The sequence below is a fragment of the Mirounga leonina genome, unplaced genomic scaffold (genome assembly GCF_011800145.1).
Source record: "Mirounga leonina isolate KUSES-001 unplaced genomic scaffold, KU_Mleo_1.0 Mir_174, whole genome shotgun sequence".
Classification (NCBI taxonomy): Eukaryota; Metazoa; Chordata; class Mammalia; order Carnivora; family Phocidae; genus Mirounga; species Mirounga leonina.
In genome coordinates, this window is record NW_023270451.1 from 61,837,175 (window position 1) to 61,909,263 (window position 72,089).

Sequence of the window (72,089 nt, forward strand, 5' to 3'; positions counted from 1 at the left end):
AAGGGAAGAATCTAAACATTAAAAAGTAAAATGTATGGTTTGGATTTTAAGTGCCTTTTAACTAGGAGAATTTATCTAGAAAAAGCTCAGATATACAGCAATCGTTTTTGGCTTCATTTTTTTTTAAATTTAAATTTAAGTTATTTAACATCTACTGTAGTTGGCTTCATTCTTTAATGGTAGACCAATTTCTACCATTAAAACCCCAGCTTGGAAATAATGGGGACGATAGGGATCTTGAAAGCAGGTGGGAAAATTAAAGGTAAAAACATAAAGGGCTCTCATACATTGTAAGGGAAAGCACCCTTTAAATGTGTAAAGACAGTATTTTGTATAGCATTTTGCTAAAAAAAAAAGTTATATATTTTGTAAATACAGTATTTAAGTTATATGATATATATTAAAACTTAAGACATTTATTGCCAAAGCCCAAGAGCTAAGGCAATAAAATTATCTCAGAAATAAGATCAGCTTCTGTTTCTTTTCATACTATTAACTCTTTTTTTAAACGTTGAAAAAGAAGTTGAGTAGTTAGTTATATGGATGTGTTTTTCTTGTCAAAATGACAGATTTCCATGTTATAGATTAAAATATGCTGCAAAATATTGAGAATTGTGTTATTTCAGCAGATTAGTTCAATTCTGCTTTTAATTAGTTGTGCTTAACTTGTAAGGTTATTATAATAAATTATGCAGTAAAAGTGTTAACGGATAAAAGAATCTAAATCAAAATAATGATCAATTTGTGGATTTGATATCCTGGATATTTATTATATTGTATGTAATGCTGCATTTCCATGTGAATGTTGAATGGTCTTTCTAAGTTTAGTATTCATGCATGTATATTCATCATATTTTACAAGGTTCCTGTTTAAAAATTACATGGCTACATTTAAGGCTGTGTTTAAATGTAGACGCTTATGTTTTTTATGAATTGTTAAACATTTCAGTATTATGTAGGAAAAATTTCTAAATTCAGAAAGGACAAAGAAAGAATTTTCTTTTTCTTATAGTAAGCTAAAGAAATGTTTTCTTGCCCACAGGTCTCATTCTATTGCCTTTCTATTTTATTTACCAAGGCAGAACAATAATGTGTGAAAAACAGCAAACCCATGGAAAATATCTCAGGCCTGCCTATTATTAAATTCAAGGCAAAACATTTAATTGTGACCCTTAAAGTTTAACAAAAAAATATTATTTATAAATGAAAAACTCAGAAATGACAATTGAATAAATATAGCACTTATTTAAAAGAGTGGTTTATCAATCTTTAGCATCCACTGATTAGAATAACCTGAGAGACACTTATTTTCATGTCTTTTTTTTTTTTTTGCATAGTAAATCTATTTTGTCTGCATTGAAAATAAGCACTTTTTTTTTAAGATAAAGAATAGTTCCCATTAACAACCAATTTGCTCTATTAACTAGAAATCTTTTCGTAATTACTTTACCAACCAATTGGAAAAACCAGACAGCCTCTAATTCCCAAATACCTGGTTACAATTCAGCGGTTGCTGAAGATAGTGATGCCAACTCAGACTCTCCTCTCTGGGATGCCTGAGCAGGAACTCCTAAGACCCACGCTGTGTCTCTGGCTTCTTCCTTTACTTCTCCTCCCTGGCATCACCACGGAAGCCATCCTTGAATTTCTCACCCATTTTACTGAGCTTGGACTTGGCTCACTTTCTTCCCACTCTCCATCATGGTTGAGGTAGCACCATGGTGCTCTTGGGAATACAAGTTGTGAAGCCCAGATGGTCCTATCCAGTCTAGGCTATTTTGCCCACGTTATTTAGGGCTCTTTATGTTACAAGTCACAGAAAACGCAACCCAGACTGACAAACAGTAAAGGAAATGTACTGACTAGGTAACTGAAAGTCCAGAGTTGTGACTGGTTCCAATAAAGCTTGATCAAAAAGTTCACACTGTGCTCCCATGGTTCAGGTCTTTCCAGCTCTAGCCGAAAACAGTCTGGTTTCTGCAGTGTTGTCGTCTACTTCAGGCCCCACATGGTGGGGTGGACCCTCCCCGCCCCCACTCTGCCCCCAGTGGCCTCAGGCTCTCCTCTTTTCTTAGCAACATGGCTGCCACACTCCCCCCAGACCTCACCTTCTCCTACCACTCATTCTAAGGAAAGAGAGAGGTTCTTTTTTGGTTGCTCCCATAGGAGAGATGGAGAACTTTGTTTTTTCCTTCTTCACAGAATGCCCAGCAAAGGTTCTTCTGAGTCTCATTGGCTCCAGTTGGTTAATGTGTCCATCCTTGAACCAGTCAGAATGGCCATTGGAAGTTGGAGTTAGGGGATAAATACACTGACCATCTTAAGGTAATCAAGACCCATGCCGAACCTGGCAGTGGGGTCAATTCTAACGAAACCCACATAGCTTGAGAATAGGGAAGGGGTGAATCCGCAGAGGAAAACCGGGATGTGATGTTACCATTAAAGGGTACGTGGGTGCTGGGCAGCACAGACGTAAGCTGTCCTCAGCTCTAGTGATGTGTTTTGAAAACAGCTTTCTGGCAGCACTTGCGTCAGGCTTATAGCCACACAAAGTGCTGTGGATTATGTATAGGATACAAAGTGCCTTCATTTGTTTAAATGCCCCTTATGACCTTAGGCGTGTAAAAGGGGAGGAGAGGTGATCTGGTGTATTAATTTTACACTTAGGAGTTCAACTATTTTATAAATTGGGAACTGCCTAATAGAGGCAGCGGTAAGAGGCAATGATGATTGTCTAAAAATGATATCAAGAAAAACATATCAAATGGCATTATCTGTAGCCTCTGGATAAAGAAGTTTGCTAATTAAAACATTTCCCTGATAGCAGTATTTTACAAAACATTAAAAGCACTTGAATGTGTTTGACTCTAAACAACTGCATTATTTCCTTATTCACAATCTGGATGATAGTTGTTTTTGTTTTTAAACAAACTATGATAGTTGTATTTAGAATAATGATAGAATTCAATTATATAAGTTAGATACTTGGACCCTGTATGTTTTTGCAGCTTTGTAATCATGTGACAGCCACAGTAGGTATTTCTGAAACACACTTTAACTTTCTGAAGTACTGTCAGTCCTGGTAGGTTTGGGTTTTCACTTAGTTTAAAATGTGGGACCAGAAAAGCTTTCCATCAGCATATTGTTTGATAGGCAATTGGATGAGCTGCTGGTACTTGTTGCATCCCATCCCAAAGTCCACTAAAGACTGCAGTCAAACCAACCATTTGGAGTCCGTTAGTCCATGATCCAGAGCACTGTAATCCACTTAGCTGACTTGCAGAAGAAAAATTCAAATTCTATCTCCAGGAACCATGAATACTGCTCAGGACAAGCCCTTCTCAAGGAAAGTTGGCTAGGAAGCCTTGATTTTTTTCTTTTTTAAAAATTTCACTCTCACTGTAGACCAGATGTGATAAGTCATAACATTTCTTGGAGTAGGGTGATGGGGTAAGCTGAAGGACATAAATGCATGTGGCGCAGCATGAAAGGGGGACACAGAGGGACACCAGGGACTCATTTCCTTTGAAACAGAAAATAAGAGCAGACACTTAGATAGCGCTTACTCTATACCAGGCATTGTTTCCAGTAACTTCTATGTATTAATCAGAATCTGTGCCCTTCGCCGCCATGTAATATTGTGCCTCACGCAACATCAAAATTGTCACAACTGCGTATACCATTTAAAGAGGTTTTTTGTATTTGTAAATATAACAAAAATTACAGGATGTTCCTTCAGGGTTTGGCTGTATAAATGTGGTTGAAGCACCGTAGTGAAGGATGGAAGAACTGAGATCGTAGAATTCATGAAATAGAATTAAAAGACACTGCCTCTTGATTTCTAAGCTCAAAGTGATTTGAACTCCCTGCTATTTTATATCCCAGTGTGGTTAACAGTTGGATTTTGCCAGAGCCTAACAATCATTCCAAAAGGAAATGACTAGGGGTAAAGATCAAACTAACTTAGTGTGACATTAAATAAATACTTACGTCCTTTTTATTGTGCTTACAGCCAATTGTTGCATAAAGTGTCATTTTTAATACATGGATGAATCTTACCATTGGTAATGATTTACATTCATACCCAAAGCAAAACCACTAGAGGTGGTTTGCATGATTTAAAAAACCTTTTGAAACAAAATCAGGATCAGAAGAGCAGCCTCTCCCACTGATTATAAAGGAAAGTAATAATAAATGTGGACCAAGTCAACACAAACTGCAGTTTCGTATGTGATTTAATTTGCAGAGTAAGTGGAAGCATCTGATTGGTGTGCAAGAATGGAAAAGCGGAACGAGTGGGGGACAGAGGGCTGCCCGGTTCTCTCTGTCCCAGTGCTGTTCTGAATCCTCGGGGAGGCTCACCTCCAAACGGGCCAAGGAGCCTTCCCCTTTGCATGCTAGTAACAATCAAACCCTCGTAATCATGCCCATACCCACTTGGTCAAGTTTAGCTAAGAAGGAAGGGTGGCCTCTTGCAGCCCCCAATTATTCTTTGACAAAAGAGAAATGTCACCAAAATTAACTGCACATTTAAATACTCGAACTCTTCATTAACTAAACGTATAAATATACAAAATGTAAGTCAGTAATCACCTTTGTTTCTAGTACATAATCCCTACTTTTTTTTTTTTTAAGTGGTTTTTTGTAAGTTGTATCATTTTCATTTTCCCTCCAGCTTTACAGAGATATAACTGACATACAACATTCTGTAAGTTTAAGGGCCTGTCCACTGAAGTTGCTTCATCTCAAGCTCCCGGGCAGACAACCAACGTGTGCTCCATATAGGTTTGTACAAGGCAAGCCAGCAAAATGGAAACACTGAAAAAGTGAATGTGATAAAACCTCTTCAACATGCCCCCTATTTAATGGGTACGGGCTGAGTGACTTTACAAGCTGAAAAATAAATTTCACTACTCAGAATGAGAAGTTCCCTCCTTTTGCTGGTTTGAACACTTCTTCCTTTCCCCGGATGTCCACTTTATCATTTCTTGAGAAACTAAACTTTGTCGATAGAGAACTACAATCTCAAATTTCCAACTGTCACAACTGTCATTGTGTCCATGTCCAACACACCTAAAGCTGTAGAATTAGAGGGAACCTTCCCTAAACAGACTATTTCCGTAACAGAATTTTAATGTACCCTTGTAAGGTGTTAACAGTTCCACAAGAATTGGCTTCCCACCTCATTCCTGGGCCAGAAGTTTCAGATTTCCATAGAAGTACAAGCTCAGGTGATTATTGGAATTGCCAGTGCCTGGAGAACCACAAAAGCCCGAATTCTGCGTGTGAAAAGGAGTTTGGTTGGTGTCAGTGCGGATTGAATGAAAGAGCAGGTGTATGGCCAGAGGCTTAGGTCCAGGTGAAGAGCTGCATCCTTGTCGCAGCTTTAGCGTCCAAGTCATTCAATGGCTCCTTTCTGGCTTGGTGTCTTCGTCCGTTCAGGTTGCTATAACGAAACACCATAGACTGGGGGGGCTTATAAGCAACAAAAATTCAGTTCTCATAGTTCTAGAGACCGGGAAGTCCAAGATCAAGGTGCTCGGAGATTTAGTGTCTGGTGAAGGCCTGCTTCTTGGTTCATGTGTTTTCTTGCTGTGTCGTCACATGGCAGAAGGCAGGAAGCTCTCTGGGGTCTCTTTGATAAGGGCTCTACCTTCAGTGAGGGCTCTACCCTTCCGACCTAATCGCCTCCCAAAGGCCCCACCTCCAAGTACCATTGCATTGGAGATTAGGTTTCAACATAGGGATGCTGGGGGGCTACAAACATTAAGACCATAGCATTCAGTAGGATGGGACTGGGAAGCTGAAGGAGGCTGGCCAACTTTTCTCTTTGGCTAAAAAATGACTAACCTTCAAGAGGCACAGTCGATCAGAACAGCAAGACTAGCAGTTGCATCTCATGCAGTGCGTGCCAGGCACTTCGGCAGGCACCACAAATGCGTGGTACCATCCCTCACTTACTGTAGTGAGGAGGCGGACCTTCTCAGGTTCCTCGTGCAGTCAACAATGAGGTAGAGAGACACACACTCAGGCAAGTCTGACTCTTACCCAATACACTACACTGTCTCCATTACCGAATTCACTCCTCTTTAAGGTTGTAGGCCCTTTTCCTCGCTGGCGATCGAGTAAAATAAATATGGGCAGATTACATGGAACATCAGAAGCATGCAGTTCATCAGTCAATTTTCCCAAATATAGGACTATGTTTTGCCAACTCAGTCTCAACTTCTTTCAATGTCCAATGCACTCCAGTGATGGGCATACTTTATGTAGAGCTGAAGTGAGTTTTGTTTCTATTTAAGTAATCCCTAGAGCCAAGGTGGGGCTCCAACCCACGACCCCAAGATCAAGAGCCACATGCTCTGCCGACTGAGCCAGCCAGGCGCCCCTGAACGGTGAGTTTAGTAACGGCAGCAAGCTGTACCTGTGAACTAGCTGTTCTGGGAAGGTGGTCTTCCCTGTAATAAGTCTGCTTATAAACTGCCCATCAAACAAGACAAGAGGCAGTTTTCTTCTAACTGAAGGGCCAGCCAGTCCTTTTCCTTTCTAGAAGAGACATCGTAGTGTTGAAAGCATTTCCTCCATCAAGCTGCCCTCCAGTCTACACCCTCGCTGGATTGCAGGAAGGTACTGGTGGACGTAGTCTCAGGTTCTTGGATGGCCTTCCCCATGCTTCCTCAAGCTGCCTAGCAACAGATTGCCGCCCCCAAGCCAGGCCTGCCTAGTTTTTGCTCTAGCTACCTTTGATTTGACAGGAACCTCAGGAAAGGGGGTGTGGGAGAAGAGACACAAGCAGCAGGATGGGAGCAGTGAAATTGAGAGAGCTCTGAGGGGAACAGGTATTGAGTAGCTATTGGCATGTGACAATCAAAAACCAAGTATGTGATAGAAAAATCATCCTGGGTAGAGGCAGCAAAATAATTCCAAGGGGTGCTTTAGAAAAGGTAAAATTTGGTACTTTACCCTGCCACTGTTAATCTACATGTACCAACTGCTGTCCAAGGCCTGATTGAAGAGGTTAAGTGGCAAATCTTTTCCCCGATCAACACAAGTAATTTTTTTCTTTAATACTCATTTTAAAAAGTATTCTAAATATATTTGTACTCTTAATATTCTACCTGAACTCAACGCATTTCTCATTCCTTCAATTAAAAATGGGGTATGTCAACTGAATTGAAACTATCATCTCTTTTGGGGTTTCAAATTATAATTTGTAAAAACTGTTAAAGTATAAATGCAATGCAGGCTAAATGCCTTGAGCTTCACCTGGCATAAAATAATAAAATATTAGCTGATTCATTTCAAAACAAATACAAAATGCAGACAGAACAATGATAAATTTTACTTTAATCAAATTAAAGTCAGGAATATAAAGACTCTGGCTCAATTTTTCTTTAATTTCCCAAATATCACTTATTTTCCTACTGTCTTAGCTTAATTAATAGGAACACTATAATACACTTGTTCCAGAAAAAAAAAAAATTGTGATTACAAATAAAAAATATGCATCCAAAAGTCCTTATACACCATTTAATATACCAAAATGTCAATGCCAAATTTCTGATTTTAATAAAGAAAATTCTTAACATTAAAGGAACATTGTTTCATTTATAATGTGGACTTTTAAAAGACATCTAAACATGAAATGTAGTAAAATTATTGCTTCCAAAGTTGGCACAATCTATACAAGACAGAATTGAAACAAAAGCAAACTGCACCAAAGCCGCCCCAAGAATCTGTCTTTCTCCCTTCTTCGGACATTTTGCACAGCTTCATGAAGCTATCGTTTTATAGTTTTTACCACGAAAGGGATGTCTTGCCATCTGGATACTTAAATTCTATACATGTTAAGATATATCTTGAGGATACTAGTGTGTTAAACCACAGGAATGTCTTAAATTTTCCATGCTAAGCAGTACAATAAATGCTTGACAAACATTAATATGAAGTTCTGCAGGTATATTACTTTGCCAGACAATACAAAACAATTCACAATGCAAAACCAAGAGTATTTTCATTATTTAAAAAAAAAAAAAATGCAAAAATGCAACATTTATTTCACCATCCCTGGAACTGGAAAATAGCTATTCTTTTAATTGACAGAATTTAGGGAAGTATTTTAAATGTCAAGATACACATGCTGAATATGAGTTATAATATAAGCACCAGAAATCTGAAAAGTTTACAAAAATTCTTTAAATGTGTAAGGTGCATTTATTCTTGAATTACATTCAGTTTGAGAGAAGAACCAGTACCCCAAAGTTCATTAATATTTAAGAAATAGCTGGATAGCTTCCAAGTTGGTTTACAGCAAAATAAAAATACTGCCTTTAGTTTTTTTATACAAGTCATCTAAAATTTAGATTCAAAATTTAAGTGCTGTCTTCTATTGTGAGTCGTTTGATTATGTTCCAGTTTAAGATACTTCATACACTATAGGTATTTAATGCCCTAACACAAAAACAAAACAAAACAAAAACAAACAAACTTGAGCCATTTAGTGAACATCTCAAGTGAACACAATTTTATGTAGAGCTGGGTATGAAATCATCTGGAGTCAAATAAAGATTATTTTTTAAATGTTATCAGTCCACTCAGTATTTAAGACTTTCCTAAATATGTCGTTATATCTTCAGGCAAAAATTGCTATTACGAAGTTAGATGAATACAGAATTACATTTCTTGGTTTACCATCAAAATAATGGTGACATTAAAGCATGCCTCTTTCTAAACCACTTGGTCAATGCTGGTAACAATTAAATAAGGAAACCTCCACCTCCACTACATAGCCACGGCTGTCCCGAACCCATGGTTAGGGTGCAGAAGGGCCGGGGCCCGTGTCCCTGGCTCTGTGTGGCTGCCGCCCCCGGCCTCATTCTAAGCGGCTTCTGTGAATTCAAATTATTCACACTGCCAACACAAAACCCAGAAAGCTACAGTCCTGAATACCACCCACATTTACATATTTCCTTTTTTACCGTGTACATTAAAAAAAAGAATTCTGTTGTGCTTTTCACATATCTGATATAGGTTTTCATATCGTTTTATTTCTAGGTTTTTTTGGGAAGAGAAGAGAAAAACAGAAAAAAGGTACACCAGAAAGTCAGACTATAAAGGAACATTACACACACAACTAGCCAAGTATCTTTGTAATTTAAAAGATACTATCATTAAAAGTCAACATATATATGCATATATATATACGAATATGTATATATAGACACACACACGCATACATATATAAAATAAAACAAAGTCTCCTCCCTAAAATCCATATTATTCCATGATAGGTTTTCACAGCAACCCGTATGTATATCAATATATTTTTCACAATCTATTCAGTTATCCATTGGGTATGCTTTTAGAATTAAAAGATGTCATTACTGTAGCAGTCTAACACTGTACTATTATTAGGGAAATGTGCTTAGAAATGGTTCAGTGATCTGCTCATTATGATGACTATTTACAAAGGCATCTATTTACGTTAGCAATAAATAATCCTGATATCAAAAGAGATAATGCTCATGCACACACCGAGATGGCTGCATGCTCCTAAAGTATTTACATGTAGCTTCTCTGTCACAGCTCAGCCATTAATAGTGAAAGTGCGTTTCCTTCAAGTTCCTCTGCATTAATCTTGCTTCTGGGGGATGCATCCTTCCATTTCGACAACTTCGGGCCATCCTTCATATTTGTTTGTGTCCTTATTGTTCTTTATGTGCTGTTGGAATACAGTAATAGTATACAGTTTAAAAAAAAAAAAACAACCTTTATGAACTGCTTCTCTACCATAACATACTTTAGTGTACTCGTTTCAGTAACACTCATGTCAGTGATGAATTCATGCAAATTACTGCTCAGAGAGTAAATGAGCAACCCCTGGGGCCGGGCAGACCTTCAAATACCAGCCGAAAAGAACAAAACAGTGCAGAAGTTTTCAGAAGGATCATTTGTTAGCCAAAAGGCAAAGTTTACATTCTACAAAGTTCTAAAGTATTTCTAAACTTAACTGATTATACTATCAAAAGCTCAAATAAAATCTTTATGAACGCTTCCTAAATGGCTCATGATAAAGGCAATCATATGCCGATGCACTGACATATAGGAAAAAATTTTCCATGCAGAATAGGACTATTTTTCAGTTTTGATTTTAAATCAGTGCATGATTATTTCAAGTAACTGATTACCAAGAGCTTATGAAAAAATATATAAACATATTTAATGGCTGCTTTGTCTAAGTTTCAAATAACTAGGATACGACTATGCACTATATGGTTTCACACAATTTACTTTTGTCCATTAATTATGAAAGTCTAAGACACTAACCTGTTCAAAGGGGCTTTTTGTCTTGATGCCTTTCCCACCACAGAAGACCCAGTTGTCTCTAAAACCAAGATTAGTAATAGATGTACTTCCCAATTCAGCAATGAGCCGCCGTGCCTCATCATTGAGTCTTAAAGAGGAAGAAAAGAATACGATGAACAAAGAGCACTGTATATTATCTAAGTAATACTGATTCGCCAGTATATTAACATGTAACACGGATGAGAAAATACCAGCTTAAATAAGAGAACATAAAAAAATATAGAATTTTTTTCAGAGCAACATTCCTGCTATTTGAATTCTCTAGTGACAACAGACACGAAATCTAGCAATTAGTTTTAAGTTTATTCTATGAAGAAATACCTTTTAGATGTCTTTATTTTACAATAATTCACTTTCATCCACATCCATCAAATAAATAAGGGATGCTGTAGTTAGCAGATGCCTACTTAGGTTAATACAAGGTCTTAAGCAACCCATATCTTCATAAAATTAAAAATCACTTTGAATTTCCACTAATCCCTTTGTGAATTACATCTGAATAAAGGTAAATGCTAACAAAAATCTAGGTGCTTCTAATACTATGGTTTCTTTAAAAGAAAATGAACCTTGAGAGTAAGTATATAAATTATACTTTAATAATAATGTCGAGTGATTATTTAATAAAAATGAACATTAACCAGACAGCAGTTAAGTACCTGCCAACGAGGAAGGGCAGTGGCAAAAGTCAAGTGGTAGGGAAACAGCTAAATGAAATTTGGCATTAAGGAATTTTGTGTAGGGGGGGCGCCTGGGTGGCTCAGATGGTTAAGTGTCTGCCTTCGGCTCAGGTCATGATCCCAGGGTCCCGGGATCGAGTCCCCATCAGGCTCCCTGCTCAGTGCCGAGCCTGCTTCTACCTCTCCCTCTGCCATTCCCTCCACTTGTGCTCTCTGGCTCTATCTCTCTGTCAAATAAATAAAATCTTTAGAAAAAGAAATAAATTTTGTGTAGGTTATTATCTTAATGCTGAGAATTCTCAATATCCCCTCTGTCTCACAAAAAAAGAAGAGGTTCAGTAGATACATGCTGGCTGTAGAGAAAAAAAAAAGGCAGTAAGGTCTCTATAGCTCCCAAAAGATGGCACTTAACAGGTCAGTTGGAGAGGTCTGTTCTGCTAAAATCTGAGTCAAGGGAAGTTTTATATTTGCAAATAGCTGGGGGTGGGGGGGGGATCACTAAATGCAAATAGCACGAGTGAAGAAGGTACTTATTTATCTGACAGTGTTGAAACATCTCTTGCTTGTATCAGTCAGCTCCTTCAATGTATTAATGAAAGAAACACTAGGTACAAGAGTTCTCATTTAATTAACTTCAAGATGAACAAAATAATTTGTTTTAAAAAAAAACTTCATAAAAAAGAACGAACTGCATATATATATATATATATATTAGACTTCCAACTGATGCAAACCACATCCATGGGCAGTGGAACTTTTTTTTAAATTTTAATTCCAGTGTAGTTAAGATACAATGTTATATTAGTTTCAGGTGTACAATATATTGATTCTATGATTCCATACAACACCTGGTGCTCTTCACCACAAGGACACTCCTTAATCCTCATCACCTATTACCCCATCCTCCCACTCACCTCCCCTTCGGGAACCAGCAGTTTGTTCTCTATAGTTAAGAGGCTGTTTCTTGGTTTGTCTCGCTCTTTTTCCTTTACTTGTTTTGTTTCTTAAATTCCACCTGAGTGAAATCATATGGTATTTGTCTTTCTTTACTGACTTCACTCAGCATTATATTCTCTAGCTCTATCCATCTATGTCATTGCAAATGGCAAGATTTCATTCTTCTTTATGGCTAATATTCGTGTGTGTGTCTGTGTGTGTACACGTATATACATATCCACCACATCTTCTTTATCCGTTCATCTTTCGATGGACCCTTGGGCTGCTTCCGTTATCTTGGCTATTGTAAATAATGCCGCAATACACATAGGGGTGCTGCTACCCCTTTGAATTAGTATTTTTGTATTTTGGGGGGTAAACACCCAGTAGTGGAACTGTTTTAACCACAGCCTGGGCACTGCTCTCCTGGAGGAAGTTCACTAGAATCACTGAGAAAATCACCTATAACCCTACAATATTTAGACTTTCAGACCCAAATCTATATAAAGTGATGCACTTACAACCTGGTGAAATAAAAATAAATGAAATAACTGTGCAAAAGAACCCCTGGAGTCCTGGCCTCTCTGAAGATTTTGAGACCTCAGAGACTCAAGTCCACGTGCTTCCAGCCTTCTCCCCAAAGTCTGCAGCCACATTATCCTATGCCATGCTTACATGAATCAGCCATCACTCCACATGTTTGCTGACTTGATAAGCAAGGTGTGTATTAGAGGGACACTCCCTGAAGGCATTGCCTGAACCCTGTCTTCTTGTTTCCACTGGCACCTCATGGGCTCTTAGGGTTGCTCAATAATGAATGAATGTGAAGTTCACAAATACCAAGGGACTGCTTTAGATGCAAAAACTGCCTGCAAAGTAGGTGGTTTATCCCAGTGCAGGCCTGGCTGCCTGCAAAAATTGTGAATCAATTAAGAAATACATTGAAGGGCAGTCATTTTTACTCCAGTACTTCTGAATTTCAGAACTTTTAATTTTGATCTACGTGAATGAACTAAGCCAAGTTAGCCAGAGATCTAGAAGCAACTGGAAAATTTCGCTTTGCTTGGACTCCCTCCGTTCATCTCTCCTTCCTCTTCCTTCCCCGGGAGAACGCCCGCGGGTCCCGTGCAGGGAAGGGCGGGGCACAGCGGCCTGGGAGGCTGTCTGTAGAAAGGCCGAGGGGCAAGCTGAAACCCGCCGGCGGACCGGCAGCCTGGATTCGGCGGCGGCTCCCCGCACTCCGGAACTGACGGCAACGGGACGCTCGCTGCACGAGCGGCGCAGTCTACGCAGAACACCTACTTCTGCCGGGGAGGCTGGAACTTGGGGGGGCGTCAGGCGGGGGTGCCTCTGAGCAGCAGCAAGTAACATCCCTGGGCACCGAGGCCCCAGTACATGCCAGACAGCACTTCGCAGTGCTGTCACCGTCTGTCGCCGGAGGAGGGAAGCGCACCCTGTGCGACTCCACCTGGGAGGGGACGCGGGGAACCTGAAGCCCAGTTCCCGCCAGACTTCACTCAGCGCACATTTCCCCTTTGCTAATTTTGCTTTGTATCCTTTTGCTGTAACAAATAGTAGCCATGAGGTGAGCAGGGCTGCAGGCCGGGTCCTGCGAGTCCTAGCAAATCATCAGACCCAGGGGTGGCCTGGGGCACCCCTGCCACATGTCTCTATGTATATCTAAGTATGGTTGTAAAACAAGATTAAGTTTCTCAATAATTTCTAAAGTTCTCTGCTCTGCCTATGTAGAATTTGAAGGATTTCATTATTCCTTTTTCAAATCTTTCATTTAAGTAGAAGACGATTTCATGTTTCAAAAAGAAGTTTAAAATCATGCAAAGGTAGCCAATATTTTCAGCACTGATTCAATACACATCAGGTATCAAAATGTCCCATTTCTTTACAAGCCAGTGTAACTAATGTATACATGGTATAAATTTTAAAGATATAAGCTTTTATTCTATGTAGGAGCACCTTGAGTTTGTTACAAATACTTTCATCTCCACGAATGGTCTTAACTCGCTGAGATGCTGGGGCACGTGGGTGGCTCAGGTGGTTAAACATCCGACTCTTGATTTCAGCTTAGGTCACGATCTCAGGGTCGTGAGATCAAGCCCCGCGTCGGGCTCCACACTGGGTGTAGAGCCTGCCTAAGACTCTCTCCTACTCTCTCTGCCCCTCAGCGCCCCTAGCTTGTGCTCTATCTCTAAATAAATAAGCTATTAAAAAATAAAAAACAAATGCTATTAAAAAATTAGCTGAGATGTTGAAAATTTTTATGGAATAAATTATTTTAGTTAAAAATTTTCTTTAAAGTGAATCAAAAATTATTCTGCGACAAACAAGATGGCAGAGATAGGGACCAAGTTTTTCTGAAGAGATTCTAAAGCTGCACAGGGGCAATAGGGAGTAGCAATGGAGGCAACAGGAACGGGAGAGGGGGCGACTCAGAGATCCGCCTCCATCTTTGCTGGGGAGGAGGAGCATCGGAGAGCCCCACAGTCATGCCACCACAACAGGCCAATGCTCCCTTTCTTGAAAGCAACATGGAGAATTAATATTCTGGGCCCCACTCTGATTAACAGGGAAGAACCACTTGGGAAGTAGAAGTGTCAAGAACTTTGGAAGAAAATCGCCATATTACTTCAGGAGATTGAAGAAAAAGCAAAGCTAGGCACAGGTGACCATGCAGCCTAGACTTTAAAGACAGCACATTATAAAAAGTTCAGATTAGAAGCTCTTATGAAAATAGGACTCTTCAAAGACAAAAAAAAAAAAAAACCAAAACCAAATAATTTTCACTGTATAATTGCTAACGATCTTGGAAAAGAGGAGGATAGATTATAAATTAGTGCTACAACAGGAGTGTTCTGTGATGGGCACAAACTCCGAAGTGTCCAAAAATATAGGGCAAATCATATTACTAATGAGGAAACTCTGAATATTACTACCAGGAAGACCGGTAGTGCTCAGGATAAGATGAGACTCATAAAACCATTACAGGCCACACAAAGAACTTTTGCTACCAAGTGCAAACAACAAAGGGATCCACTGTTTCACAAGAATGATATAATATGGAGATCAAAGCATGCCTGCCTTTTCCAGGGAGGCAAACACTCTGATCGACATAAAAAGGGAAGAGCAGTTCAGGAATGTCTGTATCAGTGCTGTAAAGTAAACTGAAGCCTCCAGGCCCACACACGTCACACAGTTAAATTCTAAGGAACTTCAATATAATCTTCAAGGTAGTGTCTGTTATTTTAGAAACATCATGGAAAATGAAGATGTTAAGTCATTAAAAGTAAATTACATATTCCAGTCTTCAAAAAAAGGCAAGGAAATTTTTAGAAACAATGGTCAATAAAGCTACTTCCAATTTTTAGCAAATTCTAGAATGGATTACAACAAGGAGAGCCTGTGAACAAAAAAAAGAGGGGGGGAGGAGGAAAAAGAGGGGGTAGTGAGGAAGAGGGAGGAATAAATCAAGCCAAGTTAAGGTCATGTCAGCTATTTCGGCATCTGAAGAGGTTTGCGGGCAGGAGATCAGGGCAGTGTAATTAGCATAGCTCATGAATTTCAAGTGAGCATCTGAGAGTCTCTGAAAACAGCCTCTGTGAATAAAATAATGGAACAGCAGCTGGATGAGGTGCGTGTAGGGTACATGGGCAGCTGTTTAAAAAACAGTTTCTGTAGTTGATTAACAGAAGAAACCCTTGGAGGAGGACCCTGGCAGGATGGCGCATCGCCCTTGGTAAATAGTTTTATCAATGACTTCAACTTAGACACAAGAATGACTCTGGAGAGACTACAAAGCCTGGATCATGGAACTCTCATAGGACAAATGTCAGCATCATGACCTAATGGGCCAAAATCAGCAAAATTAAATTTAACAAGGATAACAAGGATTAAACAAAATCAAGTCCTGAATGTGGAGAAAGACCTGATTTGGCAGTGGTTATAAAAAAAAAAAAAAAGGTCAGAGAGCAAATGAAATGATCTGAGACTTTAACTTAACCAAAAATTCACGAGCCAAAAATGTGACGTGACCTTTTAAAGAAAACGAATATAATACTAGTCTGTATAAATATTCAAAGAAGCGTATCTCCAACACGGTAAAAGCTAGCACCTCCGCTGTACCCTGAAATGGCCAGACCCCATCAGGAACCCTGGGTTTGACTGGGGCACTCATTTTAAAGGGTTTATAATCAACCAGAGAACCAATGCCCAAAAAATGCAGCCAGGAGAGTAAACCCACCTAGAAACTTAACACGACAGAAGGTTACAAGAGCCCTGAGTACTAAGCAGGGAAAGGGAAAACTGAAAGAGAAATGCTCATTAGTTTCAAACAAGTAAAGCATCAAATGACTTGGGGAACATATTTATTGTTCCATTTACCCAGGCTAAGACTACTAAGACTACCAGGTGGAATTTAGAGGAAGACCAACCCTGAGAACATAATGTTCGTTGACTTAGGGATACTTTTTTGTTTTGTTTCAAAGAGAGAATGATGAGATACTGGCGCCCTTCAGAGGTGCTATTTGTAGAACAGTCCCTGGGAATTCTGCCCGGCGTAGGGTGCGGAGACAAGGACTTTTCAGATCCCATACTTCAGGACACCCGCATTTAAACCCTTCACTTAGCCAGGAGGTACACGTCATAGAGTGTTGTCTCCAAAGGGAGGAATACAATAGCAAAATTTAGCTTGCTCATTCAAACTATTATAATTCTTCATTAAATGAACAAAAAAAAAGAACTTATGTTAGAGGGGTCTGGGCAGAAAGTAGGCATCATTAGAGATCTGCATTCTCCAAATGTAAGTGTTCTTAAATATAGTTGTTGTTTTGTTTTGTTTTAAATGGGCTTCCAGGGGTGCCTGGATGGTGTAGTTAGTTAAGCATCCAACTCTTGATTTCAACTCAGGTCATGATCTCAGGATCCTGAGATCTAGCCCCAAGTAGGGCTCCACGCTCAGTGGGGAGTCAGCTTCTCTCCTCCCTCTCTCCCTCCCCCTGCACACACACTCTCTCTCTCAAATAAATAAATCTTTAAAAAAACACACACACAAATAAAATGGGCTTCCTTGTTAAAATCAAGAAATACTGGGATAAACAAAGGTAAAGAGGTTTCCTTAGGGCCAAAGTTCAGGGCCTTGCATTATAAATCCCTGAAAGGGGCAAAATGCAAGGTGCCATCTCCAAACTTATTCCCCCAGTACAGGTTTAGAGAACTGGGATCCCACCAGAACACACTTTGGGAAATGCTCTGATAGAGACCAAGCCCAGACATTCTCAGAAGTTCACAGTACAGCCAAGGAGCTCACTGCAGATAGGAGTACTGGGATCAGACAGGGACAACTATAGAGAACGGATACCAACTCCCTGTTGGAGAAAGCAGGCACATCCATTTCATATTCTAAACTCTTTTGGGTAGGGGCGCCTGGGTGGCTCAGTTGGTTATGTGCCTTCCTTTGGCTCAGGCCTTGTTCCCAGGGTCCTAGGATGCAGCCCCGGGTCAAGCTCCCTGCTTGCTGTGGAACCCGCTTCTCCCTCTCCCTCTGCTGCTCCCCCACTTGTGCTCACTCTCTCTCACGAATAAATAAAATCTTAACAAAAAAAAAAAAAGAAAAAAAAAAAAAGTAGACTCTTTTGGGTATAAGTGGGAGAACAAACTACTCCTTATGAGGCAAAATCCAGCATCCTTATGTAAAGAAAAGCACTAACATACATCAGTTGAAGCAGAACTTCTATTCCCATGAAAGATTGGGTATTCCACCACTGATGAATCATTTCAAATGTTCCACAGATACCTGCCAAGGAATATGGTTATATTTTGTTATATTTAATAGATGTAGATGGCCATTTATAAGGATTGTCCATTTTTGTATAAAGGACACGATACAATTTATTTAACCTGTATTTGGAACAAGAAGTATTCAAAATACAAATTCATGTGCCCCAAAATGAAAACGCACACAACTGAATTCATTTAACTGCATAGAAGTTGAATCATATACTCATACATATACAAGTGTAAAGACATCCAAGCTTAGATTTTTGTTTTTGCCTTACAGGTTGAACGTCTTCTGAGGCCGCTTTTGGTATGTGATGGGCACCAATAAATAGCAGCTAAAGAATAAACATCATCCTGCCTTAGTTCTTAGGTATGACCACAATTTCTTATTAGAAGAGAAACAGGTCTGAAGCCGAGCAGGTATAATAATGAAATAACATGATGAAAAAGAGAGGTCATGTGTGTCTATTCAGAAAAGTAGGGTTTTTGAAAATTTTTAAACCTCAAATTATACATGTAATATCCTATCAGCAAAAGCAAACAGCAAGTTACTTGGTTTTTAGTAAGGAAAGCCTGATTACATTGTTTAGTTCTATGTAGCTAAATGGCAATGGATGCATATGCCAATTTTACTGATCTACGGATTTAACACATCCTTAGTTGAACCAGCTATAATGTATGTCAAAGAAAATACTTCAGTTTTAAAACAGTCACAAAGTAGCCCTGTTTTTTCTTTTTTTTTTTTTTTTAAAGATTTTATTTATTTTTGAGAGAGAGCACGTGAGCCTGAGCGGGGGGAGGGGCAAAGGGAGAGGGAGAAGCAGGCTCCCCACTGAACAGAGAGCCCAATGCAGGACTTGATCCCAGGACCCTCAGATCATGACCTGAGCAGAAGGCAGACGCTCAACTGACTGAGACACCCAGGTGCCCATAGCCCTGTTTTGTTAGTGCAAATCTGCAATAATGTAGTTACACGTTAAATACATGTAGAAAAAAATCAATGAACAGAAAGACATGCCATATTCTGAGGTGGAATTTCAAGCCTTTTCAATTAAGATCTGTAAATCTCATTCTTGACAAAAGTATACTTTTCATCTGGATAAAGTATCATAGAAGGGATTTGAGAAATGCTATTAAAGGGGTCTTAGCCACCCCAGAAAGGTAGTACACTTAATTTTTATAAAATAGTTATTAAAAAATTTTAATAGTGTCTGATTGAGGCAGGAAGAAGTAGGAACAGAACACAACTAAAAACAAAGTCAAATCTACATAAAAATAGGCATTGTAAGCCACTGGGAAATAATGAATGCATTTTTTAAAATACATGAAAACAGTGAAGTCACTGGAATAGGAAAATCTACTAAGTATTCAATTTGGAGATGGGAAAATACTTCTCAAGTATAAAAGTAGAAGAAACTAAAATGAAAAATCCATACACTTCACTAAATAAGAATGAGTCTAAACTTAGGAGTCAACCTAAATGGTCAAAAGACACTTTGCAAGAGAAAGAGCCAAATATACTTGTGAAAAAAAAAATGCAGTCTCACCAATAACCAAAGAAAGGCACATTAACAAAATCTCTTTCCAAAACTTCTTAAAAACAATCGGTGTCCTGGAACTTCTGAGAGACATGTTAAATTCATATAAACTTTAAAAAATCCTTTTTAAAAAACATACACATCCTTTAATTCAACACCTCACCTCAAAAAAAATCTGTCTTAAGGAAATAGAGATGACTGTTCAAAAATTTTTAAGACAGTACACTTTTGCTAAGTATGAAAATTTGGAAATAGCCTGAGAGTCCAGCAGTAGGTGTTTTATTAAATAAATTTTAAATCATGACACATGTTTAAGAATTATATGAGGCAGACACGAACAATTTTGTTATCAAAACTATTTAATGTTACAGGAAAATATCCACCACATAAATAAATCAAAAGAAATGCTATAAATACTAGCATTCCAAATGTTTAAGATGAAGAAAATATGTATATTAAGAAAACTAGATATGGAAACTAAATTATCAGTGGTCATCACTGAATAGATGAACTGTAACTTGTTTTTTCTTTGTGCTTTTCTGTATTTTACAAATTTTACAACGTATGCAATTTTAAGAAAAAAGTTATAAATTACCATGTGTTAAACATTATGAAAAACATTATCACACCTATTCTTTCACAGTTAACTCCACTTCTAAGAACTTACCCTAAGGACATAATCAAAAGTGCAAAATTATTTATGGAAAAGGATGTTTATGGAAATGTTATTTATAATAAAATAAATCTGGCAATAATAGGGAAATTTTAAATAAAGGTGGGGACATATGATCAACTGCTGGTAGGCCATGAAAAATGCTACTTAAGAATATTAATGTTAGAGAAAACAATTTAAGGTTGTTAAAAACAGGGCATAACAAACTTGAGGTATGTGGATCAAATTTTATGACAATATATGTATGATAAATACACAGAAAGAAGGAAGCAAATAAAATGTTAATAGTGTTTATCTGGAATTGATTACTTTGCTCTATTTTATAAATTTTTTCATTGAAAATGTATTGCTTTATAATTAATTATAGTTCCAAAAATAATATAAATTTTTAAGTTTACATACTTGGTTGCTCCATCATCATATGTTCCCATTAAGACTATTGTTCCATCTTGTATGGACTTCAGAAACTCAATAAATGGGGCCACATCTGAAGAAAAAGAAAGGATTGATGGGTTTTGGGGTTTTTTTAGTGACTAAGTATCCATCATGATAACCACTTAAAAGTTAATATTAACTAAAATATAAAGTATTTGCAAATCAATAATTTCAAATGTAGAGTAACCAAAAGGGAGACAAAGCTTATGAATAGGTTAAAAATGAACTTTGTCCTTTAATAGGATCCCACCATCAACTTAGAATTTCCCAACCCTGATTCATCCTATGTGTCTTCTGTACTGATATTCCAGGGGCTAAATGAAAAAAACATAGCAAAGTTGTATTAAAGTATGACTGACAATTTGAAGAAAGAAACCTGATGGGGATGGGGGAGGAGCGTAGAAGAAAAGCTCATGGATTCTCAGAGCATATGTAAAATTGTTTGTATGGGTACTTATCTAAGAGGAGGATACAGAGCTTTTATCTAATTCATAAAAGGTTCTGTAATTTCTTAAAATATTATATAAATATACACACACATGAACATACATGCATACATATATACACTCTGATTTAAAGGATCCTCTGGGCACATCTAATTCCTGTAAACTAGGGGAAGGAATGAAGGTTATATCTAATTATGGCAAATACTACAGTCATTACCTGCTTCGTCTAGTGCACCAAGATACACGAAAACTTAAAGATAAACCACTTCAGTGACCACACACTGGCATGGCAGATCTAGATCACATACTACCGATTGTTCTACGTCTTCAAACTCTCCAATGTCAGGTCTCCATGTAGTCCCCAAGTCTAACATTGCTTCAGAACTGGGTCGCTTCAATTTTACCCAGTTTCTTTCCACAGCAAAAATGCCAAAGATGTCCTCTAACTGAATTCTATTTTATAATAATAGCATTTTCAGCTCTGAGAAACTATAACAGAGCAGCTAACAAATCATTTCCTTTTAAATGCACAGACGGAAGTCAACTGCAACTATTTCTTCACTTGAAGAGACTTTTTGGTGTAATTAATCTACCTGTGATGAAGCAACAGAGCTTCTGATTTCAACGAAGGTTCTGCAAGAGTGTTTCCAGGTAGTTAAGTGTTGGTAAGGCCAATTATGCCATTAGAAGCTAAAACTGATGGCAGCATCTTAAATTTATACCGTTTTTACAGCTATGAAAAGTCCTCCTAATCTCATTTAAAAATAAATAAAACACTATATCTCATTACAAGCTGAAGAAGTATTAGAAAAGCTGAATGGTCTGAAAACTTAACATAAATTTCAAGAAGACTACCAGTTATTGGCTTCTAGGGAATATATAAAGGGGTTGGAAACGGGGAGGTACAGGGCACAGCCTCATGCTGAGAAATATCCTGAACCAACAACTTAGAAAAGAATCAGTGTTGGCCTTACATGAGATTTGAGGAAGAAATTTCTTTTGGGCACACTCTTGTTCAAGATGCGAGGTCCTTGCTTCTGCATGTGGGTAACTGACTTACACCTGTTCCTTGAGGAACTTCCACATTAGGAAGATGCCTGTGAACTGCTCTAAGTGCAATGAACTAAAAAGAAAATGCCTTCTCTCAAATATTCATCTACTTTAATAATAATCCTAATTATAATTTACTTTTTGAGACTAACAAATCATATGCAAAAAATGTCAATTAAGTTAAAAATGCTTAAATTGTTTATGCCCTTCTCCAAATTACTTATTCTTTTTAAAAAATGTCAGAGACTTAAAGGATCCAAGGCTTTCAATTAGTTGTCCTGCAGAAAATAGGACTCAGATTTTTAAAATCTCAATTTTGATATTATTGCTCTTAATTACACACACAATTTCCATAAAAAAAAAAAGCAAAGTAAATGCAATATGACCTAATACTTCACTATAGCTGGATGTTTAGTGAGAAGAGAAAATGAACTAACACAAATATACCATCAATCTCTCATTAATGGGCTATATTATATTGAGGAAGCCTAAGAAGTCAGTGTTAGCAACAGAACAGTTATGTGTTATTCACACTTACCTCCTCCCCACATGTCAAAATATTTGGTGTCTAATACTTCTCCTGTTTTTCCTGAAAGAAATGGAATTCATGTCAGATTATGCAATTGAAATATATACTGTGTAAGGCAGGAGATCTTATCCAGTGATGGGTTTGGATTCATTAGCAGAGAAAGAATTATTTTGAGACTTAAAATCTGAACTGTATGCATCTGAAATATATTTCTAAGAATAACTTTTGAATAAATTAAAATTCTGGACTTTCTCACGAATCTCATAAGCCAAGGAGCAGCAAACTGAAGTTCACAGCTGAGTGTAGACCGCTCAACTTCAGTTAGGTTTCATCCTTGTGTGTTACCATCTTCCCTTATTTAAGAATTAGCAAAAAATACGTAAACCTTTTACAAAAAGATGACTTGCATTTTCTACCATTAAAGCCATCTTTTAAATTTTTTTCAGATTTCCCTTTGAAAATGTATCTTTTTTGCTATCAAATATGTATAGAAACTTTTATGTAAGAAAATAAAGTAAAAATGCAGAAACTTATCTTCTGTTGTGAAAGAAATAAAAAATATTTTCCTATACTACAAACTGGGTAAGGCGGCCATGGTCCCTAATCGCCTGATACAGCCTTAGAGGGTTACCGTACCAGAAGGAAAAGACAATCATGCAGTCAGGCCTTATTTCATGGGTTCATATTTTCAGATTTGATTTTGCAAGAACACTTGAGACCTTCAGGATTCGATGAACTTAGTTTCACTAATGAACTTACGTGACAAATGTGGACAATACCGAAAAGTTACAATTAATCCTTACTCTTCATCCCTCTCCCCACCCCTTCCATTAGTCCATGACCCTTTGTCATTTACAGACCCTCATGTGTCACTCTGTCTTCCCATTGTTAGAATCCAACACCTTCAGAATTCATCAATTTAATGTTAGGTTGGTTTTAGCCTGACAACCCCATGGGAAACTCTCCACACACTGCACAGCAAGGAGGGTGCTTCCAAGGAAGCATGCTCGCACACTTAGACACCAAGTCGCCACGTATAGTTGGTTTTTCAGGAGGATGGGAGGAAGTTGGGGAGGGGGCTTTAGTGTCAAGTGTGGCACTTTCTAACTTGATCCCTTGACAGCAGAGGGCATTTTACTCTGGGCCACATGAATCTCCACTGACCACATCTGTAAGGTGAAATAATTATTCTTACCATTTACTAAGGCAACATTGATCCCTCTTCCAACATTATTCTTAACACCACTCATTAAGCTGAAGGAGAAAAGTCAAGACAAATTTAAAATTAGATACTGTACATACATATGTATCAGAGAAATAAAACCATGCCAAAAAAAAAAAAAAAGTTGGGGATATTATATATACACACAATTGTTTAAGAACTGCAGTGGAGATTAAAAGATCTCTACTACATCAGAGAAGACAGTCTAATATTATATAATTTTTAAGCAATGTCCTTAAGTAAGATTTCACAAATCGATGTATTAAAAAGTATCAGGGGGCACCTGGGTGGCTCAGTTGGTTAAGCAACTGCCTTCGGCTCAGGTCATGATCCTGAAGTCCCAGGATCGAGTCCCGCATCGGGCTCCCAGCTCAGCAGGGAGTCTGCTTCTCCCTCTGACCCTCCCCCCTCTCATGTGCTCTCTCTCATTCTCTCTCTCTCAAATAAATAAATAAAATCTTTAAAAAAAAAAAAAAGTATCAGGACCCAAATAGTAGACTACTTTTTGCTACTCTGTGTCAGGTTATGAAATACCATTTTAGAAAATCCTTAAAACACGTGGACAGTAAACACATATTTTGCACCATTCTCAAAGGATCAAACAATTGATAATCTCTTTTCTACTTTTTGCAATATCCATGTGACATGAAACAGAAATGAGATGCTTTTATCATCTGGAAGCAAGAAGAGTTTCACCTACTTCACCTAATTGTGAACATTCTCTTAGTGATTATCAATGTAAAATTTCTCTATACCCAGAAGAAGGAATCTTGCATTCATTTAATTACTGCATCTAAGCACAGTCACTTGTATTGTCACACCTGAGGTAGTCAACATCCAGGAGCAGCTCACAGACCACTATGATTCTGTGAACCAGAAGGCATGAGTGGAACATTTGCTTGTATCCGTTCAGTTTGCTGAATTAGAATTAATAACTAAAATTGTAGGTATCTACAGTCTCAAAACTCAAGGTAATAGTAATATTGCTACTGGTGTGCTGTTCAGTGATTAACAACTGGTTTGAGGTTGATGGAACAGGAGAAGGATGCATATATGGGAATATACACACAGACACACACATGTCCATATATGGGACATCCATACCTACACAGGCAGGTGCCTAAGTTTATTATAAACTTTACTAAAATATAAAGGATTTTGTAGCACACAATTTCACAAATAATAAAAGCTATAATATTTCATTATGCATTCCACAGAGCCAACTGATTCTAACAGAGTATGTTGCTTTTCATAGAACTTAGATCTGTAGCTAAAGCATGGTTGCAAGCGATGGATGAATGCTGTTCTAACAAACGTTGGATGACATTTCATTTAAAGAGTAAGACACCTCTTCATATACCTGTTGGCCATTTGTATTCCTCTTTTGAGAAATGTCTATTTAGGCCTTTTACTCATTTTTTAATCAGGTTATTTGGTTTCTTGCTAGTGAGCAGCAGAAGTTCCTTATATATTTTGGATGCTAATCTATCAGATATATGGTTTGCAAATTTTTTTTCCCATTCAGTAGGTTGACTTTCCATTCTCTTGTCTCCTTTTCTGTGCAAAAGCTTTCTAGTTTGATGTAATCTCATTTGTCTACTTTTGCTTTTGTTGCCTAGGTTTTTGGTGTCTTATTCAAAAAATTCATTGCCCAGACCAATGCCATAAAGCTTTTTTCCCTAGATTTTCTTCTAAGAGTTTTTTGGTTTCAGATCAAGAAACTGATTTTAAATATAATGATACAGGTAGGTAAAAAGTAAAAGAGTAGAAAGAGAAAAATCATGTAAACTTTAATCAGAAGAACACAGGATTGCTATTCAATAATAAAGAATCCAATTTAAAAATGGGCAGGGTTTGAATAGACATTTCTCCGAAGAGGATACACAAATGGCCAACAAGCAAATGAAAAGATGTTAAATATCATTAACCATCAGGGAAATGCAAAATGAAATCACAGTGAGATACCACTCAACACCCACTAGGATGGCTGTAATCAATAAGTCAGATAATAAGCAGTGTTATGTGGAAAAACTGGAACCCTCATACACTGCTGTTAAGGTAAATTGGTGCAGCCACTTCAGAAAATAATCCGGCAGCTCCTCAGATAGTTAAACATAGAATAACTATATGAACCTAAATCCAGTCCTAAGTATGTGTACAAGAAAAATGAAAACATGTCCATACAAAACTTATATACAAATATTTATAATAACATTATTCCTAATAGCCAAAAAGTAGAAACAAACCAAATGTCCATCAATTGACAAACGAATAAACAAAATGTGATATATCTATATACAATGGAGGATTACTCTGTCATAAAAAGGAATGAAGTATTGATACATGCTACATGGATGAACCTTGAAAACACTATGCTAAGTGAAGAAGCTGATGACAAAAGAACCCCTACATATTATATAATACCTTCTATATGATAATGTCCAAAATAGATACGTCTATAGAGACAGAAAGTAAAACATGGTTACTTAGGGCCAGTTGGGGAGTGGGGGAGAAGGGAGTGGAATGGGATGGGAATGGGGTAGAAGGGCAACACAGCTAAAGGACACATTTCTTTTTGAGGTATAAAAATGTTCTAAAATTGGCTGTAGAGATGGTTGCAGATGTCTGTGGATATACTAAAAACCATGACTGTATACTTTAAATGAGTGAATTGTATGGCATGTGAATTATATCTCAATAAAGCTGTTTAAACAAAAGAAAGTAGGAGTGCCTATATTAACACCAATTAAATAGACTCCAGAGCAAAGAAAATAAGCAGAGAGGGAGATTCATAATGATCGAAAGGTCACTTCAGCCAGACAGAGAAAACTTAAATGTGTATGTATCAAGCAACTGAGGTACAAACTACGTGAATCAAAACCAGACAGAACTGAGAGAGAAACAGAAAATTTACAATCACAGCTGGTTACGTCAACAGCCCTCTTTCAACAACTGATTGACAGAAAATTACCAAATGTATGGAAGAACTCAACAACAGCATTAACCAAGTATCAAAATGACATTTATTGAACATTCTACCCAACAAGAGCAGAACACACATTCTTTTCAAGTGTCCATGGAGCATATACTAAAGGTAGATAGACCATATCATGAGTCATAAAATAAACCTCAACATTTTTAAAAGAATTGAAATCACACCAAGTGTATTCTTCAACCACAATGAAATCAGTAACAGAAAGATAACAGGAAAATTTCCAAACACTTGGAAGCTAAACAACATACTTCTCAATAATCCATGGGTCAAAGAGGAAGTCTGAAGGGAAATTAAAAAACACATTGCAATGAAAGAAAATATAACTTATTAAAATTTGTGAGGCATAGCTAAAAGAGTACCGAGAGAGGAATTTATAACACTAAGTACTTAAATTAAAAAAGAAACTAAAAGGAATCCCATAAACCTAAAGTAAGCAGAAGGAGAGCAATCAAAAACAGCAGAAATCAATGAAACAAAAAGCTTGTTCATTAAAAAGGTCAATAAAATTAACAAACCTTTAGTAAGACTGACAGAAAAAAAGACATAAATCACCAATATCAAAAGTGAAATGGGATATCACTATAGACCCTGCAGACATCAAAAGGATAAAGGAATACTATGAACGATTTACCCTTGTAAATCTGACAACTCAGATTAATTAGGCCAATTCCTAAAGAAGTACAACTAACACAATTCATCCATTATGAAATAGATCATTTAAATAATCCTGTAACTATTAAAGATATTGAATTCATAGTTTATAAACTCAACTCACTGGAAAATCTCCAAGCCTAGACAGTTTCACTGGAGACTTCTACCAAATGTTTAAAAAAAAAACAATTAACACTACTTCTACACAAACTCTTTCAGAAAACAGAATACCTCCAATTTTATTTTATAAAGCCAGTATTAAAATACCAAAACCAGAGTAAGACATCATGAGAAAACTACAAACCAATATGCTTCATTAGTATACAGGCAAAAATCCTCCTTAACAAAACATTAGTAAATAGAATTTAGCCTTATATTTAAAAAGCCAGAAACCGTGACCAAGTCAGGTTTAGCCTATGGATACACAGATGTTTTAATATTTGAATAGTTAATATAATCCACTGTATTAACAGATTTAAGAAAAATTACATGATCACCTCAATACAGAACATGCATTTGACAAAATTCAACACCCATTCATGATAAAAAGTCCCAGAAAACTAGTAAGAGAGAACTACCTCAACTTGATAAACAACATTTCCAAAAATCTACACCTAACATCATACTGGATGGTGAAAGACAATACTTTTACCCTAAGATCAGGAACAAGTCAAGGATGTCCATTCTCACCATTACTATTCAACACAGTATTGGAAATCCTAGCCAATGCAATAAGGCAAGAGAAGTGAAATAAAGGCACACAAATCAGAAAGGAAAAAATAAAGCTGTCTTTATTTGCAGATGACATGTTTGTCTGTATGGATAATCCCAAGGAATTTACAAAAACAAAAACAAAACTCCTAGAAGTAATAAATTAATTTAGCAAGGGTACAGAAGATACAAGACCAACACACAAAAATCAATTGTGTGTCTATATACTAACAATATAAAAACTGAAATTAAAAATACAATGTCACCTACAATTGCTTAAAAAAAATGGGGGATACTTAGGTATAAATCTAATAAAGCATGCATAGGACTTGCAAGCTGAAACCCACAAAAATGGTAATGGAAGAAAACAAAGAATATATAAAGAGAAATGCCATATTCATCAACTGAATAGTAAAGATGGCCAATTCTCTCCAAATAAATATACAAATTTCACACAATTCCTAACAAAAATCCCAGGAAGATTTTCTGTAGATAGAGGCAAGTTATCTAAAATGTATATGGTAAGGCAAAGAAACTAAGTAGCTAATTTGGGGGGGAAAAAAAGAAGAAGAAAATGGGAGGAATTATTCTACCTTATGTAAAGACTTACTCCATAACTAGTATAATCAAGAGCATGTGGTATTAGTGGACAGATAAATATACAGATCAATGGAATGAATAGAGAACCCAAAGCCAAGTGGGACCAAAAAATGCACCAGTCGAAATATAGGCAACTTATTTTCCAACAAAGGAGCAAAAGCAATTCAATGGAGGGAGGATAGTCATTCCAACAAATGGTGCCGAAGCAACTAGATATTCATAGGCCAAAACTGAACCTCAACCTACATTTCATACTTTATTCAAAAATAAATGTAGAATGGATCATAGATTTAAATGTAAAACATAAAACTATAAAAATTTTAGAAAATCATGCAGAAGAAAACCTTTGAAACCTACGGCTCCATGAATGATGGATTTTTAGACCTGACACCAATCCATAAACAAAGCACATCCATGAAAGAAAAATAAATCAATAAATTGGAACTGGATTATCAAAATTGCAAACTTTGGCACTAGAAAAGATCCTAGTGAAAAGGATGTCTAGACAAGCTATGGGTTGGGAGAAAATAGTCACAAACCACATATCTGACAACAGGATTCATATCCAGAATGTATCTCAAAAACTCAAATTGCAGTAATTAAAAAAAGAAAAACAAACACTCCAATTACAAAATGGACAAAGACATGAATAGATATTTCACTGAAGAGGCTATATGGATGGCAAAACAAACAAAAAACCCCACATTAAAAGATGTTCAACATCACTAGCAATTAAATTGAGATATCACCACACATTTGAATAGCTAAAATAAAAAACAGTAACACCACCAAATTCTGACAAGTATACAGAGAAACTGGATCTCTCATATATTGCTGGTGGAAATGTAAAACGGTGCAGTCACTCTGGAAAATGTTTGGCAGTTTCTTACAAAATTAAACATACGCTTACCACACAACCTAGAATTCCTGGGGATTTTACTGCAGAGAAATAAAGATGTACATCCACAAGAAAACATGTATGTGGTTGCTCATAGCACTTTTACTGGTTAGCAGCTAAAACCTGGAAACAACTAAATTGTTTGGTTGAGGACAACAGGTGATGGATAAACTGTGGTATATCCATAGTACAGACTATTACTCAGCAATAAAAAAAAAAGGTAATTAACATGAACCAGTATTTCAAGAGTATTAGGCCAAGTGAAAAAAGCCAATCTCATATGGTCACATATTTTATGATTCTATTTCTATAACATTCTCAAATTTCAAAATGATAGAAATGAAAAACAGATGAGTGGTTGCCAGGGGTCAGTGATGGTGGGGAGATGATATCAGGGTGGTATAAGAGAGATCTTCATGGCGATAGAATAATTCTGCATCTTAATTGCTGTATTGGCTACATGTATCTACTGTATCTACACATGTGATAAAATGACACAGAATGACACACATTGTACCAATGCCAATTTCCTGGTTTTGATACTGTACTCTAATTAAGTAAGATACAATCATGGGGAAACCGGTATAGAATACACAGGACTACTCCGTACGATCTTGGCAATTGCCCGTGATTTCTGTAATTATTTCAAAATAAAGAGTTAAAAAAAATAACTCTACTTGAAGGTCCATTAAAAAAGGAAAAGGATAAAAATTTGATTTTGAAAAGCTTAGTAGCATTTAACTATTTATATCTACCCATATGGGTCGCATATCTGCCTTCAAAATCTCACCTTTCATTCTCTAAAATTTACATGTCATAAAGCACAGACGTTTTCCATGTGTGTTCAAGAGTAGTTCTGAAAGACGAGCCATAAGGAAAACAACTAAACGTGCTGCCCCAAAAGAAGGCAGTTTAGAAATGCATTTGCTCTGCTCCTGCGAGAAATATGTAGGTGAACTCCATCATTAATGTTAAGAAGCAACACCAATGATTAACCTGTTACATTAATAGCTGTGTATCACGGTGCCTTAATACTTAATAATCAGAGTTTCACAGTGTCTCCACCATGGAGTATGCTGCCCTGTCTATCTCAGAGCAGAGGAACACAGGCAACAAAGAAGCAGAATGGCAGAGGCTTCCCACAAGAGGGCAGCAGCTAATCAATTTTTAAAACCTGTAACTAGCAAATGACAAACTATTGAAGATTTTTAATATGTCTATTTATAAATACATAAACCGGTCTTATTCACACAAGTGGAAGTGTTTTCTTTTATCTTTCATGAATATGAAGGTTCCCCTACAACCATTCCACACCTCCAGACGAAAATCTAAAGAAAATACTATGTAATCTGTAGACAGATTCTACATCTTTGCACATAGTTTTGTTTAAAATACCTACTTTATGTTTTAAATACCACATCTTAAAATGATCAGTTTAGAGCAGGGTTTAACAAACTATAGCCCATGGGACAAATCTAGCCAACTGCCTGTGGTTTGTTTTTTGTTTTTGTTTTTTTTTGGGGGGGGGGGGTGTTATTATTTTTGAGCTTAGAATGGTTTTTATATTTTTAAATGGTTACACTTTAAATGTTTATATAAGTACTTATACACTTTCCTTGATTTTACCTCTTGACCCTTACAGTCAAAAATACTATCTGGCCCCTCAAGGTAAAGTAAATGAATAAATCCATCGAAATAGTTTGCTGTATATTCCTATACCAAACATTAAGATTATAATAAAAGGCGAAGTATTATCCTAATATCAACTTCATATAAACTGAAATCAAATGAGTATATGCCTAAAATAAAAGCTGTATCTTGAACGTAAGATAATTCTAATGGGTTCTCTAATGCAAAATAAAAAGAAGCTACAATTCCTGTATTGTGTGACACTTGGTGTTTATACCCAAGATTTTCTATCCCAAGCTAATGAGAAGTTTGAAATCCATGTTAATCTCCATAATATATCTGATGCATCTAACCTGTCCTTAAAACCATAACCACCACCCTAATCTTAATATCGTCTTTTGTCTATATTGAGGTTTCTCAAACTCAGTCTATGAGGACGTTACGGCCCCAATAACTCACGTGGCAAGGCCGTCCTGCCACACTGGGGGAATGGGTCAGAGCATCCCAGCCACTGTAGAGCCAAGTAGAGCCACTGTAGCCAAAACATCGCAGAATGCCTATAGACCTTGGCAAATGTCCCCTGGGGAGCAACATCATCCCCACTGAGAAGCACTGATCTGGACTAGTCGTCTCCAAAATGAGTGTGCATGTACTCAGGGCATGTGCAGGAAAATATTAAAATTTCTACTTACATATTTTTAGCATCTATTGATAGATTTAGTGAATGTACATGAAAAAAGCCCTGTCACCACTGTGGAGAGGGGCAGTGAGAGCCTTGGCAGCGACTGGCAATGGCCTTCCAGTTGTTCTATTCTATTTCCCGAATCATTTTATACATCAGTCAGATAATTTTTTCAACATAAATCAAATGACATGCCAGAATCTGAAAACCTTCGACGACTCAAACACTCAGAAAAAGATCTCATCTCCTTACCTGCACGGCCTTTAAGTTCCTACTGGCCTGGCCCTTCTCCCTCAATCTCATCTCGCTCACCCCCATTGCCCTGCATCACACCCTGTGCACAGCTCATCTGTCTGATTGTCCAGGGAAGAGCAGATTAAAAGCAACAACCTAAAGGAAGGGCTTGTGATCTCAGACACCAACTTCACATACAAGTGATCGTCAACCCTAAGGCAGGAGACTGAAAACTTAAAAACTGTACTTGGTAGAGCATCTCAGTACAGAAAACCATTCCACTTAGGGGCAAACAGTTCTGTATCACAACAGGGGGAGGTTATTACTGGATTATTTCACACTTCAACAGGCACTCAGACGTTTAAAACAAAGGATGTTTGTGAGACAGAGCATTCGTTATCTAGGGCAGTGCTGTCAAATGGGACTTTCTGCAATGGTGGAAATGCTCTGTATTCAGCTGGGTAGGCACAAGCCATGGGTAGCTACTGAGCACTTGAAATGTGGCTAGTGTGCCTGAGGAACTGAACTTTTAATTTTAATTCATTTAAATGAATTAATTTTTCCCTGATTACTTAAGAATCAGAATTAAATCATCACATGTGTCTATGGCTACCAGATGGGACAGCCCACGTCTAGAGGAAATCCCTCGTCTTTACATGAAGCTGAATAAATGCTATGTTCTTATGTCACTCTAATATGAAATTTCAGAATTTTTTTAAAGGTTTTATTTATTTATTTGACAGAGACACAGCTAGAGAGAGAACACAAGCAGGGGGAGTGGGAGGGGGGAAGCAGGCTCCCTGCAGAGCAGGGAGCCTAATGCGAGGCTCTATCCCAGGACCCTGGGATCATGACCCGAGCCGAAGGCAGAAGCTTAACCGACTGAGCCACCCAGGCACCCCAAAATTTCAGAATTTTAAGGCTCTTTAAACACGTGGGAGAAGAAATTGTGTAATGAAAACTGAAATCACTTTTTAAAACACGCCCAATACGTTTTCAAAAGATCCATTAAACTCAGGTTCAATTTGCTATAATTTAATAGCACATCATATACTTCCAAACTGATAAATACTTACATATTGTCTTCCAGACAGATTTTGGGTCCCACCACATTGGCTGCGCCACTTGCCATTTTAAAAGCAAAATGCTTCTCAGGGCAAGCTTTTGAGATTCCACATTTATATCTGGGGGGTTTTGTAGCTTTGGGGAGAAATGTTTTTAAAAAAGTATTAGTAGACTCTATAATCAGTTTGTTTCATATCTTAAACCAGAAAGAGCATTATGTAAAAACACCAAGATATATGTATCTTAAAATACATACAAAACAAAAAACAGAACTTCCTAGGAAACAAGCTAATAATTGACATAAATGAATCAAGTAATTAATCTTGATGAAGGTAAATATATTTTATCTAATTACTTTTTTTATTTTTCTAAAGTTTTTAATTTAGCAAACAATATTACGTTAGTTCTAGGTGTATAACATAAAGATTCAACAACTCTACATGTTATTACGCTATGCTCACAAGTGTAGCTACCATCTGTCACCATACAACACTATTAAAATACAACTGATTATATTTTTACACTATAGCTTTTATTCCTCTGACTTGTTAATTTTTAAATGTGGAGTTTATTTCTCCTACTCCCTTTCACCCATTTTTGCCCATCCCCCAGCCATCTCCCTTCTAATTATTTTTAAATTTATTTTTAAAATTCAGGATGGGGAGGGGCACCTGGGTGGCACAGCCAGTTAAGCGACTGACTCTTGGTTTCAGTTCAGGTCATGATCTCAGGGTTGTGAGACTGAGACCTGCGTGGGGCTCTGTGCTCAGCCTGGAGTCTGCTTAAGATTCTCTTTCCCTCTCCCTCTGCCCCTACTGCTCATGCTCGCTCTCTCTTTCTCTAAAATAAATAAATACATCTTTTAAAAAAAATTCAGGATAGGGGAGGTTTTGAATTGCTACTTTACATTTCTAGTCCATATATGCACAATACACTAGAATGAGTAAAAAGCCTAATACATCACTGACACTGAATATCTGCTCACGTTCTAGTTCTAACGAGGAACTCTTCTTTCACACATTTTCTGTACTTATACTACTGAAACTAAAAACACTAATAAAATATCCATTATGAATACCAGTATATACCAAGATTAAGCTGTCCATTCAAATAGCATCCTTATAACTTAAAAAGTTCTAACTCAATTTTGCTCAAGTTGAAATCTCTCCATTGTTTGATTTTAAGTGCTCATATGCCTAAGATAAAACAGAATAAACCGTCTGCAAAATATTGACATGAAATACTTACAACGCGCAGCTGTGTCCAATGCTGACCTTGCTAGGAAAAAAAAAAAAAGGTTATCTTTGTTAGAAGGAATAAAGCTATTGTCAAATATCCACTTTTTAAACATATTTGGAACTAAAAGACATAAAATAAAAAACAATATTGCTCTAGAGAAAAAGTGTGAAAGTAACTTTAGGCTACAAAACTCACTACAAACAATTATGCAGAGGAATTATGGATGGTAGTATTTTATTACTGATAGAACATTTTATTCTTTATATTTTATTTTTATTTCTAGTTATAATTTAAATCTCAATCAGAAAGATACTCTACGAACTTAATTTCTTTTTAGATTTCTTTTTCAATTTTTTCCAGCTTTCTTAAGACATAATCAACACAGAACATTCTGTAAGTTTAGGTGTACAATATGTTGACTTGATACATCTATAAATTGCAAAATGATAACCAGTATAGTATTAGCTACCACCTCCATCCCATCACATAGTTACCATTTCTCTTTTTGTGGCAAGAACATTTAAGATCTACTCTCTAATCAACATGCAAGTATACGATACAGTTATTACTGGCTATAATCACCATGCTACATTAGAGATCCCCAAACTTGTTAATCTTGTAACTGGGAGTTTAGACCCTTTGAGCAAAGTCTCCCTCTTACCTTCCTCCCAACCCCTGCTAACCACCATTTTACTGTTTATCTGAGTTTTTCCTTTTTAGATTTCACATATAACTGATACCATACACTATTTCAAACTTCCCTTTAAATGACCTTAAATATATACTCGGTGACTATTATGGCGTTTAAAAGTTGATCCTGCTGTTGTATACACATGCATATAAAGTCCTGGAGAATATATATAAACTTATCTTGGTGGTTAGGCTAGGAGATTCGGGGGCAGGGAACACAAGAGGGATGGTGGTGGTGAGGAGTTTAATTTCTCTAGAATAGAAATGTATTGGGTGTAATAAACAAAATAAGGTCAATTACTAAGCCTTTTATAATTTATCAGTTCAAGGAAGCCAGAATCTTATGATCAAATCTAAACTTTAATGCAGTAGATCTCAACCTGGCCATCTACACTTAGAGCTTTTTAAAAAGCACTAACATCTGATCCCAGTCTAGGGAATTACAGTTCAGATCATCGACAGTATTGTGGGCAGCCACTTCCCGATTTGGCTAATAAGTATGCGGTGTCACAAATATTTGTCAGCTGTATGACTATAAATAGTCACTGGGTTTTTAAAAAGTTCCATACTATTTTAGATAATTGAGAATTTCCTGTAAGTCCAGAACTGAAACTGGAAACAGAAAGGTAAAGCTGAAAAATAATATGTAAATGTTTAAAAAGAGGAAAATGACCAAGTAAATGAAGGCTCATTAACACTATAAAACACTCAAAATATTACATGCCACTGAAGTCATAAAAGCAATGGGAGTAACATGGAGAAAGTCTAATGCATGAAATAAAGCAAAAAATCAAGCCTTATCTATATGAAACATATTCATGGATAAGGACAAAGACTTGAAGGAAAAAAAAAAAAGACCATTTAGTAAATTAGAGTGCTGGGACTACTGGGCTCATTCTTTTAATTTCCTTAATTATGGCATAAAAGTAAGGGAAACATCAATTCTAGAGATCATCTGGTCCAAAGCTCTCACTTTTGTAAACAAAATTAAAGCCCAGAGAGTGATTAGCAGCATAAACACTAGATATTCTCAACTTCACTTTGCCCTGAACAAACACATATCATCAGACTCAGGTATTAAGATATTTACAGAAAAACATTGTTCAAATCAGGAATTCTGGTATGCCTAACTTATGGTAACAAGATACAGGGAAGACAGTGGGATCAGAATAGGGGTAATATAACAGAGCTCATTCATATATGCTGGGTACTCTTATCAAGTACTTTTGCATGTATTACTGATTTAATCATCATTCCTGTTTCAAAGAGAAAGAAACTGGGAACTGAGAGGTTTACTGATTTGATTTATTTCAAGTCATAATTAATAACTGGCAGAGATCGTTTTCAAAGTCCTATTTCACTCTAGCACCCAAACTCCTATTGCATTGCAAAATGGGAAATGTCTGAGGTCCTCTGACCACATGCATAAAAACTGCTAGTCCTGCTCAGGGCAGGAAGCCAGGATAGGGAGCTTTCAGAACAACCCTTCTGACTGGAGAGGATTCAAGACTGAAGACAAGGAGTCCACAAGGACCAGGATGCTGCTAAAGTAGTCCAGGTAAAAAGGCATAGCAGCTGGAACAAAGGTAATGACTGTGGGTTTGAAACAAGTAGACCAGTTCAGAACAACTAAGGAAGCAACACTGATGGGACTTGAGAATGGACCAGATGGAGGGATGATGGAAAGGCAGCAGTCAAGTTTGCCTCTTGGACATTTGGCTTTAGAAGCCTTCATTTATTTTATTTTATTTTTTTTAAAGATTTTATTTATTTATTTGAGAGAGAGAGAAAGCATGAGGTGGGGAGGGTCAGAGGGAGAAGCAGACTCCTCGCTGAGCAAGGAGCCAGATGCGGGACTCGATCCCGGGACTCCAGGATCATGACCTGAGCCGAAGGCAGTAGCTTAACAACTGAGCCACCCAGGCGCCCTAGAAGCCTTCATTTATTCATTCACATGAACCAATGAACAAAAACACCATGTCTGCACTCAGAGGCTCATAATCTAGTGAGGAGATTGGGGTAAGGAATGGATTCGTTGCTGAACCTGCCAATTTTAGATACTTGGAGACGATCCAAGTGGGAAAGTCTCAAAGCCACCCTAAATGAGATCTGGGATGAAGATATAAATGGGAAAGTTAACAAAGGTTGACCAGAGAGGCCTCTGGATTTAAAATCAGAGAGCTGATTAGAGAATTTAGAGACATCAATAATCAACTAATGCTCAAAGAGGAGTGTGGCTGAGCAAAGGGAGGTAGAAGAAAAGCCAGGGATGAGCCTATAAAATGGTCAAGCTAGTTTGCTTGTCAAACTTAAGAGATTAAAAAAAAAAAAAAAAGGTAAATGCTATTTAATTCAAAAAATGTTACTGGGATAGGATCTGGGGAAAACCAGTTTTTTAATCATTAGACTTTTAAATACTAACATCACCTCCATTTACTCTGTGTAAGAATAAAGAGAAAAGAGGCTAAAGGTTTAAAAAAAAAAAACAAATAGGGGAGCCTGGGTGGCTCAGTCAGTTAAGCATCCAAATCTTGGTTTCAGCTCAGGTCACGCACCATCTCAGGGTCGTGGGATTGAGCCCCCTGTCAGACTCTGCACTCAGCTCAGAGTCCACTTGAGATTCTCTCCCTCTGTATCTCCCCTGCTTGAATGCACACACGCTCTCTCAATAAATAAGTAAAAATTTTAAACAACAACAAACAAGTCTTGGAAAGACTTTTCTTCCCAGACCAGATGAAAACTAATTTTTATCTAATATTTATCAAAACCAAAAGCCCTCTACTGAGCCTGCAGTTCTGAGAATTTTAACACCTGAAAGCCAGACAGGTAAATTTTCACAAATAAAATGGGATGTTCTCCACATGTAGAGTATGGGCACAGCAGGCCAGCAAAAATCCCTCCGTCCCTGCAACTTGTATTCTTCCAACTACCCTAACAGCTTTAATTCTTAGTTTCTTCCAATACATACAGCTTTTCACTTTAAGGAATAATAATAAACATTTTTCATTTGGTTTGCATTTTTTTGAAGTTTTATTTAAAATTTTTTATTTTAGGGTCACCTGGGTGGCTCAGTCATTAGGCGTCTGCCTTCAGCTCAGGTCATGATCTCAGGGTCCTGGGATCGAGCCCCGCCCACATTGGGCTCCCTGCTCTGTGGGAGGCCTGCTTCTCCCTCTCCCACTCCCCTGCTTGTGTTCCCTCTCTCTATGTGTCTCTATCTGGCAAATAAATAAATAAAATCTTTAAAATAAATAAATAAATAAAAATAAAATTTTTTATTTTAAGAAAATAAACAGCCAGGCACCATTTTTAACTGTGGAATAAAAATCATGAATTATTGAAGATTAAATTGCATCAAGATAAACTGAGCTTTTGTACAGTTTAGATATAAAATATCTCTGGAAAGCTAAAGAAGCTCACTGACTGCTGAATCTTTTACATTAACTGAATTTAATTTTCAAATTACTAGTTGTTTTTATGGCTTATATGATGACTGAAGAATTCTTAAAAAATAATTTAAAATGACTGAAAAACAATGTCTCCAATATCTATGAAATAAGTAACATATCAAATAGAATTAGAACACTTACTTTCTTCAAGAAAAAGGTTAATAGCTTAATCATTATTATCTACTCTTATCAGATGAGCTGATAAAATGAATTCACTTGGAATTTTTTTTTCAGATTTGGGTTTCATCAATGAATGCCATCCAATAAGTCAAGCTACAGAAATCAGAACTATTTCATACTTTAGTTTTTAATAATGTCAAGTAATTTAGGTATATACTATTTCAATGGTTTAAATCTGAGGGTAAAAATAAATCAACTCAATAGAACAGTAAGTACTGCAGTTATATATCCAAAAATAATTTGGAATGTGTTTAGTACATTCACTAGTTTTAAGTATCCATGCTGAAAACTAACACTGTGTTAAAATGCAATCATAACTAAACTCACAGATTGTATCCATGCTGATATCCTGGTTGTGACACTGTAGATAGTTTTCTAAGATGTTACCAATATGAGAAACTGTGTAAAGGGTATGCAGGATCTCTATGTATTACTTCCCACAAATGCATGTGCATCTACCTACAATTATCTCAAAAAGTTGTGTGAAAAGCTTGTTTTTAAAAAATCACAATGTATTTTAGTAATTTCAAATAATTGTGAGCAAAATTTTCATTCCATTCTAGAACTAGTTCATTTTATTTTTCTATAATAGTACTATACAATAACCTGAATCTAAATTTATAGAACTATCAAGTAAGCTATTATATCAACACATAGAAAAAAAAAGGAAAAATTCACCACCAATACAACTGTAGTTCACCTCATGGGATCCACTAGTATACTGATTATAGAAACAATTCTAATGTTGAGTTAAACTTATCACCCTTTGGTAAACTGAGTTAAATGCTAAGCAAATGGCAAAGACAACCCTATCTTCATCTTTGCCCAATTATTCTGTGATGAGAATTAAAATATAACAAATTAAATTTTCACCAATTCAATAAATTGGAATCCAGTAAGGTTTTGTGGATACAGTGTAAGACTTCAGTTATGATAACAAAATAAGCCATCTGTCCTAAGAATGTGTAAATCAAATACCTAAAACACACACAATAAAACCTTGCGGATCCCCAACATTAGGGAAAATCAAAATGAAAATTAAGAGACAACTATTCTAGTTAAAATAGCTCAGCGTCTTTTCATAGCTGACTACCAGTGGCTTTTCAATTAATATAGCCTTAAATGAGTCCCACTTTGGAAATACTCTTCCTCCCCATGTAAAAATCCTAATCCTCAACCACCTACATCCATTTTCCATCCAATCAGCATGTACTGTCTACATGTACGGCCCAGCGCTAGAGCCGGGTGAAGCACCAAGGTGTTACTGCCCTTAAGATTCATTCTCTAATAAGGGGAAACAGACACGTGGAAAATAAAAGACATTATACAATGTAAGGCAGAATAAAATGAGTGCCAAATTGAGATATAAGTACTATGCTTTAGGAACAAACAGTTCAAAAAAGAAGCTACACATTCTAATAGGAAAAGGGGGAGGTTCAAATATAATTTCTCTCAAGAAGGGCATTTATGCAGTTCTGAAAAATGAGAAGGATTAACGGAGGAAGGGGGGCTGAGAAAGATGTGCAGTGTGAGGAATCGGCATGAGCAAGGCTGGGGTGTGGGTCTACAGATGCTGTGCAGACCGGCACAGCGAGTGCAAGGCACGGGGTAAGGAGGGGAGGGGCAGAGGCGGCTTGAGGGTGTGAGCGTGCCATCCTAAGTAGGGACTCTGATTTTACTCTCTAGTTGTCAGAAGTACCAAAGGTTCATGAGTGTTAAGAGAACTGCTCTGGCAGCGATGAAACACAGATACCAAGGACGAGAAACAGACATGGAGCATCCCTGCGATGTTTACACAGACGGTCCAGACTAGAGATGAAGAGCCAAACTAGGGTGAGCACGGCTGTGGATTCGCCCAAACTTCTTCTCTCTGAAAATACTGGGCCTGTTTCCAAAGTAGTTTTTTTATGTGTACCAATGGTCCCATTGCCTTCCTTCTTTCAAGGACCCTCTTTTTCTTGTTTGTTCAGTCTCATCCCATTGACGTGTAATTCCCTGAATCTTTGCCCAAAGCTATAGACAAGCGAGTCTCTACAGTACTTCAAAAAAGAAAAAAACTGGTGCCTGAGTGGCTCAGTCGTTAAGTGTCTGCCTTTGGCTCAGGTCATGATCCCAGGGTCCTGGGATTGAGCCCCACGTCGGGCTCCCTGCTCGGCAGGAGGCCTGCTTCTCCCTCTCCCACTCCCCCTGCTTGTGTTCCCTCCCTCGCTGTGTCTCTCTCTGTCAAATAAATAAATAAAATCTTAAAAAACAAAACAAAACAAAACATTCAACTTGCTTCTGCCACAATCTTCTTCCCTTACCATCAACCTTTCTTAGGTGACCTGGCCATACACATTGTTTTCCCAGTGACCCTGAACAAGTCCTCAAAGCCTTCAGTGTTTTTTGGCCCCATTATTCAACCACAACCAGCTATGCTCTCAAAGGACACCAGGTAGGCCTCTTCGTAGTAACAGAAGTAGGTAGAAGATACCACTGTACTTTGTAATGACTACTCTATACTGAATCCTAGTGTGTGTGTGTGTGTGTGTATTTTTTTTAAGGGGCGGGCAGAGGGAGTGGGAGAGAGAGACTCCCAAGCAGGTACCATGCCCAGTGCGGAGCCTGACAGGAGGCTGGATCTCACGACCCTGAGATCATGACCTGAGCCAAAATCAAGAGTTGGACGCTTGATCGATGGAGCCACCCAGGTGCACCCCTGGATACTTCATTTTAAAATGGGTATTGAAAAACAGATGGTTCAGGAAGAAAACAGCCAGTACACTGAGAGGAATGGTTCAGAGTGGGGGGAATTCCATAACTGGAGAAGATGAAAACTTACAAAAAAAGATGGCCTGAAGGAGTATGACTGCAGTTTAACCATTTGAGAGCTCATTGGTGTGGAAGGGAACTCCAGCAGACAGAAGATCAGTGCACTGATACTACTGGGGAGTATAAAAGACAGAATTCAGTGCAATATAAAAAGTACTTTTAAGTAGTTTTTGCAAGAAAAGTGACCTGAAAATGTTTATACAGAAACTGATGATTACACATCAGAATTGTCTAAAGCCTCGATACTCAGTATGTGGGTCTGTGAGTAGAAACCTCAGCATCACCTGGGAGCTTGTTAGAAATGCAGACTCTAAGGCCCCATCCCAGACACTGAATCCGAGTCTGTATGCCAAGATCCCGGGGAGATTCCTTTGATATTAAAGCTGGAGGACCACTGGTTTAAGGGAGTCTTGAAACTAGATGTGAGAAGAAGTGAATGAGGTCTTGGGATCCGTTCCAAATACTAATTTATGGAAAACAAAACTCCCTATTCCAGAGATCTCAAAGTTGTTCCAACAGATTTCTCTCTCATGGGTCAAAATACTGTTTCTAGGTTTCATATTCTCACTTTTCATGCATAATTTTTTAATACCTTAACGCTTCAACCAAAGCTTATTCAAACATTCCAAAAGTTAACTTATTTTACTAACTTAAGAATTTTGTTAAAAAACTGAGTTAAAGTAGCTTACAATGGTATGTTTACAATATAGCATTAAATAAATTGGCAAAGAGAAAAATGATGCAGAAGGAAATAAGGGTAGGAAAGCAAGATGGATCTCTGTGGCTGGTATTTAAAATGCATTATCATGACTCCACTTACTAACTGAGGGCTAGATTTGGTTCCAAGTTTTTAGCAGCTGACTCGAATAGCATGTGGTATCTTCCAGAATATTCATTTAGAATGCCATGAATGAAATAGACCCCATTAAATCTATTCCAAATGTTGAAGATTCATGCTTTATACGGAATTAATTTTAAGACTTCCTATTGTGTATTTTAGAATATTCTAATGGATCACACTTACTGACATATTTACATTTTCTTTTCTAGACAGACTAAACAGCAGAGTGACTTGATGCTGATAATTGGTAAAAATTTATAGACAACCAATCAAAAACAAGATTTAAGAAAGGGGAAAAAAATGGAACTTACCAAATAGATTTCCTAAACTTGCATCCATTTTTATTTCAAATACTTGAGAAATAACATAAAATGTCAGTAAAAATACTGCCACAGCTACCACCAACTTTGCAGCACCTAGAAAGGGGCAGAAATAATTCGGCATGAGCTCCTGAGACCACAGAACTTTTACGAATGCATTTTCGTGAAAAATTTAAGTTTATAAAAAAATTTCTTAAAACTAAGAAATTTTATCTATTGGATCTTAATTTTACCTGAGTTACAACAAAAACTGCACCCACCATCCATCAAGATAAGGGATTTTCCTGATCAAAGAATTATCAGACTGGCCAGTAACCCAAACACAGGACTGCTTGACTCATCTGCCTAGTTTTCTCATGAAAAAACAAAAACAAAACCAACAACAAAAAACCGAAACTACACAAAAGTATCATGGCAAATGGAACACCATCACCAAGTATGTGGGATGACGCATTCCTAACCCTGTCCAAATACAAAGGGCAACACTATACAGGGATAATACAAAAACGCGGGACCTTGTGGAGATACTACGGCAACACCATGACGCTAAGTAAGGAACTCTCAAGTGACATATAACAGGTTTACTGTCCTATCACCAACCATCCTGTCTCTTAGAGCTACACAAGCACTCCTGCTATGGCGAACAACAAAGTGTTCATCCTTACACTTATCCTCCTGGAATCCTAGAGGACTTAATCTAGCACCTATCGCACATGCTTCATAATGCGGTTACATGATAAGCTCCATCAAGACACGCTTGTAGACTTTCATACCTTTCTACCTTTAACCATTTCTGGGTGCCTCACAGAGTTAGCGCTACCAGCTACTAGCTAACTAACTGCTTAACAGGAATCGAAGACTTGTCTTTTTTCTCCATAGCTAGGCAAATCTAGGAAAGAAAAAAAAAAAAGTGCAAGACAGGAAAGGAAATGGAAAATGACAAGGAAGAAATATCCTCCCCTCTCCCCTAGGATCTCAGAGCATCTCATTAGGTTTCTCAGGAACGATACTAATATTTGCCTGTACCATCTCCATTCCCCTCTTACCAAAAGTTTAATTTATATTGATCTAAAAGAGGTAGATGGATGAGCAGGCCTCTCTCCACCCTTAAGGAAACAAAAGCCCAGAGGTCAGGCAAATGCGCCCGATTACAAATAACATCGCAGCAGCAGAAGGCCCAGAATCCAGGGATCCTGACGGGGCCCAGTGCTTGGTACAGTACTCCGTTCTAGCACCAAATTACCACATTCTCCTAAAACACTACCAAAACTCAACTCAGTGGGTAAGGAAGAGTAAAAAAGGAACTATGTGTTCGCTCTAATTTCCTAAACCTCAAGAACTAGGACTACATCCTTCAAGGAGCGGGAAGAGAATGAACTGATGCTCTCAAAGGGCCAGTGATGCTGAGAAGTGCTGGTTTCACAGAGCTCCTCACTTCTATTTAGAAACACTCTACAAACACAGAAATGAGATGGCAGTGAGGTAGCCTCACTAACCTAATCAATCTCCGCACTTCCTGTGTCCAACCTTCTCCCCTCTAAAAATCACTTCTTATTTTCAAAAGCAACTACAAGTTGCCTACATGTTTAGTGCCTAAGAGCAAAATTCCAATAGGCTTTGAGCTCTTGCCCCCAAGGATCTAGCAGAGTGCCCGGACATAGTCATTCCTCTCAGCAAGTGTTTGCTAAATAGATGAATGGTAAGAGGTGACACATTCCTTCTTGATCACTTAAGACCAAGGGCTGGAAGACTGTATATCACATGACAGCCTTAACCACTCATTTTCTAGCAATCATGAGCATGTGCAACCAGAGATAACTTTTCCCTGTCCCTTAGAACAGATATATGAAACCTTTACTGTTTAAGATTAAAATATTAAAATGAATAAAATATCAAGGTTATAATACATGAAAGTTCTAGACTAAACTCAATTAGAGTTACATCTGAGCCTACACTAAACAAACTGCATACGTCATATACGTCATATATGCGCATACGTACATATATACATTTGTGTATACAATACACACACACCATTTACTGAGTGCCTTCTATAGAGCTAAATGCTTTACAAGCATAATCGCATTAGCACAGCTTTCCAATGTATTATTTTCATATTACAGAAAAGAAATCAAGGCTGAAAATCTTTTGATCACTTGCCTAAGGTCACATAACTAGTTACTGGCAGAAGTGAGTCTTCAACCAAGACCTATTCACTGGCACTGGACCATCAGAGGAACTACGAGGAAATAAAAGCTCTAAGGCAGAGAAAAGTTCGAGATGGAGAAATGAACTGGTAATAGAATAAACACATGTCCCCAGAAAGGAGCAGGCAGGTGAATACTAGAACAGCCTCCATAATGTTAGAGCTCTAGAACTTCCGTTACAGAGGGGTCTCCTCCAGAGCTAGTCACCATTCAACTCTGGACATAAAGGGGCCGGACCATACCACACCATAGTGCCCATTCTTTTTTTGGGGGGGGGGGGGTTAAAATTTTAATCCTTTCAACAACTTTACAAGGTTTTTACTTTTTAATTTTTTTTATTAACATATAATGTATTATTTGTTTCAGGGGTACAGATCTGTGATTCATCAGTCTTACACAATTCACAATGCTCACCATAGTACATATCCTCCCCAATGTCCATCACCCAGCCACCCCATCCCTCCCACCCCCCTCCACTCCAGCAACCCTCAGTTTGTTTCCTGAAATTAAGAGTCTCTTATGGTTTGTCTCCCTCGCTGATTTCGTCGTTTCATTTTTCCCTCCCTTCCCCTATGATCCTCTGCCTTGTTTCTCAAATTCGTCCTATCAGTGAGATCATATGATACTTGTCTTTCTCTGATTGACTTATTTCGCTTAGCATAATACCCTCTAGTTCCATCCAGGTCATTACAAATGGCAAGATTTCACTTTTTGATGGCTGCATAATATTCCATTGTGTAGAGATATATATATATATATATACACACCACACCTTTATCCATTCATCTGTTGATGGACATCTAGGCTCTTTCCATAGTTTGGCTATTGTCACAGTCCCCATTCTTAACTTTCCATGAGACTCTCTCTTCCTTCTAGCCATGGACTGCACTAATCTGAGTGTGTCCCTATTTTTACTTGGCTTGCTGGTGAGATGATAATTACAAGAAAGGCTATCTCGATTTTGAGAAATTACAAGTTACCTTCTATGTTGGAAACACATATAGTAGAAATTTCTATGTAAAGTGTGCGTTTCCTCTAGGGTCTTGGCTGTGCTGAAGGAGGGGTGGCGCTGGGAGAAAACACTTTCACAATCAAGGCAGGAAGAGGTCATCAGCCTCTCCCATTATTTATGCAACTTTTTATAATGTTTAAAGACAGTTCCCTTGGGCGCCTGGGTGGCTCAGTTGGTTAAGCGACTGCCTTCAGCTCAGGTCATGATCCCAGGGTCCTGGGATCAAGTCCCACATCGGGCTCCCTGCTCGGCGGGAAGCCTGCTTCTCCCTCTCCCACTCCCCCTGCTTGTGTTCCCTCTCTCGCTGTGTCTCTCTCTGTCAAATAAATAAATAAAATCTTTAAAAAAAAAAAAAAAGACAGTTCCCTTAATACTATGAACATCAAGCTGTGTTTTGCAATTTCCTCAATATGCTTATCTTAGACATAACCTCACTTATGCATATTGAACTCGAACCAGCAAATATTCACTTAAGCAAACATACATTTTACCGAATTGTTCACATACACCAGTTTCCAGGTAAGTACATATATAGCAAAGACGTAACTTCTTCTAAATTTTATGACTTATTTTTCTCAAAAAGCAAGAACTTATTAGCAAAAACAAAAATCAGTCTCCTTATTAGGTTATCAAAATTGTTACTTATATGGGCATTTTATTCTATTAGGCAAATAAGCTTAATGTGTAAGAACATAAACATTAAAGCCGTAACTTAAAAAAATTTCGTATAATTTCCACAAAAGTTTGTCCAATTTGTGATTTACTGACTACATAAAAAAGTAGGCGAAGTAGTGATTTAGTCTGTTTTATATATATATATATATATATATATATATATATATATCAGCTTTGTTCTTAATATAGAAAAAGATTATTTACTCTCTCTTTTAGCCATTTAAATAAACAAGTTATGTGAAAAGTAAAACTATTTCTACTGAATTAAGTATCTTACCTGCTACCCTCATGTTTCGTTTTTCAGTCTATGGCACTTTTCATTAAACAACCTCCTAAAATCAAAAGAAAAGGCAAACATCATTAGGTCTAGAATGAGCATTCCTGCCTAGATTGAGTTTGACTTGAAGTATATATAATAAACTAATTAGACAAACGTCATAGCATTTGTGTGTGTTTCCCTCCTAGGAAATTACTCAAGATTGGTGAAATTTTAAAAAGAAAATGAAAAAGCAAGTAAATGAGTTTCACAGGAAATTCATGCACAGGTTTAACTAGACAGCTGCCTCAGTCTACTCCACCTACGGTATAGGAAAGGAATTCAAAATAAAATTTTGATTAATGAATCTGAGACCTTTGTTTTAGATTGTCCTTGATATTGATGTTTCAATGCTGATGTCTGATCTAGTGATTCACAGAATGTTTTAAATAAAAATAGCAGCACACCCCTGAAGGACACAGAAAGGAAGTGAACCATCCAGTTTGTTCATTCACCAGTAAGAAATAGGCCACGGTGGGGGTGGTGAGCATCCAAGAACCAGTGTTCTTAGGAGAGCTCCCTTTCTTCTGCCCAATTTCCCCTGAAGAAAATATCAACATTTAAACTAATAGCAAATGGAACATTATTGATTTCTTTTCCTCTGTTATCTGAACACCTTGCACATAATACGAAAAGCCACTGTTATCAATCTATTTAAGCTAACTAGTTATCCACAGGCTAGGGAAATACTAAAAGGAAACAACAGATACTAAAGTATCCACAAGCCATCACATAAAAGCAAAAAAAAAAAATCCTTGGCTTTTCAAATGAAATCCCTGACTGGTTTTAAATCCTCTTTTGACTTCCAGCAAAATGGAACACTACGCTCACAACACTCACAGACCTTTCCTCCCAGTTAATATTCCAAAATAACTTCGCTCTTATCCGAATGTGGCCTAGAAAATTTCTTTGGAAGTGGGTAAGCAGTTGGGCAGACGCATGCTGTTCTTTTTCACTACTTCCATTCCCTGCTGAGGACCCCTGCACCAGTGAAGTCACCGCCTCACAAAACCACCCCCTACTGGCGCAGTCCCATAGGCCTGCTTCTACACTCACACTAGCAGGACTGCAATAAGCGACTGCAAATGTCTAGCAGAATTCATGTTTTCCATTAAATTTCTGAGAGAACATTTCATAAAATCTCTAAAATCTCATAAAATCTCAGCCTAACACATTTTTAGTTTGCTTACGACAAATTAATGACGCAAGAGTGCAGATCAGCATAAGGAAAAAGTATCAAATATATTTGAGAGCAAATCAAGGAACGTGTTTACAGTATGCTAATTCCAAGTCATCCCTAACTTGTCTTCTTAGGATGACATTTAAAAAACAAAGAAAATCATTACATATAATCATCTCAAGGAGAAAAAAAGCAGAAATTTAATGGAATATACCCGGCACAAACCTCAGGCTGAACCTCCAAAAATCAAGCAGGGATAAAACAGCTTCACAGAAAATTAACACAACAGTAAAAAAGTAAAAAGTCCTGGGCTAGAAATTCACAGCTCTTTAATCCAGAAGCAACAGGTGGAATAATCTACAGTTTTTCTGATACATTCATTAAAAAGGTAGAAATATAGAAATTGGAGCTATTTACCAAAACTAGAATACTAGTGGTAGGAAGTGCACTTTTAGGATAGACTAGAAAGGAACAAAACCAACAGAACAGACAGCCCAGAAATGGACCCTCAACTCTATGGTCAACTAATCTTCGACAAAGCAGGAAAGAATGTCCAATGGAAAAAAGTCTCTTCAACAAATGGTGTTGGGAAAATTGGACAACCACATGCAGAAGAATGAAACTGGACCATTTCTTTACACCACACACAAAAATAGACTCAAAATGGATGAAAGACCTCAATGTGAGACAGGAATCCATCAAAATCCTTGAGGAGAACAGAGGCAGCAACCTCTTTGACCTCAGCCACAGCAACTTCTTCTTAGAAACATTGCCAAAGGCAAGGGAAGCAAGGGCAAAATGAACTATTGGGACTTCATCAAGATAAAAAGCTTTTGCACAGCAAACGGAACAGTCCACAAAACCAAAAGACAACCGACAGAATGGGAGAAGATGTTTGCAAATGACATACCAGATAAAGGGCTAGTATCCAAAATCTATAAAGCACTTATCAAACTCAACACCCAAAGAACAAATGATCCAACCAAGAAATGGGCAAAAGACATGAACAGACATTTTTCCAAAGAAGACATCAAAATGGCCAACAGACACACATGAAAAAGTGCTCAACATCGCTCCGCATCAGGGAAATCCAAATCAAAACCTCAATGGGATACCACTTCACACCAGTCAGAATGGCTAAAATTAACAAGTCCGGAAACGACAGATGTTGTTGAGGATGTGGAGAAAGGGGAACCCTCCTCCACTGTTGGTGGGAATGCAAGCTGGTGCAGCCACTCTGGAAAACAGTATGGATGTTCCTCAAAAAGTTGAAAATAGAGCTACCCTATGACCCAGCAATTGCACTACTGGGTATTTACCATAAAGATACAAATGTAGTGATCCGAAGGGGCACAGGCACCCCAATGTATATAGCAGCAATGTCCACAATAGCCAAACTATGGAAAGAGCCAAGATGTCCATCAACAGATGAATGGATAAAGAAGATGTGGTGTATATACACAATGGAATATTATGCAGCCATCAAAAAAAAAAAAAAAACACAACAAAATGTTGTCATTTGCAATGATGTGGATGGAACTAGAGGGTATTATGCTAAGCGAAATAAGTCGATCAGAGAAAGACAAGTATCATATGATCTCAGTGATATGAGGAATTCTTAATCTCAGGAAACAAACTGAGGGTTGCTGGAGTGGTGGGGGGTGGGAGGGATGGGGTGGCTGGGTGATAGACGCTGGGGAGGGTATGTGCTATGGTGAGCGCTGTAAATTGTTAAGACTGATGAACCACAGACCTGTACCCCTGAAACAAATAATACTTTATATGTTAAAAAAAAAAAAAAAAGATAGTAGGAAGGGAAAAACGAAGGCGGGGGGATCAGAGTGGGAGACAAACCATGAGAGACTATGGACTCTGAGTAACAAACTGAGGGTTTTAGAGGGAAGGGCGGGGGTGGAGGGATGGGATAGCCCGGTGATGGGTATTAAGGAGGGCACGTATTGCATGGAGCACTGGGTGTTATACGCAAACAATGAATCATGGAACACTACACCAAAAACTAATGATGTAATGTATGGTGACTAACATAATAAAATAAAATTTAAAAAAAGGAACAAAACCAAAAACCTCTGATAGTACCTTTGCTCCCCAAGAATGTAGTCTAAGTTAAAACAAGTTTCAATGTTTTAAATAAATGCTCAAACCCAATCAGGCTGCTAATGTGTAGAAGCGCACAATCATCTGAGAGTCTGCTGCAAGGAGGGCCACCACGATGCCCCTGGGCCACGGAACAGTAAGTATGTGACCTAGACTGCAGAAGAGAGCCCACATTAGGATCTCAGACTGACATCCTGAATTTCTTTGAATACCTTGTCATTTAAACATTTTCTTTAACCCAGCTACCTACTTTGCTCTAATTTGGTCAAGTTTTTTTTTAAAATCAGGCCTGAATCAACAGGCCTCAACCTAGAATTAATCAATTTGAGAACAACAGATAAAACCAGAGGTCAAGTGATACTTTCATTCTCTCCTTGAGAAGTAGACTTGAGTTACAACACGTGCACGACAAGAACACCATTCTACATCAACTAAATAAGCCATAAAAACAATTATTTACCAGAGGGGAAGGTCTTGTCAATTAAAATAAACTAGGTAATGCACTCAGCAGTGCTTTTTGTACACACTCTTATTTTATGTAATCTTCCCAGCAGCCCCCTAGGTGTAGTGCATGTTTTGATGGCAATAGAAATGAAGTCAAAGGGTTTGTCTCAAGTCATACAAAGGGTAAGAAGCTGATAGTACAAATACACTTCCCTCTCACCTCAGCAGCTCACTGACATACTCTAATAGAAGCAACTTGCTGACCAAATTCCATGCCAATCAATGTGGGTTTTGTAAATTGCTCGGGAATTTGTTAACCTCTGCTGCCAACTAGCCACTCCAGAGATTTGAGAGTTCGTCAAAATGATTAAGCACACGTATTAAAACACCCCTCCAAGACAGAAAGGATAGAAGAAAATGAAGCATACAAAAACACCCACTGATGGATTCAGTATTAACAAGCCACAATCAACTAAACCGGAAGAAAGTACTATAAATCCTTCTCTGCAAATATAAAGAAACCATCACTTAATTCAATCCAACTTTAATTCGGTGCTGGTCAAATGGCAATGTCACATGCATCAACGGAGTGAAGTTCGGATGACTGTAATACTCATGCAAAGGACGCAGAGAAACAAAGGTCAGTGCAAGCAGATAGATTTCAGTACATTTAGGCCCTGTGATGGCTACATTTCATGTGTCAACTTGACTGGGCCATGGAATACCCAGATATCTGCTTAACTGTTATTACGGGATCATCTCTGAGGGCGTTTCTGGATGAGCCTAACATCTGAGTAAAGCAGGTGGCTCTCCCCAACAAAAATCCGCCTCATCCAAGTGGAGGCCTGAACAGAACCAAAAAAAACTGAGTAAGGGAGAATTCGCTCTCCCTGCCCACACAGTCTTCTGCCTGGAACCTCATCTTCAGCTGCCTTGGAATCAGGACTGAAACTCACACACGGGCTCTGCCGTTTCGCGGCTGGAGGAAGACTCACTGGCTCCCCCAGCCGCCTGGGGCTTCTCAGCCTCCACAACCACAGCAGCCAATTCCTCATGATTACCGATCAGTCTCTCAGGTCTCTTATCTCCTCTCAGTGCAGTATCTCTAGAGAACCCAGCCTAGTAACAGGCTTCCTCAGAATCAGAACGTGAGAGATTACATTTTCAGTCCTAGAGCAGTTAAAGAGGGAAATGAGCGAACACTGAAAACAAAACGACTCTACACCTAATGGTCATGAGGGTGAGTGACTCTCCTGTAGGTTACAAACAGAAGTATGGCGTTAAAAACAATTCGCGAAAAATACCCACACTTACGCAAACAAAACAGAGCAAATGTTGGCAAACTTTTTTGTAAAAGGGCCAGACGGTAAATATTTTAGGTTTTGTTGCCCATACATACAGTCCCCATGGCAACTACTCTGCTTGGCAGTTGTACCTGGAAAGCAGCCATAGACATCCGTAAACAAATGGGCCCAGCTGTGTTACAATAAAGCTTTATTTATGAACACTGAAATTCGAATTTCATAAAGTCTTCATGATACCAAATAACACTTTTCTTTTGACTTTTTTCCCAATCACTTAAAAACATAAAAATCTACCTTGGCTCATGAGCCACAGTGACCCATGGGTTGTTATTTGACAACCTGAGACAGAGAAATCAAAAGTAAAATTTAAACTAAAAAAAAAAAAAACTTTTAAAATAGACCATGCTCTAATATTTCAACATTTCTTGCAGGGTTATTTGCAGGACATAAGTTCCACCAGGCTTCTATTGGTCCTCTCAGAAGTACTACTACAGATGTAAGACAGATGAAACAACCCTAAATTTTGCGTTCTGTATGCGTTCATCATACAGTTTCTTACTCCCCTGGTCTCCACGGGAAGAAGCAGATACTCCATGAGGAACAACATAATGGATCCTCTTGAAAAAGAAGGAAAAAAAAATCCTTCCCTTCCTATAAATGAAGCAATTCGTCTATAGCAAAAACAGGTATAATCTAGACTTTGGAATGTTTTCCAAAGCAATCTGAGCAGGTATAAAGAAATGGATAAAAATTAATGTTATTACAACCCATTTCATTAACTGTAAAATTATGTTGGTGAAGAAAACTGACACTACTGTTTTCTTTACATAGGTATTTAAAAGTGATTATTTTTGTGATAGGCTTAAAGGGGGTGGGTGTGTATCCGATGTTTGATCAACTTTTAAAATTGCAAATATTAAGCTTTCAAAAATCTTTACTTAAAAAAAAAAAACCCAACAACTATCACTATAGTAGCTGCAGACTGCTATCAAGTACCCTGTCTCACCGCACACTCACCCTTGCCAGGCTGGATACATTTTTGAAATAACAAAATGAAGAGGGGTGAGAAGACTGCATTCATTTGAAAGCACCAGAACATTTAAAAACTGATCATGACATCTGAGCTGCTCTCATTGTGTTATGAATATTGTGAATTTAATAGAATTTGGTGTTATTAAAACTAAATGCTTAACAGAAAAAAATCCGATTACTAACTTCAGAAAGTATTTCAGTACCAGTAGGCCACTCTGATTCTCAATCCTAGAAAATGCATCTATTTAAAAGAGTCTACCACTTCAACATACACACGTTACACACCTTTTAAAAACTGGGTAGGTTTAACCTGGTAATAATTAAAGGAAAAAAAATTTTTTTTCTTTGAGAGAAAGAGAGAGTGCATGCAAGCAGGGGTGGGGGTGAGGGGCAGAGGGAGAGAATCTTAAGCAGGCTCCAAGCTCAGTGCAGAGCCCAATACAGGGCTCGATCTCACAACCCTGAGATCATGACCTGACCGGAAATCAAGAGTCAGACGCTTAACCGACCTGGCCACCTAGGCACCCCAATTTTTTAAATGACTACCTAACAATTAGAAAAGTATCCCAGGTTTTTAAAGGACCAAACTAACCTTCTTTTGACTAGAAGAAAAAAGGAGCAAAAAATCCACACACTCCTGGGAATGGGGAGAGGAGATCTGTATGGATTCTATAATGTCAAGAATAACCATTTTTTTCAAATGATCACTGAGGAAAAACATGAATGTAACTACTCCTTCTGCAAAGCAGCTTTCAAAAAGGTGAGACTGTAAAGCAACAGACCAAAACTTAAATAATGGCTCAAGAGTACCAATGAATAAGTCTTTCAGAAAAGAATTTTAATTTCCTATTGAAAACGTTGGGAAGAGAGGGATATAATCTATGCCTAGATTTTTTACTATTTGAACTACCATCAAATGGCTTTTCTTATTTTGTAATGCATCATATTCAAAATACATTAAAAAGAGGATTAGTAGCTAATTATGGCTAAAAAACAAACAGAATTAAAAACATACTATGAAAAAGCACAGATGAGCAAGAAAGTGTTTCTAACTCCCCTCCAGAATGCTAACCAATGCTTAATATGAAGCATACTGGGATTGTTCTGGGTGAATTTTGCTTTCCTCCACAGTCCACCATAAATACCTACACCTTGTTTTTAGTTGGTTCTCCAGGCAGGGAATGGAGAGAGCAACTCTTTGAAAACTTCTACCTGATCTACAGCAGCTAGATAAAATGCCTTTCTTCTAACAATGAAATATGACAAAGTATAACTGTAACAATCAACCTGTCTCTCCATGTACAAAAGCGAAGGTGCCCTGCTAAGTAAAATCATGCCCGTGCCTCTCCTAGAACAACCTCACCCCAAAGACTCAACGGAGGGAGAAGTAACCACACCTGGCAGACCACCCACACCACATCCTAAGAGCAAATGTATTTCAACATGATTCATCTCAATGTTAAGGATTCCCTAGTCCAACTCCTTCAACCAATGTGAATTAGCTAGAGATCTAAAGTTCTTACCTCTTCAGAAATTTGAGGTATCAGATTTCGGAAATATTTCAGTTGATCAACAAGCTTTTTTTTTTTTTAATCTTTTTTATTTATTTATTTATTTATTTATTTATTTATTTATTTATTTATTTATTTATTTATTTATTCGAGACAGAGAGAATGAGAGAGAGAGAGCACATGAGAGGGGGGAGGGTCAGAGAGAGAAGCAGGCTCCCCGCTGAGCAGGGAGCCCGATGCGGGACTCGATCCAAGGACTCCAGGATCATGACCTGAGCCGAAGGCAGTCGCTTAACCAACTGAGCCACCCAGGCGCCCCGATCAACAAGCTTTTTAACCACATTTTCTGTAAACACTTCATGTGATTAAAAACTAAATGGACATGTGTTCTGCTTCCCCTCCCAAATCTAACAGGGCTAACCAACCTCTTCCTGACAAAAATATTTCATTTTCTAAGATGATACCACTGAAGGAAGCACCATAAGTAGGTGGGGTTGCTCTTTGCTGAATTCTCATTAGTGGAGAAAGGTTTGTTGGAACCCACGGGCATTCTGTCATTCAGTCCTGATATGCCACAAAGGCCCTTCTTGAGTTGGCAGCCAGAGTTCAGGTTTATTCAGAGACACACTGCTGTTTACCCTGATTATTACCACTATATCCTGTAACTACTCAAGATCGGACAGTAGATGGCTGGTATACATGCATAGTATCACCTCCTGGCATCAAGAGGGACTCTCTAAAAGAAAAAGGGTGATAAGAAAGATAGAAATCAAATGATCAAGCCACACATGATGTCAATGTGACATTACATTAATATCTCAGTAATTACAAAATGGAAATCACTAAAGTACAAAGAAACTAGAAATAAGACTTCTGAACTGAACTATCAACACATAAATGACTGGAAATGGATAGGATGAAAATGATATGGGGCCAAACTGGAGTGCATTACAGCCTTCCATCCAGCTACCTTGCATTTTAAAACAAGTCATCAGTATAATCTTCATTACAAATAAATGTCAGGTAAGGACCCCTTACATTAAATCATATTGTAAACAAATACTTTACATGGTAAAAGATCTGAAGAAATGCTACACTGTAATTCTTGTATCTCATAGCTTCCATGACTCATAATAATCATTTACCTTAAGAGCGGCCTGTGGTTCCTGGAGCACCTGAGATGATTTTATTGATTGTAAGGTATACACTACTTCCCTCATTCTTTTTTTTTTTTTTTTAAAGATTTTATTTATTCATTTGAGACACAGAGATAGAGAGCATGAGCAGGGGAAGAGGCAGAGGCAGAGGGAAAAGCAGGCTCCCCGCTGAGCCAGGAGCCCGATGTGGGGCTCGATCCCAGGACCCTGGGATCATGACCTGAGCCGAAGGCAGACGCTTAACCATCTGAGCCACCCAGGTGCCCCTACTTCCCTCATTCTAACATGTCCATTATAACATGTCTTAAACTAGGATGAGGTTTACAATCACATTTTCCCCCATGGTAGTATATAAAATAATGGTGTACCTTACAAATATCTTAGATTCAATGAAACAGCGTATCTGGTTCTTTGAAGCCCTAACTACAATGTAACCCACAGCACAGACACCACAATTATTGGTGGGCTTTTTAAAATGCAAATTCCTGAACCCAGAATCCCTAGGAGGATTAAAACTCCTGCATGTTTAATGAGCTCCCCAGGTGGTTCTCACTCTCACTCAGATCTGAGAACTTCAGATCTACAGTACAGCAATCCAAACACACAGAGAAGTTTCGAGATGGAGGGGGGGGGCTGGTGAGACACATCAAGGCCAAAAAAGCCCAAAGTAAAACTTATAAAACAAGAATTTCATTATTTCCTTAACAATGAATGGAAATCAGCCTGACTCTGGGCCAGATCTCCTGTTGGGGTGAGGAGGGAAAAGCAGGCAGTGAATAAATCTGGAGACAAGTACTGAGGAACAGAGCAGAGAGAACTCTTGTTTGCAATGGTTACAACAGTATTAGATTCAAAATTACCCAAATGTTTTCTTGTAGTTTTTCCTCACCCACCAAAGCAGAATTTCGCTTAAAAAGTTATAATCCAGTGGAAGAAATCAAATGGTGATCAGATTTCTGTAACTGGGAGCACCAACATGCCAAAAACAGAAAATGACAGTTCAGCCTGCTCCTTCCGAGTTCTACAACTGCGGGTTAAACAGCTGTAATGTAAACCACTTAATCCCACACTGTACCATCCAGGAAAAGAGAGATGGGCTGACAAAAATACCTATCACTGAGAACAAGGGCAAAAATAAAACTAAATACATTTAACATTCTTAAAGCTGAAAGGTGCAAGACCCAAGAACCAACAAATTTTGACCCCAGGTCTCACAAAAATCCAGCTAGCTCAGAGCTTCGGATAGTAACATACGTTTGTTCGGTACTTAGTTCACAAGGATTCCTGTCCTTGGGATCACGTATCTGGCTTTTAAGCAATAGTTCTGCATTTAGTTGATTCATGAATGGCATTAACCAAATTATTTAATTCCATGCAAGGCCTTATTTTCTTAATTTGGGGAGACTGAGCAAGATTCCTAAGATATTTAAACTTTAAGAGGTTTTGTGACTTTTATTCAGCTCCTAAAATACAGTCAGCTGACTTTCAGAGGGGGAAATTAAGTGTTCCCGTTCTTCTAAGTTTCCACTGCTTACCCCACTGGTATTTTCATTCTCTTTTTCATTGGCCTCCTCCATTTGATTGAAGCTGTTCTAAGATGACTTACATTTCCCTTATTTCTAATCCAATTAATTTTTCATCTACTCTTTATGATTTTTCCAGTTTTACTCTGGTGAGTTTTTTTCTGATTTCTTTCTTTAGGAAATTAAATTCATTTAACATAAAATTTACTATGTTAAAGTGTACAACTCCGTGGCATTTAATACCTTCACAGTGGTGTGCAGGCATCACCTCTGTTCAGTTCTAAAACACTTTATCATTCCAGAAGGAAACCTCATACCCATTAAACAGTTACTCCCCATCCCCTTTTCCCTTGAGCCCCTGGCAACCATTAGTCTGCTTTCTGTCCCTGTGGATTTACCTGTTCTGGATATTTTATATAGATGGAGTCCTATAAGATGGGATCTCTTATGTCTCAGTTCTTTGACTCAGCATGATGTTTTAGAGTTCATCCGTAGGACAGCATGTAAGAATACTTCATTGACTTTATGACTAAATGATATTCCATGTATGGATGCATTCCACATTTTGTTTAGTCATCCACTGATGGCCCCTGGTGAGTTTTTGTGTGCTAGGGAGAAAAAGTTGCAGGGACATATGTGGTAAAAAAAAAAAAAAAAAAAGACTGATGACCCAAAACCGAGACTACCACTTTTTGCCATTCAACAATCTCTTAACCCTTTGTCCCTCTCTCCAATTACCTTCCCTCATTAATGTATCTTCATTAATTATGAAAGATTAATTACCAATGCTTAAGGTAGCAATCCAAATTTTGTAACTGTAATAAAATATCTATTAAGTTTATTTTGAAAGCCACTTTAACCCAGGGGTGCTCAGTCTTATTCTGATTCCCTTTTGAAACAAAAGTCCCCTCCCATGGGGATTTTGGAGGATGGAGGCCTGTGGCCTATGGCCTCTTTAAAAAGCCTCAATTGTGTTTGATTTTAAGAGATCCCCTGGTTGAGAATCACTGCATCAGACTCTTTATTTTTCACTATCAAGAAACGCTAGTCTTCAGCGAGCTGAGAAAACATTACATGGAATTTGTGAAACAAAGCTTCTAACACCTGTATAAAATGGGGGGCCGGGTGGTAACTTCAGTAAACAGCTAAAGAACTCGAGACTGGCAGCCTTTAGAAAGAGGTACAATTAATGATATGACCCAAACTGATGCCGATTCTGCCAATTTCTTGTTGAAGAGCATAAACTAGTTATTTTCTAAGTTAAAATGGAGATCTCTTTGTACTCCATAATGCACGCACGGTATGAATATCAGCAACGTTTCCAAAAACTTGGTAAATCTGAGTGCATACCACTAACCCCACAAGGTAGTCAAGGGTCCAAGGGGTCTGGCATCTACTGTCACCGTCAACCTTTACTTAACCTCTAGAAGAGTTCACATTTTCAACTGTAAAAATCAGAAAGACAGATAAAAGGACTTACTCTTCGGCTTGTGAGCAATAAATGTGCATATGAAAGCATACAGCACAGTGCCCAGCAAGCAATCTAAAATCACCTAGTATATCTTGTATCTATATATTTCTGACTAAAGAAAATGATAACAAAAGGTTCTGTCGATTAGACAGCAGCTTTCTATTACATGAAACTTAAAAAAAGTAGGGTGGGGGAGATGATGATGAAACACAGCTGGTAGATCTCAACCTCAAATCATCAATTTGTCATTATATTATTTAGATCTAGGGTCACTAACCATGGTACACCGTAGAGAATTTTGAGGACGGGGAAGAAAATGGGGAAGAAAAAGAAGGAAGGAACAGCACGTTCATCAATGGCACCCAATATCGGTGAGCTGGATGAATTTTAAAACTGAGAAGTACCTCCAGTTTAGGAGACGCTGAAACTTTACAAGTGAGCCAAGACGGCCCTCCACAGAGCACAAATGCAACATCCAGTTCCACCCTCGCCTCTTCAGAGCCCTGGGCCCGGGTTTCCGACGGCGAGCCGCGGCCCCAGCGAGGCACGCACCCAGGTGCAGCCCCGGCTGGGGCGCCGAGCCGAGCGCCAGGTGCAGGCGCCGCCCCGCCCTCCGCGCACCCGGGCAGGGAGCCGCCGAGCCGGGGACGCGCCGCCGCCGCGGCGGCCCGAACGCCCGCCAACCGTGCTCCGGCGGCCCGTCCGGCCCGCGCTCGCCCCCCGCCCCTCCCCCGCACGAAGCGCCACGACCTCCGCGGCGCGCCCCGGGGCCCGCCCCCAGCCGGCGGGGGCCGCGGGGGCGGAGGCTGAAGGTGAAGGTGCGTGCCCGACTCCCCCTAGACGCCCACCATCCCTCCCCGCCCTCCGCCGGGGTTCCCTCCGCCTCCTCGGCCGTCTCACCGGCCTCGCGCCTGCCTCCGGCCTCTCAGCGGTCAGTCCTGCCGGCGGCCGACGGCACCCACTGCCGCCGCCGCCTCCCGCTCCCTCCTCCGCTTCCTCCCGGGCTCCTCCGGCTTCCCCTCACCCCTCAAAGCGGCCAGGAGGAAGCCAACTCACTCGCCGCTGGGCCTCCTCCCCGCTTCCCCGCCGCGACCAATGGGCCCCCGCCGCCGGGAGCCGCGCCCGCCCCCTGGCGGTGGAGGACCGAGCGGGCGCCCGGCCGGCGGGCGGGAAGGGCCGGCGAGCGGAGGGAGAGGTGGGCCGGCGGCCCCGCCCGGCGCGGAGCTATCTGGACTTGCCACGTGGGTGCGGCAGCGGCGGTGGGTGGCGGCGGGTGGCGGCGGGTGGCGGCGGCTAGCACCCGAGAGTGGGAAAAGGTGTCGCGCCCCCCTTCCCCTCGTTCACACGCTTTCATAATCCTGACCTTAAAAGAATTTAAGATAACCAGCCCCGTTCTAGAGAATCGATTCTATGAGATAGTCTTAATCAACGTAGCATCTTCGGCAATTACCTTTTGACTCCTTAAGAGCTAGCTAACCTATTGTGGAAAATGCTACCTGCCTGAAGCACTGGATCTCTGATAACCTTAAACATTTGGCCCAAGGAAAAAAATACGTGTGTTTGCACGTAGTTTTTGTTTAAATTATTTAGCAACACAGCAGTTAGACACACATTTTTCCTACAATTGGGTTGCTAATTGGGAAGTCAGTACAAATCCCATTATATGAAAGCTGACCCGACAAAACAAAATTGTTTCATAGTTCATATCCACATCCCAGAACAATGAATAACTATTAAATATTATTAAGTAGAATGTCAGGACAATACATGGTTGTAGAAATTAAATTGCATTAAAAAAATAATAGGGTTTCACCATAGTTAAGTATTCTACCCAGCCTTAGCTTTTCTCCAAAAATATAAAACACAGAACCTAAATAATAGCTGTGAATTCTGCAGTTTGTATTCCATCGGAGGAAGCAAGAAATGCATTCTGAGAGCCTTCTTGTGCCCAGTACTCTGCTGGACCTTTGCTGGCCTTTGGGTATGTGTTCTCATTTAATGCTCACAACTTAGTCAAAATAGATATTATTTGCCTATTACTTTTAACAAATCAAAAAATCAAGACTCCAAAACTAAGTTTAAATAACTTGCTCAAAAGTACAATGTAGTAAGCTGTGAAGTTGGAATTCCAGCCTAGGTCCATCTAGCTTCAAACAAATGAGGCACTTTGTTTCTTTTATTCTTTTTTTCTTTTTTAAAGATTTACTTATCTGAGAGAGAGAGTAGGCAGAGGGGCAGAGGAAGAGGGAGAGAGAATCCTCAAGCAGACTCCCAGCTGAGTAGAGAGCCTGAATGAGGGCTCAATCCCAGGACCCTGAGATCACAACCTGAGCCGAAATTGAGAGTAAGGTGCCTAGCTGACTGAGCCACCCAGGCACCCCAAGGCACTTTGTTTCTTAGGGTACCTAAAACCACAATATTTACTCTACATGTATTTCCCCTAGTTTCCCCCTATCTCACTGAAAGACTTTATGAAGCCTCTCATATAGGGTGGTGAGGCCATATTTATGAAGTGGCTTTCTGATCTATAGCCGAATTGGCCTGTATAGAAATGACATATGCCATATTCTTATAGCACCACACTTGAAACAATTTGTGATCTGAAATTTGTTTAATATGCTATGTGCCAATGGCCATAATATATAGGTTAGAACCCATCAGTAGGTAATGAAATTAATAATAATGGGGCACAACCAACATTTTGTTGTTTTCAAATCACTTAAATAGAATAGGGCAAAAGCTTCAGAGTTCATAGCACAACGTGAGGATAAGTATTATTTCATGAAATATTTGTACAGTATTAAGTGTGAGTGAGTGGGTTACAGTGTCCTGCGTTACAATGTAAATTATATTTCTTCATAGGACTGCAGTGTTTGCAAGTTGGTAAGTGCTTTCTTTAGAACACCTAGTAAGCAACCAGTAGTTTCACCTACCTTTTTACTTGGTAAGAGGTGGAGGAGGCAGAGAAATTCATCAAGATTAATGATTAAGTTTAATGAGACTATAGAGAACAGAGACTTTGCAACTCCAGGAGGTTTAATCCAAACAGGTGTTGCTATGTTACATGATAATAAGCATTAATAATTTGTATTTTTACAACAAATATTTATTGCATATTTGCTGTGTGCCAGGCTCCTTGCAAAGCAACTTAGCTATATTAACTCATTTAATCCTCACAACAATCTATAAATACAGAGGAGAAAATGTGAGAGAGAGAAAAGGGAAAATTGCCCAAGATCCTATTGCTAGTACCTGGAAGAGCCAAGATTCAAACCCAGATGCTCAACCTCAAAGCCCATCCCGCCTTGTGTATACTTAGAAAGAAAAGTTCATTTTCTCTTTGATGGTTGCAAAGATTTATATAGAACTCTAACATACTACACTATGTCCCATATAAGGATTACATAATATTGTTAAATATAAAACTTGATGAAAAGCCTCAGAATTTTAACTGGACCCGTTCTCAAGCAGAATATTCCATTTGGCATCAGTTTCCCATACTTGCTCTAGTAACTTGTCTGCAAGTGTGGTTACCAACGATTCCTCCAATCCCTGCAAATTCATGTCACTTTCTCCATCAAGGGGTAGGATCTGTATTCCCTGCTCTTGAAACTAGGCTGGCCCTGGGACATTTTTTGATCCACAGAATGCCCTGGAAGTGATGCTGTGTGACTTCTGAGCCTTGAAGTTTCCATTTTCACTGACTTGGGATCCAATCAACATATAAAGAAACTTGGATGATGCTGCTAGATGAGGAGAAACTACACAGAGAGGAACTGAGACCTAGTTAGGTTCAAACCATCCCAGACACCCTACCTGAGTTCCCAGGTGTTTGAGTGAAGTCCCTTTACACGTTCCAGCCCCAGCTAAGCTCCTAGCCGAATGTATCACATGAGTGACCCCAGACAGTACCACCTGGGAACCTCCTAGTTAAAACCAGCCAGCCCCACAGAATCCTGAGAAATAATTGTTACTGTTTTAAGTTGCTAAATTTTGTGGTAATTTTTTACATAGCAATAGATAACTGAAACACGGAAAGAAAAGTTTGTTTATAAAAAAAAGAAAAAGCTGATCAGCTCTGGGAGTAAGGTTACTTTAAAATATTAAAGCATGTTTATTGGATCATAAAGTCAATCCCATAGAGATACGGCCAGAAACTTGCCTAGCTTTCTGAAAATATCAGGGAAAAAAGAAGCAGAGGTAGAATAATAAAAACAAAAGTAGAAGTGTCAAATCGGATACCTATACTGGGTAAAACACCACCCCCAGGTGTGATTTAAAAACTGTTGCTCAGAATGTTCTCAGCAGTGTGCATTCGGAACTCTCAAACGTCATCCAGCCTGTTGGTATAGGTCTCAGGACACTAATGTGACTCCTCTCATCCCACCAACTCCTTTCCTGACAAGCCAGACCAGTCATCAGTTGAACCAAGTTGAGTCCTAGGTGTCTACGTAGACTTCAAATTTCCCAAATTCTCTTTTTTCACAGCCTTTGTTGGCCACGTGAGCTAGCTAGACCTTTGCTAAATGCCTCACCCTAAATTTCCCTCCTTTCCTCTCACCCTGTGTTTTTGCCAAGGATAGGCTCCATCCCAGGTCCATGTTCCCAGGCCTATCCCCACTCTTACTGTCTTTCATGTTGGGGCCCTAACATTTCTCTTACTTCACCGAAGTTGTTACAAGAAGTGTAATGGATCACCAAAGAAAGACCTGGTGATGACGCAGTTGAGTACCTGAACTCAAACTCAATTATGCAATAAAGGTTTTCTTCTCAGTATCCCTGAGACTATCATATAATTGTTTTTGTATCTTAAATAGTAGACTGTACAAGGATATTGTGTGCAGGGGTGCATCAGTGAAAGAGAAGTCTAAGAGTTATGGTGAATCCTCCACATTCCCTTCAGTGCTAGCAGCCCCAAATCAGCTTTGGAACCAGTTAGGGGTTCAAAGCTTGGGGGTCACCATGACCCACTTTAACATGCTCTTTTTTGGTTCAGCTAAAACATAACCTTTTTTATTTGCTAATAGTTTTATTTCTCAATTTTCTAGAAACCTAGAAGGGCAAAATAGTAAAGTTTAAAAAAGCTGGAATACCCACAGATTTCACAGCACATTTGATACATTTACCATTTGAACACACGTTTTTACCATTTTAATCATTTTTTGAGTACACAGTCCAGTGGTATTAAGTACATTCACATTTTTGTGTGACCAACACTACCATCCATCTCCAGAACTCTTTTCATCTTGAAAAATTTAAGCTCTGTGCTTATTAAACAATAATTCCCAATTCCACAGTCCCTCCAGTCCATGACATCTACCATTCTACTTTCTCTTTCTATGAGTTTGACTTTAGATACCTCATATGAGCAAAATAGTATAGTTTAAAAGCTGGAACACTCATAGATTTCATGACACCATATTTGATACATAAGCAATACCGTCTATACAAAATAAGGGGGTTTTTAAATTATAAAACATATGTAAGATACAATGAAATCCTATTATCACACATGTATCTGCATAAAGAAAGACTCTAGTTTTCCATCTATTACTACTTTTCTACCAACATACAAGAAAATTCTAGATACCATAAAAATTTGGATTTTTAAAATATCTTTTTGATTCTACTCTCTGGGAGATTCTGGTTTGGAGTAAATCTTTTATTTTATTTTATTTTATTATGTTAGGTTAACCACCATACATTACATCATTAGTTTTTGATGTAGTGTTCCATGATTCATTGTTTGCATATAACACCCAGTACGTGCCCTCCTTAATACCTATCACCAGGCTAACCCATCTTCCCACCCCCCTCCCCTCTAGAACCCTGTTTGTTTCTCAGAGTCCATAGTCTGTCATGGTTAGTCTGTCATGGTTCGTCTCCCCCTCCGATATTCACCCCCTTCATTTTTCCCTTCCTACTATCTTCTTCTTTTTTTTTTTTAACATATAATGTATTATTTGTTTCAGAGGTACAGATCTATGATTCAACAGTCTTACACAATTCACAGCACTCACCATAGCACATACCCTCCCCAACGTCTATCACCCAGCCACCCCATCCCTCCCACCCCCCAGCACTCCAGCAACCCTCTTAGATCTTTCAGTGTGGCAAAATTTGGCATTTTGTCTTGGTGATAAAATATACTGAATAGGGTAACCCACATCTAAAATATGTATTAGAATCATGACTACAAAGTAACGTCCCTTTTCCTGAAACTATGTACAAGTGTGTATTATAAACAATTATTAAGATTACTGGTGGTTTCTTCAGAAGAATAGTTTATTATTCTGTCTTATAAAATATTACCTCCTAGAAAAATTCTGACTCAGCACCAGAATCTAAAAACTACTTTTTGAAGTCTCATATGGCAGTGTTACCCGTTTGTAATGTCAAGCAAAGATGAAGAAACCATGGATCAGCCTAAATACACACACACACACCTTGCAGATGCAAAATATACACATAGTCCATAAGGTACTTAAATATATATATTTATCAGAACTTGGGAGCAAATACTTTCTTTTTTTTACTGTCACAGAGCAAACGGGAAAATGTGACTACACCCCTGACAGTCATAGAATTCTGAGTAAATGAATGAATAAGCCTCACATTAAGTCATCCAAAAACACTTCTTTCCACATCCCATTAAAAAAAGAAAAAAGAAAAAAAAAAAGTCCACCAGAAGACCCTCTGAGAAGAAGCAACTGAGGAAATATGGAGCAAAGTTTGTGTTTCCCTAAAATATAATCGCTTCAGTCTGTCACCTCAACTCTTGATTAAGAACTGACTATGGGACCCTTCAGTCTAAGCACAAAAGGATTCACTGTGACTGGTGTTTTTATTAAACTTTAAGATCTCTAGTTATATCAAACTGAAATGCATTGTTTGCTTTGAAAAGCAAAGCCATTGGAGTATGAGTAACAAAATATTCTTAGTATTGCATTAAGATCTGTTCTCTAGTGGATTTCATGGTCACTAGAGATAATTCAGCAACACACCAAGAGGCCCAATGGTTGCAGCTGGTCTGAGAAATACAGAAGTAGCCAAACAGACAAAGGAAAGCAAAACAAAACCTATTCCATGCAGTATTGCCATCTGCATAAAAATTCCAGACCAATGCCACAGACTGTTAGGTCTTACAGGCTCTATGATTTCTCCGAGGTTGTATGTGCAAAATGCCTTTCCCTGATATATCTGCAGCCTGAACAGGGAACTGCAATTAGCCTACCTATCCAAATTTGTTTCCTTAACCGTATTTTCAATTTTAGGCCAATTTCTATTGCAGTTTCTTCACTCCTACCCCAAGCCCTCCAAAAGATACCACATCTGAGCTATTCTGAGTTTGTGCCCTGATTCAATTTGAAAGGTTATTTATGTGGCCCTAAGCTGTTCATTTTTTTGCACTTTTATTTTGAAATGTTTCTTGTCGAATGGCTGTGGCCTCACTGAGGTTTGGTACATATTTTTAAGTGTAATTTATTTACCCAAAGAAGTTCTGTTCAAATAGAGCATCTGGTATTTTGTAGAGTTCTATCCAATAGTCAAATTTTCCATCTCTATTCAGGAAGCCAAAGCCAGGGAAATTGCTCACTTCACTTTAAAAAACCAAGAGTGGGAAATTTAACCTCAGTTTCTATAGATTCCAAAATAATGTCACCTTCCCAAATTCCCCCTCTCTTCTTTCCCACCAGGACAGCCCTCCCGATGCCATCATTGTTTAAGTCCTGAGATGGGAGAGTGGGGCTGGATTTGGAGTCAGAGAGATGAATTTTTAGATCCTGGCTCTATCTATTACTAGCTGCTAAGTGACCTCAGGCAAGTTTTTTAGTCTTTCCAAGCCAGTTTCCTCCCTGTAAATCAGAACAATAACAATTCCCTCACAGAGTTTTGGGCTTTTTTCTTTAGTAGTGGCAAACGTTTAGTATAATTTTTAGAATAGGAGACGAAACTCATTTGCCATACATGGTCCCAGAGAATTCTTCAGTGCCCTCACTCACTTTCCCCTTGCTCTGCCCGCAAAACTTGGGTGAGATATCTACTTGTTCGGTCATTTTCTGTGCTGGCCATGACACTCAGCCTGTGCTGTCACAGAGTGGACACCTCATGCCTCCCCTGCTCCTTGCCACCACCCAGCCCAGGAGAACAGTCCTCTCCCTGCCAGTGGTATACCCCCTAGGGGCTCAGGCTCCTCCCTAGTCCATTTCCCCTCTTCCAGAAATCCAGAGCCCAGACAGTTTATCAAAAACCATCTGTATCATTTTCTTAACCTAAGCTGCTTACTCTCAAAGCCTTAACTCCAAATCCTCTGACAGTTTCTCACAGTTCCTTAGTGGAGACAGAACATTAACATGCTTCTTATGTGATCACCATTGTATCTCCTCAACAATCCCACCCTCCTTTGTTTTTGGTTTGTTGTTGTTGTTCAATTATATCCCATCTCTCTCGGAGCCTCTCATACATGGTGGGTCATTTTGCCCACCTTAACATGTAATTACATTTACAGGCTTCTCACTTGGCATCTTAGTGCATTTCCTGAGGCAGAGATTGAGGAGTCCCAGCATCAGAATAGCGCCAGGCACAAAAAAAGATTTCCCCAAATGTTTATTGAATGAAAAATTTAACTTGCTCTATAGGATGCGACTCTGAGTCCTCTGACAATATTTACATGAATTTCACTTTGAGGAGAATGCACAGCCCCTGGCAACCATAACCTGTTATTCATCTCTGTAATTTTGTCATTTCAAGAATGTTATAGAAATGAAATCATATGGTATGTAACCTTTGGGGATTGGCTCTTGCACACAGCATAATTCCCTTGAGATTCACCAAGTTGTTACCCTCAAGGACAAGGCTGGGGATGGGGCACAAAAGGAGGTGGATGTGTTTATAAAAAGGCAACACAAAGGATCATTGTGGCAGCAGAATAGTTCTGTATTTTTTTAAAGATTTTTTATTTATTTTTTGACAGAGAGAGAGAGACAGCGAGAGAGGGAACACAAGCAGGGGGAGTGGGAGAGGGAGAAGCAGGCTTCCCACGGAGCAGGGAGCCCAATGCTGGGCTCGATCCCAGGACCCTGGGATCATGACCTGAGCTGAAGGCAGACGCTTAATGACTGAGCCACCCAGGTGCCCCAGTTCTCTATTTTTTTAGAGATTCTTATTTATTTATTTGAGAGAGACAGAGAGAGCAAGAGAGAGCACGAGCGGGGAGGAGAGGGACAAGCAGACTCCCCACTGAGCAGGGAGCCCGATGTGGGACTCGATCCCAGGACCCTGCGATCATGACCTGAGCTGAAGACAGACACTTGACCGACTGAGCCACCCAGGCGCCCCTAGTTCTGTATTTTGGCTGTGATGATACATGTGATACAGGAACTAACACAGGTGATCAAATTATGTAAACTAAATACACACATGCAAGTGAGTACAATTAAACTTGGAGAAATTGGACTAAGATGGTTGAATTGTATCTATGTCTGTATCCTTGTTGTGACATGGCACTGTGGTTTTGTAAGATGTTACTGTTTGAAGAAACTGGGTAAAAGGTACATCGGATCTCCCTGTTATTTCTTACTACTGCAAGTGAATCTACAATGATCTCAAAATAAATGTTTTAGAATATACACGAGGCATTTTTGACTATTAGAGTAAGACAGGATTCTTCAAGAATCATGTAAATTGAATGTCAGTTTTTGAAAGAGCTTGAGGAATTTTGCACCTGCCGTTTTAAAGAGTTCAAATAGTACATTTTATGCAAGGAGCCTGGGGCAACTGTCTCTTTAGCTTCTAAGATAAAAATGTTTCTACCTATTATGTACAGATGTGATGAGAGACTAATTTCTACAAGTAGCCCAAGAAAATGATAGCTATATTAGTTTCCTAGTGCTGGCCGTAACACATTACCACAGTGCAGATTGCTGAAACAACAGAAATTTATTCTCTCACAGTTCCAGAACCAGATTTCTGAAAGCAAGGTGTTGACAGAGTCGTGCTCCTTTTGGAGGCTCTAGGGGAGAATTCTCCCTTTCCTCTTCCAGCTTCTGGTACATCTAGGCATTCCCTGGCTTGTGGATGCATCACTTCAATCAATGCCTCTGTCTTTACCGGTCCATTTCCTCGTCTCTCTGTGTCTTCTCCTCTTCTGTCTCTTAGATGGACCCTTGTCATTGGATTTGGGCCCCAATGGATAAACCAGTATGATCGCATCTCAAGATCCTTAATTATGTCTACAAAGAACCTTTTTCCAAAAAGTTCACCTTCATAAGTTCCAGAGGTTAGGGCATGGGCACATCTTTTCTGGGGTACCATTCAACCTACTACAATGAGCAACGATCAACTTATTCATTCATTCTTTCAAGAAAGATTCCTTGAGCTCCTAATGGGAACATAATAACATGCTAGGAAAGAGGATCCATGCACCATGGCATCTATGAATACCTTGTAATCACATTGTGGAGAAAACACATGCCAAAGCTTAATGACAGTAGACACAAGGAGTGCCTTATTAACCTTATAAATAAAACTGCTAGTTATTTAACCATCAAAACTGAGTTTATTCAGGAATAGCAGAGAACTGAAATCCTGGACAAGCAAGCTCTGGTGATAACATAGGCGCCTCCTTCGAACAAAGGAGAGGAACACTCTTTTATAGAGGAAAGGGGGGACTCGGGGGGGCTGTTACAAACAAAAAGTGGCTCAGTCCGGTAAGCCTCTGCCTTTGGCTCAGGTCCTGATCCCGGCCCCCCTGTTGGGGCTCCCTGCTCAGTGGGGAGTCTGCTTCTCTTGTCCCTCTCCTCTGCCCCCTGGCCCCTGCTCAAATAAATAAATAAAATCCCTCTCTCAAATAAATAAATAAAATCTTTAAAAAACAAAACAAACAAAAATGTCCATTGGCGTAAACGAGGAGTTCAAAGTACAGTGGCTCTTCATTGGCTGAGATGTGGCAGTGACTCATTGGCTAAGCTGTTCGGGCATGGAGGAAAGTTCTTCTTCCCCGTATTGACATAGTAATATCCGTGCTCAAGGTGTGTCTCTTCCTATCAGGTCTGCAATTGTCAAGGAGGGTAAGGCAGGAAAGCTCCCTGTGCTAGCCTTCTGACTTCATGCTAAAAGAGGTTTCCTTCTGTTTTCGTAGCATCAATACAAATGAGGGCAGGGGTCAAGTGCAGGAGATTCCAGGTCCATTGTAAACTGGCTTTAGGTAGCTTTGTCTTGGACCTTATGAAGGAAAAAGAGCTTGAGATGGGCATTAAAGGGTTGTGCATTGCTTTTCAGGCTTGAGGAATAATGTGGGCAAAATGATGTGGTGGAAATGACCACTGTACCCAAATGTAAGTATGCAGGAGATAGAACTGTCTAGGACAAATGGCTGATATTGAGATAAATGACATGAAAATTTACATTGAGACTAGAGCCCTAACATAATTAAGGAAGCTGAAGGTAAAAGAGAATGGAATGTTTCTTAACGGAGGGTGGCACTAATTGATTGTATTTGCAGGACTCATGACAGGGAAGTGCCCAAGAGGAGAGATGGGCTCGGAAGCTCTGGCATAGAGCTGGTGAAAAGGAATAAAGTTCTGAGTTCATCTGGCGAGAGTGGGAACTGAAAGAAACTGAAGGGTATGGGGCACACCCAAGGCAGGCTTCCTAGCAGGGCAGCCAGTCATATAGGACCTATTTTAGTCACGGTTCTCCAGAGAAACAGAACCAATAGGATAATATTAGGAATTGGCCCATGCCATTACGGAGGCTGCCATGTCCCCAGATCTGCAGGGTTAGCCGGCAAGCTGAAGACCCAGGAGAGCTCATAATGTACTTCCAGTCCAAACGCCCATAGGTGCAAAACCCAGGAAGAGTCTGAAGGCAGAAAAAGGCTGATGTCCCATTTTGAAGGCAGTCAGGCAGGAGGAACCCTCTCTTACTGAAGCCTTTTTGTTCAATTCAGGCTTTGACCAATTGGATGAAGCCTATTTACATTACAGAAGGCAATCTGCTTTACTCAGTCTGCTGATTTACATGTGAATTTCATCCAAAAATACCTTCACAGAAACACCCAGAATAATGTTTGACCAAATATCTGGGCACCTGGAGGCCTAGTCAAGTTGACACATAAAACTAACCACACAGGGCCCCACACTTAGAAGGACCCTGACTGGGGCTTAATGCTCTGTGGCTACTGTCTTAAAATTCTTAATAATTTTATCTTTGAATCTGTGTTTTGTAAGTGAAGTCTGGTGGGACAATGAAACATGCTTTGGAGGCTTGGAGCCAATGTTCACCCGTAGTCCTAATGTTAGGAGCTAGCTGGACAGTTAGGTAGTCAGGGCCAGGGTCCCCAACAAGAAAATATGGAGTCAGGACAGCTGAAAGAAAACGGCACTGACATCCTGTTCTGCAGCTTAGACAGGACTGCACTAACATTCTGCTTTGCAGCCTTTGCAGAAATGACTTTTGCCAAATGTCCTAAAATAAGGCAATTAACCATAAAGCATTTGTCAATATCATGGGCAGGGGGCAGTTAAGACCTAAGCCCCCAGATATCAGCAAAAAAAAAAAAAAAGACCATCAGCACGTGGACATGAACCTAACATGTAGACAGATACGTGACCAAAACCCTGATTGACATGACTCGGCACACCCTGACTGTTGAAGACAGTTCCACAAAAGAGCTCATAAAAACCCCTAAACTTAGAAACTGCAGGGGCAACCCATTCGGGCCCCCCTCCCTCTCTAGGAGCTTTATATTTTTGCTCAATAAACTTTGCTTTGCTGCCCACCCCTCTGCGTCTGGTTTACCTCTTTGTTCTTCGAAGAGGCGTGACCAAGAACCTGGGCACTAAACGCAGAGAAATCCGGCAACACTACCCCTTCCCTGCACCACACCCCTCCCCGCAGGCTCCCCATCTCCCCAGGAGGAGTAGTCTACCCTACCGCCTTCTGGTGTCCTAGGCCCTTCCTGACTTCCTCCCCCCTGCCCCAACCTCATGGCTATGGCTGCCCTCTCCTCTGGTGTAGACGGGTTCAGGCCTGGGAGGCTGAAGACAGGCATGCATGCCCCGCAGTATCTCATGGAGGGACACCTGGAAGCCCAGTCCCAGGTGGCAGGGCCAAGGTGCATTCAGTGAGCAATTCCAAGGGAGTGAGCCTCTTATCCTTCCCAGTCCAGGGGCCAAGCACGTCCCAGCATGGAGGCTGCCATCTTATTGGTCACCATCCACTGGAGATTTGGGCCGAGGACTTCCCTGATCCTAAATAGGGCCTGGAAAGTGACCCAGCAGCTGGTGGGAGAGGGAACCCGGCTGCTATAGTCACGCGAAGGGGCCTAGTGACCCTGTGCTCAAGGGAGTGCTGCATGAAATCACACACAAGCACACACAAAACAGGACAGGTTGAGACGGAAAGATGTTTTTGTTTTTGTTTTTTGAATAAGGGTTCTGCATTTTCATTTGCACTGGGCCCCACAAATTACGTAGATAGACAT

The 72,089-nt window shown here is 38.9% G+C and overlaps 1 protein-coding gene across 3 annotated transcripts; it reads right to left on the reverse strand.

Annotated features, from left to right (window-relative positions):
- Positions 1–7,330: 7,330 nt before the first annotated feature.
- On the reverse strand, positions 7,331–59,633 carry FAM3C (FAM3 metabolism regulating signaling molecule C). 3 transcript variants are annotated; one of them, XM_035021002.1, is made up of 10 exons: positions 59,504–59,633; positions 46,828–46,882; positions 42,648–42,752; positions 34,375–34,404; positions 33,138–33,261; positions 23,635–23,693; positions 22,449–22,499; positions 20,382–20,466; positions 10,327–10,453; positions 7,331–9,721 (listed from the first exon to the last, which is right to left on the reverse strand). In XM_035021002.1, the coding sequence occupies exons 2-10, from the start codon at positions 46,838–46,840 to the stop codon at positions 9,632–9,634; spliced, it is 684 nt and encodes a 227-aa protein (XP_034876893.1). In that variant the 5' UTR covers positions 46,841–46,882; positions 59,504–59,633; the 3' UTR covers positions 7,331–9,631. The 3 variants fall into 3 exon arrangements, with proteins under 3 accessions (XP_034876893.1, XP_034876895.1, XP_034876894.1); XM_035021004.1 differs by lacking the exon at positions 59,504–59,633 and adding an exon at positions 57,531–57,715; XM_035021003.1 differs by lacking the exon at positions 59,504–59,633 and adding an exon at positions 55,017–55,400.
- Positions 59,634–72,089: the final 12,456 nt, after the last annotated feature.

Excerpts from the sequence above, each read along its gene's own strand:
- FAM3C (XM_035021002.1), bottom strand. Across the intron at positions 33,262-34,374 it reads ATTGGACACAGCTGCGCGTT|CTACAAAACCCCCCAGATAT; the intron begins GTAAGTATTTCA and ends TTCTCCCCAAAG. Across the intron at positions 10,454-20,381 it reads TATGATGATGGAGCAACCAA|ACTCAATGATGAGGCACGGC; the intron begins GTATGTAAACTT and ends TTCCTCTTTAAG.